Genomic DNA, 72,089 nt, shown 5'->3' on the forward strand with positions numbered 1-72,089 from the left:
TGAAGTGGGTTTTAAACGTTGGCCTACTGAGAAGAGAGGAATAGGGGAGAGTTTCTAGGCAGAGCACACCAGAGGGGCGGAAAAGGCCAGTCTAACGAAGCCCTGCTGAACGTGGTGGGGAGGGAGGGAGACCACGCTGAAGGTGTAAATTGGAGCAAGTTTATAAGGAACGCTGAAAGCCAAGCAGGGAGTTTAGAGTTTGTTTTCCTGAAAGCAGGAATGGAGAGCAGAATGGCGGAGAAGCATCACACAGCACCAGGTATCTGAGTTTCCAACTGTGTCTCCAGGAGACAAGAGGGGACACTTCACCAGTGCCCCAGGGGCCTTCCCAGGTACTCTTTTCTGAGTCATCTGACATATCTAACAGGGAACCATCACCTAACATGGCAGTTCTCAGGTTTTTTGGTCTTATGTCCTTTTCCCTCTTAAAAATTGAGAAACTCACAAGAGTTTGTTTTTTTGAGATGGAGTCTCACCCTTTTGCCCAGGGTGGAGTGCAGTGGCACAATCTCGGTTAACTGGAACCTCTGCCTCCCAGGTTCAAGCGATTCTCTTGCCTCAGCCTCCCAAGTAGCTGAGATTATAGGCATGCACCACCATGCCCGGCTAATTTTGTATTTTTAGTAGAGATGGGGTTTCTCCATGTTGGTCAGGCTGGTCTTGAACTCCCGACCTCAGGTGATCTGCCAGCCTCGGCCTCCTAAAGTGCTGGGATTACAGGCGTGAGCCACCGTGCCTGGCCTAGTGTTTTTATGAAAATAATTTTGACGCTTGTAATCCCAGCAGTTTTGGGAGGCCAAGTCAGGGAGATCACTTGAGGTCAGGAGTTCAAGACCAGCCTGATCAACATGATGAAGCACCATCTCTACTTAAAAAAAATAAAAAAAATAAAAAAAAATTAGCCAGGTGTGGTGGCAAGCATCTGTAATTGCAGCTACTTGGGCTACTGAGGCAGGAAAATCACTTGAACCCAGGAAGCAGAGGTTGCCATGAGACAAGATCACGTCACTACACTCTAGCCTCGGTGACAGAGCAAGACTCAAAAAAAAAAAAAAAAAAAAAAAGTTTTGATTTCATAGAACCACCCCCTGAAAATAGTCCTCATACTGCATGTTAAGAACCGCTGGTCTAGCAATAACCAGGCAAATCACCAGAGGAACAAATAACTGTCAAAACGGCAGAGAGAAAAAAAGAAATCACAGGCGGGATAGAGACTGGCTCAGGGAATGTGAAGGGGCAGGAGCTACAGGGAGACAGTGTCACTTAGGGTGACTTTGGAACCAATCAACTTCGGTTTGCCCCTTGGCTCTGCCACTTGGTAGCTGTGTAGCTCTACCCTGACTGACCTCAGTTATCCCATTTGTAAAACGGCAAAAGTGTCTCATACAAGCACTTAGCACAGGGTGAGACACTGGACTTGTAAATGATAGCTCCATTTTCTTGGTCCAGAATAGAACTTTATGAAAACAGCAGTATTTGTTTAGTAGGCTATTTATGACCCCCAAATGCATAGACACCTTGAAAGGTCTGGTGTATTAGCACAGTCACTTAGTCTAAGGGCACAGTGTGATGTGGCTGCCAAACCAGCAAGACCAAATTTAGGCTGCATTAACAGAGGTATTATGCACAGAACAAGGGAGGTGAAGGCTCCCCTGTAGTGCCTATTGCTCAGCCCCTCCTGAAGTACTGGGTTCATCTGAATGGAGGAGGACTGAATACACTCATTCCAACTGAGGGACTTTTTTCAGTTGAAGACTTGGCCAGAGGGTGGGATGTGGTCAGAGAGAACACAACCACTCTTCTCAAAGATCTAAAGGATTGACATAGGAAAGAGGGGTTAAATTGGCTCAGGGTGACCCCCAGAAGTGAACTAGAACCTGAGGATAGCCTGGTTAGAGAGGAAGATCAAGGATCCTAACACAGCGACCCTTCCACCACTGGTGTGTGAAATCTAAAAGATGTGAGCTGGAAGGAGTGTGTGCAGTTGTCGGAAGTGTGCATGTGGAGGCTGAAGTCACATGTGTGGGGGCACTGCACTTGATCATGGGGGTCACCCTCAAGCCCTTCCCAATTTTGAGTTCCTGTGCCTCTGGAAGAGCAGCAAGACTGTCAGAGGAAATCAAAAGAAAACACTGAGAAGAGACAGTTCCTCGAGATAGGAAGGAGCAGTGGGCATTCTGTTTGGCAAGTTTGCTTGGTTCTCTGCCAAATTTGACCTGGAGGGTGGATGTAGCTGCCAAACCTGTGGCCTAGAAACAGACAGAAGAAAACAAGGCATTGCTCAGAAACAGCTCATAAAAATAAAAACTTTCTGTTCCCCAAACGCCAAATGCTTGGGCGGTGCTGCCCAGCTGAGTGGGAAGCCCACTGGCCGCTTGGGAACGCTGAGCCCATCACAGTGAAGCAGGGAAGGCAATAGCACCCTGAGATCAAAGAAGCTCACCCCACGCTCCTGGAAATAACTCGGCAACACGCTCGTCATGGGAGAAAGGCAAAGAGAACTTCTCTTCCCAGACGGTCTTTGACTACAGGGTAGGCAGTTGGCACCTACATCAAAAAATCCTGGCCTTTGTAAAGATGTTCTCAATCCACTCTCTCACTTGATCTCCACCAGCGACCTGGGGCAGGCATCCGCAGCTCTATTTTGCAGATGAGAAAACAAGAGCAGAGGTAGACTGACTTGGCCAAGGTCACCCAGCTGATGTGGCTGTGAAGATAACAATCGGGGCCCGATGGACTCCAAGTTCAAACCCAGGCCCTCAGACCTGGCCTCAGCACAGGCTTTCTGGGAGTGCAGCTGTCAGTGTGCTCTCCAACTAAGTCTCAGATGCGTGCCCATCTGGAACTGGTCAGTAGAACCCTGCAGTCTCCACCACCAGCCAGCTAACTGCATTGTGTGTCAAGCCTTTCAGAACCTGGTGGAAAGGTCCTTGGAGCTGAGGAAGGAAAAACAGAGCTGCCTTTCAGGCACTGTTCGCTGACTATCTTCTCAGGCCACTTTCAGAACCAAAGGGTTCTGGAAAAGGTAAAGAGGGCGCTAAGGGCCGCAAGAAAGATGACAAAAGGTATTTCAACTATTGTTCATTGTCTGTTTATCCATCCAATGATGCCTCAGCGTCTCCTTTGGTCCAGCCCTTCACCAGGTTCTGGGGACACAGAGATGAAAGGCACAGTCCAGAATTTGAAAGAGCTAACCAGTTTTCTCTCTTTCAGTGCTTTCAGTGATACACCAAATGCAGACAATCCCGGTTCAGGGTTTTGATGGTAGACACTCAAAAACAGCTGAGGGAACCCAGAGGAGTTCCTGGCCCAAATTAGAGGGGAAAAGGGGGTCATGGGAAGGCTTCCTGTAAGAGGGGCCATATTTTGTATATAAAAAAATTAGCAACATAAAGGAGGTGGGAAAAATTCCAAACCACATGGCAACTGCTCCTTGTTCATGGGATGCATGAATCAGAGCAGCAACATGTGCCAGGACAGAGAGGAGGGCACAATGCCAGGGTGGGGGGCGGGTGCACTACCAGCCTAGCCTGTGAGGCTGCATTTTCCCCTAACCCCCAACCCTGTCTCTCACAAGAAGCACCTAAAACACACTGGTCCTAAACTCCAAGTAGGAGGTAACCTTCTGGTGGAACAGCAACTGGAGCAGAACAAATAAGGCCCTTCCTTTCCCATGCGGCTGTGCTTTCCTAGAAGCTCCATCATAGGAGCGCCACACTAGGAAATCTAAACACATTTCACTTCCATTTCCAAGTCCACTTCAAATACAAATGCCCCGGCTGTGCAGGAAAGTGACCTAGTGGCAGCTAAGCACAAGAAAGGGAGCAGAGTGCTGCAGGGCGCTGGTTACCTTCAGGGAAGGTGAAATTATTTTGAGGATAATGGGAGCCAAGTTTCTCACTGCCCTGGAAGGAATTAGAAATATGGGAAGGGAGAAGATAGAATGAACTTTAGGGCATTATTATTATATTATTTGAAACAGGGTCTCCCTCTGTCACCCAGGCTGGAGTGCAGTGCCATGATCTCAGCTCACTGGAGCCTCAACCTCCTAGGCTCAAGCGATCCTCCCACCTCAGCCCCCCAAGTAGTTGGGACCACAGGCACGTGCCACCATGTCTGGCTAATTTTTGTATTTTTCGTAGAGACAGGGTTTCACCATGTTGCCCAGGCTGGCCTTGAACTCCTGGACTCCAGCGATCTGCCCACCTTGGTTTCCCAAAGCATTGGGATTACAGGCATCAGCCACCATGCCCAGCCTGAACCTTATGGCACTGGATCAGAATTAATGGTACCAGAGTGAACTCCCTTTTCAGTATCTATGTATCAAATGTAAATACAAGTATGTATTTACTGTGTGTCCACTTAGCTTGGGAGCAGTGAGACTCTTTAATAGCAGTGAGCGTGCCTAGAACAAGGGTTTGTTTTCTAAATACAACCTATATTAAGGGGAGCTAGAGCTCTTTCATAAATGGCTGATTCCAGCACTAGGGCACACGAAGTACAAGAGCCTGGAACACATTACTGTGCCAGAAAGTAGGGAAGTACTCAGAGGGTAATGGCAAGTCGAAACACAGAAGCCAGCTTTAAGAAAACACACAATCAGCCAGGCGCGGTGGCTCATGCCTGTAATCCCAGCACTTTGTGAGGCTGAGGCAGGCGGATCATTTGAGCTCAGGAGTTCAAGACCAGCCTGGCCAATATGGTGAAACCCTGTCTCTGCTTAAAAAAAAAAAAAAAAAGAAAACACACAATCACAGAACCCGGGACAATTCCAACATCAAAGTAACGACAGTAAGGGATTATACACCATCGAATAAAACAGGAATCAAAGTCCATACAGGTACAAATAAATGAGGGGAAAAAGAGTAAGAATACAGGACAATGTTAACTAATAGATGTAGAAGGAATTTGAAAATCACCACTTGGAAACCATTACAGTAATAATTCAGGCAAGAAACAATAATACTAAAACCAATGCGCCAAATTTTGATGAGAAATAGGATATTTACAAAGGCTCAAAACATCTCCCTATAAAATATTTATCCAATACAAAGGGACAAAGAGTAACTTTCCAGGGAAGACAGGCAGACGCCATCTGCCTCAGGGTCCAAGTGACCACCACCAATGATGGGACAAATTGACACCCTGTGTCACCTTATGGGGCGAGAGGGGCACAACAGCACTTCTGTTTCCTCCAAACACGCATACCAAGGGTAGTAATGAGGAAACACCAAACATACATTGAGGGACATTTTATAAGACAACTGTCTTACAGTCTTCAAAAAATGTTAAGGTCATAAAGATTGAGGGAGAGGGACTGAGAAAGTGAACTGGAGAGTCATTAAATGCAGTCAAACGCAGTGTGTTAACCTGGATCGGGCCCTTTTGCTTGGAGGACAATGTTGGTGCAAGTATAAAATTTTATAAGGTTCTCTAAGGTGGCGGTGGGGTATGTGGGAGCTCTTGTGCTGTTCCTGCAACTTTTCTCCAAGTGTGAAATTGTGTATGAAAAAACTGCCAATGGAATGCTCTTTGCAAAAATGCAAATATGATATAAAAATTATAAAACCGGCCGGGCGCGGTGGCTCAAGCCTGTAATCCCAGCACTTTGGGAGGCCGAGACGGGCGGATCACGAGGTCAGGAGATCGAGACCATCCTGGCTAACACGGTGAAACCCCGTCTCTACTAAAAAATACAAAAAACTAGCCGGGCGAAGTGGCGGGTGCCTGTAGTCCCAGCTACTCGGGAGGCTGAGGCAGGAGAATGGCGTGAACCCGAGAGGAGGAGCTTGCAGTGAGCTGAGATCCGGCCACTGCACTCCAGCCTGGGTGACAGAGCAAGGCTCCGTCTCAAAAAAAAAAAAAAAAAAAAAATTATAAAACCATCTTGAATTACAACAGTTAAAGATATGACTGAAAATATTTTACAATTAAGTAGTAAGTAACGAATTGGTTAAAAAACAGTTTAACTTTGCAATTTCCTTAGAACCGAAGACAATATAAAAATTATAGTCAAAATGCTGTTAAGCAGAAGTAGGCCTAACTGACAGCTCCCTATGCAAAAAATAACAAAAGACGCCTACAATGAACTAAAATGTTAAGCTGCAAAAATCACTCCAGGGTCCATAAAATCATTCAGTAAACAAAAAACTGAACCCCCAAGCTGTTCTAAGACATAGTCCCACCACCAAATATTCTCGACAAATTTTCAATGAATTTTGAAGCAATATATTGCGCTCAAATCTGCTATTGTGTGCAAACAAAACCGATATGGCTTGTATGATTGTGCAGCCAAACAAAAGCAGTGTTGAAACAATTCTGAAAGTTTTGAAACTTACAGAGGGGGAAGCTGTCAACATTCAAATCCAGTTATCCGTATCAAACATCCCAGGAGCCTCAGGTGGCAACTCAACTGGCAGTTCCAGTCCTGGTCAGCACACTAGGGCCATTTACAGCTGAGAAGCCTGTGACAGTTTTGTGTCCACCTGACTCGGTGAAGGGATGCCCAGATAGCTGGTAAAACGGTATTTCTGGTGTGTAGGTGAGGGTGTTTCCAGAGGAGTTTAACATTTCAATCAACAGACCAGAGTACATCTACTGGATGATGCCCACCTTCACCAGTGCAGGTGGGTGTCATCCATTCTGTTGAAGGCCCAAAAAAAAACGCAGAGGAAGGGTTGATTTGCTTGAGTTGAACATCCCCTTTCTCCTGTTCTGGGTACCATGGGCCTTACACCAGTGCACCCAACACCTCCCTCGGCCTTCTCAGGCCTTTGATCTTGGACTGAACTACACCAGTTCCTTTCCTGGTTCTCCAGCTTGCAGACAGCATACTGTAGGACTGCTAGGTCTCCATAATCAGATGAGTCTATTTCCATAATAAATCTTTCCTGTTTTTTTTTTTTTGGAGAACGCTGACTTATGCAAAGCTCATTTAGAAAGTTAGTTAGACGTGTAGGACAGAGCTTTCTGATATTTTCAACATGGCAAACACGATACTTGTATAACACACTGGGAAAACAGATGAGGTTGCCTGGGGTTAGAGCCCAGGTTCCCCAGCTGCCTTGAAGATGACCTCATGGGCTGAGGAAAATCACCATCTCTAAACATCTATACCTACTGCAAGCCGAGTTAGGAAGCTCTGGAATAGGAAGATGAGGAGTGCATACATCAAAGGCAACAAGAATGAAAAAAAGTATGACTAAGACATGAGGCAGAAGTCTGGGATGACTTTTCTAATTTGTACTCGTGGAAGACAAGTTAGGTTAGATCTGTCAAGGATCCATTACTATTAAAATGGCCACTGTTACAGTACATCAAGCTCAATGGCAGAGACCATGTTGGTATCTGCAGCACCATACCACACAGGAAGCAAACTTGTCATCCGTTTCTTTGGTCCTCCCAGCCTCCTCTCCACAGTGAAAACCCTACATGAGGGACCACCGCTTTCTAAATCTAACTTCACCACAGTGAAGGCTCTTTACAACCAACTTGCAACGGTTCTTGCAGTTCCCCAAATGTTACTGACAGTGCAGTATCTTTTTGCTAGCAAATCCAAGCCTTCACTAGCCTCATCACTCCCCTTTCCATCCTCCCATCCACAAAGTACACAGTTCTGGAAGCTACCCACCCACCCACCACAACAGGTTCAATTACTGTAACTTCTCCCTCCAGGGTTCCACCACTCTCTTCTTCCAGCTGCAGTTAAGACGCTTCCTCCTGTTGCCCCAACTCCAATCCAGGCCATAAGAATTTCCAGATGCTTTCATCTGGCTTTTCTTTTCTGGTTGACTTGTCACACTATGCCAGATGCTTTTGACAATGTGGTGATGGACTTCATTATCCTACTGTAAAAATAAGAAACAGTGTAGCAACATCCAAGAGTAACTTAGATACCACCAGGCCAGTACATCAGGCTCACAACACTCCTTTGTGAGTGGACAATGGGGGTTATACCATTCCTCTGTAAAGATCTGTGATGGTCACATGGAAGCCGAACTACAGCTGAGACCTGAAGTCAAGAGTCCAGGAATGTCAGGAGAGGAATAAAAAGCATCACATAACTTAGGTCTACGTAGACTAGTCGGTTTTGAACAGGGACACCAAACTTTTGCTATAAAGGGCCGGACAGTGATTATTTATGCTTTGCAGGCCACAGAGTCTGCTGCAGCTATCCAACAGCAAACCTCTGTAGTGCAGAAGTAGCTATACACAATATGTAAACAAATGAGCATGGCTGTGTTTCAATAAAACTTTTAAGGACACTGAAATGTAAACTGAAACGCTGAGGTGATAAAAAACATATACAATTGAAACCATTTAAAAATGTAAAGATCACTCTTAGTTCATGGACCACACAACAGGTATAAGACAGATTTGACTCATGAAGCTGTAGTTTGCCAGCCCTTGGCTTAGGAGGAAAAAATGGGGAAAATGGACAGGGAAGGCCAACTGAACTTTATGGCTGGAGAATCCACCAGAACTGACTGGGTCAGGAACACTCATTGCCTGCAACTGCTTACTTTCAGTAGAACATTTTGTAGCAGCCTTTGGCTGGCTGCTTCAGACAAGAAGTATGGAACAATGGAAATTTTATGCATTCCCTAAAAGACCTCACTAACCTTAACATCCCAGCAAATATCCCATCTCTGTGTTGACTGAGAAAAGCACCAGGAGACCCAGTAAAGTCAATCTAGTGCCTGGGCCTCCTATGTGATACACTCACCAATTACTGAAGTAAAAAGAAGTATCAGTGACAGAAGCATTGTCAACTTTCAATCTGATTCTATGTGACAGAATCATTTAAAAAATGAGAAGTGCAATGTTGGATGTATTGAAAATATTTTATAATCAATTCTCTAGAATCCTAGCCATCCAGTACAGGAAAAAATTATATTGGAACACTTCAGTATTTTTAAACAATGAAAAAAAAATATTTGACTAGAGGATGGCATAAGAAATTTACATATACAAACTTAGGCTTCCTCACATTTCCCACAGAGCAACTAAACAAGAAAAAGATTTCAAGAAATGACAGTATACCTCAAATGCGAAATTCCAAAGTCAAACAGCTACTTACATTAAGAGATTTACCAAAACAGTTTGTAAATTAAACAATAACAGCAAAAGGCACAAAAAGCCTATTTCTTTTATGGTGTCTTGGCTGATTCTTTAAGAAGCAGATAAACAAGGAACGATCAAAACTTGGCCTGAGCTGTCTTCCGATAATTATTAATCCTAGTATATCCAGATTTGTTGTCCAAGGACAAAAGCTCCATGCCACCTTCTGCTGTCACTTTCCAAGGAGGAGGCTGCTGTTTTTTTTTTTTGTTTCCAGTTTTCACTATGCTCTGAGTAGACAGAGAATGTCATAAAATAAATGAGAGTATTCCATTATCCGACCAGAAATGCCACCTCTTTTCCCAACTCATTGCTCTGACTTGAATGATGAACGTATATACGAATTCTCATTTTATTCTCCTGAGAAATTATGCATGATCCATTATAAAACATACAGGTAATACAAAGTCCAAAAGCCTGTCATGTTTATGGCAGTGGTGTGATCTCGGCTCACTGCAACCTTCATTTCCCGGGTTCAAGCAATTCTCATGCCTCAGCCTCCCAAGTAGCTGGGACCACAGGCGTGCGCCACCATGCCTGGCTAATTTTTGTATTTTTAGTATAGATGGGGTTTTGCCATGATGGTCAGGCTGGTCTCGAACTCCTGGCCTCAAGTGATCTGCCCGCCTTGGCCTCCCAAAGTGCTGGGATTACACGTGTTAGCCACCATACCCAGCCAGTTTCATTTATTTTCATAAGAAATAGGTTATGAGTACGTGATGTAAATCCTTAAAGTCATCACCATGCTGTGCTAAAAATATTGAGAAATTATGCAGAGAGAAATCTGTGCAAATTCATCATCTTAGTATCAGATGGTTAACAAAAAAAAAAGGAAACAAAAAACAAAAACAACCCAAATTATTTCTTTAAATACTCTTATTTATACTCAGGAAAACAGATTTGAAAAACTGAACAAGTACACATCTGCCCCGTTTATGATCAAATAACAATGCCAATGAAGGAGATTCCAAAGGAAAAACTGAGATGAAAAAATCCAAATAAAAGCCAACACTGCTATTAAGATTTTTCTTTTAATATGCCATGAGATATCTTGATTGTATATTTTCCAAAGTACTTTCCAGCCACATCTCCCAACCCTTCCAAAAGATTTTGCCAGTCTTTCCAATGCAATAAAAGATGCTGGATTATAGTTTTCTCTACCATCTCTTTTTGAAAGCGATATTATACTAATGACTTTAATGGTAATACACTCTTATCTAATAAAGAAACACATTTACAAATATCAGAAACCCAGTTTTGAAACATTTGCATTAATTTTGAACTGAATCAGCATTTTGTGGGTTTTTAAAAAGGCAGCAGTTTGACTCACGACTTGCTGATAAACACATTTCTGCTGAGGGAAGGGGAAAAGACAGGGAGAGTGAATGCTGCATTTCTCCATTGGCCCCAAAAGTGCTAATTTCACAAAGGGATACATCAAAAGCAAACATGCAATGGTTGTTTTAAAACTTTTACTGCAATATAACAATGAAGTAAACAGTAATTAGACACCTACCAATTTTTCCCCAAAACAAACAAAAAAAAATGTAAACAGGAAAATAACTCTGCCTATACTTGTACAGCTTCTCAAATCATGTTAGAAGGGTCTCACATTCAATGATCAAGAAATTTTAAAATAGCAGTAATTATTTTCATTTTAAGAAAAGGTTCCCTTTCTCCCCCCCACCCCAAGTATTTAACATGAAAGAATGGGCTTCCTTACACATTAATTTTATACTTATTTTTGAAGCAGCAACAATTAACCTTTGATAATTTGGCATTTCTGTTTACAGTCGCTACAAAAATTCTTTTAATTTCACAAAGCCATTATCCAGTGTTGCTATGAAACAGAGACTGTAAATTCTAGGTAGCTAAGATTCTTTCTGAAACCAATGTTAAGTCAAAGAAATATAAAGCAGGGCATTACACTAAGTTTCTGGATCTAGTACACTAAAAAGAGTGAAACCTAAGAAAAGTTACCTACTGTTTTACAGAAGAAATAAAGACCTGCAAAAGCTGATTTTTTGGTTGTATATATTTTACACACTGTGTGGAGTTGCGGCATCTGCTAGTTGAAGCAGACATGCACTGTATTTATCCCTGCCCTATATCCTAGATCCCTCCCTCCCCACCCCCAACAATCTACTACCTTATACCAAGTATTGTGGATATGAGCCCAAGTCATCCCAGACAATCCAGTGAACAAGTTAGTGTAATGCACTGGTGTGAAGTGTGAGATATAAAAAAGTCCCTTTCAATCTTCATCAAAGTTCTGCTGTAGAAGAAAATTGGCAGCCAAATTCTCATTCTTCTCACAAGCAAAATATGCTTGTATCACAAGTCCTTCAGGAAATCCTAATGCCTTTAACTGGAAGAAAAAGGAAAAAAATATAAATCCAACACACCAATTATGGCACATTTAATTTACTTACATATTACAGATTCCAGCATAGCACTAAAGACAGATCATTACTCAAAAACATACTGCAACCCAAAAAAGCTTTTGAGAATTTTACATGAATTCATCTCTATCTGAATATGGATTTACTGCCCAACCCAAGCGGTTTGATGGAATCTAGACCCTTTCCTTTACTAATCGCCTAAAAAAGTCTTTGTTTTCTAGTTAAAGCTTAAGAGATACTATGCAAATACTCTTTGGCCTAATTAAACATTAGTTGCTAATTGCTATGGTTTAAAAATAAATGACTACAGAAATGTGTAAATCAAATGGTTTTTAGTATATTAAGAGTGAAGATAAGGATGAGAGTACCTGGAGTATAGCTTAACCACCTCATCTAATTATTTGTAAATTAAAAGCAAATGTTTTATTTATTAATGCCAACTAATGTCTTTCATTTGGATCAAACATCACTCTCAATCTCCTTGCTTTATTCAACACTCCATACTAGAAAACTAGGTGACCAATTAGTAGTAATAACACACGGTACATTTTGAAGTAAAGACAGTGTTCTATTTTTATCTGCTTAACAATCACAGCATTTTAAATGGTAATACTAGCTACTTAATTTCATTTTCCTAGTCTATTAAAAACCACTTGTGACAATACTCACTGCTTTTAAAAGCCTTTAAAAACTCAGCCAAATGTCACCTTCCTCAATTGTCTCAATCACCTTGAGTTAGATCATGTGTCCCAAATCCCCAGACCGCAAACTGGCACCACCCATTGGCCTGTTAGGAACTGGGCCGCCCAGGAGGTGGTGAGCAGTGGGTGAGCAAGTGAAGTTTCATCTGTATTTACAGCTGCTCCCCATCACTCGAATTACCACCTGAGCTCCGTCTCCTTTCGTATCAGCGGCAGCATTAGATTCTCATAGGAGCATGAACCTTACTGTGAACTGTGCATGTGAGGGATCTGGGTTCTGTGCTCCGTATGATAGCCTAACAAATGCCTGATGATGTGAGGTGAACAGTTTCAGCCCCAAACCACCACCCCGCCCCACTTCCTAACCTAACTAATACCTGATAATCGGAGGTAGAACAGTTTCATCCCAAAACCACCGCGCCCACTCCACCTCTGTTGGTAGAAAAAAAGGTCTTCTACAAAACTGGTCCCTGGTGCCAAAAGGTTGAGGACTGCTGTTAGATTATATTCGGAAATGACCCTTAAAATTTGGGCAAAAATCCAAATTCATCACGAATAACTACTGATCTATGAAAGGAGAAGAAATTAAAAAATCCGTTTGTTATCTGGGTTTTATCCAGATTAAAGCTAGGATAGGTGAAGTAAAGGGTATAATCCAACTGCCTGCTTCTACAAAACACACAATTTAAAGATTCAAAAACACAATGATCGAAAAAGGTATATACCATGCAAATGGTAACCAAAAAAGAGCTAGAATGACTATATCAGATGAAACAGATTTAAGATAAAAATTGTTACTATAAACAAAAGGCATTTTATGATAAAAAAGGATCAGGAAGACACAACAATTATAAACATATATAACAGAGCCACAAAATACATAAAATAAAAACTGAGAATTAAAGGTAGAAATGGTAATTAACAATAATAGTTAGAGAAATCTATAGCCCCACCTTCAATAATAGATAAAACAGCTAAGGAAGAAGACTTGACTACAAACTAGATCTATCAGGTATTTATAGACCACAATAAGAACTACATTATATTCTTCTTCAGTATACATAGAACATTCTTCAGAAATACCATGTTAGGCCACAAAACGAACCTCAAAAAGTTGAAAAGTATTGAAAGTATATTCTCTGATTATAATGGAATGAATTTAGAAAAGGAGATGATGTGGGAAATTCATAAACTTGTAGAAATTAACACAATCCTAAATAACAAATGAATTAAATTAGAAACCAAAAGGGAAATTGAAAAATATTTTGAGATTAAAGAAAGCAAAACAACATACTAAAACCTATGGAATGCTGCTATAGCATAAACACAGAAGGAATATTATAGCTATAAACATCTATCCTAACAAAGATAGATAATAATCTAATCTAAAACTAAACAAAGAAGATCTAAACTAAACCTAATCTAAAAATGGAAGAACAAACTAAAAGCAAGCAAGAAGGAAATAAACATTAGAGAGACTTAAAAAAAAAAAAAAAAAAAAAAAAGACTAGAAAAACAATAGGGAGAATCAACAAAACCCAAAGTTATTTTTGTCATTAAAAAAAAAAAAATCAACAAAATTAAAACCTTTAGCTAAACTGAAGGGAAAAAACAAAAATCTTAGGACTCAAATTACTAAAATCAGGAATAAATGCAGGAATATTACTACTTTAACAAAAGAAGAAAATGATTATAAGGAAATATGTACAACTGCATGCCAACAAATTAGACAACTCAGATAAAATATACAAATTCCAAGTTAAAAACCACCAAAACTGACTCTAAAAGAAACAGAAAAGTAGAATAGACAAGTAACAAGAGACTGAATCAGTAATCACAAAACTTCCCAAAAAGAAAAGCCCGGGCCCAGACTACTGATGAATTCTATCAACTGTTCAAAGAATTAACACCAATTCTTAATAAATACTTCCAGAAAACAGAAGAGGAGAGAATAAATCCCAACTTACTCTAAGAGGCCAGTATTACCCAGACACCAAATTCAAAGACATCACAAAAAAAACTACAGACCAATATGACTTATGAACAGATGCAAAAATCCTCAACAAAATACAAGCAGGCTAAATCCAGCAACGTATAAAAAGGATCATACGTTATGACCAGTAAAATTTATCCCAGAAATGCAAGGTTGGTTCGACATACAAAAACCAATCAATGTAATAAAAGCATACTAAAGGACAAAAATCACATGATTATCTTAATAAAAAAAGAAAAAAACATTTGACAAAATCCAACACCTTTTTCTGATGAACAAACTAGGAATAGAAGGGAATTTCTTCAATCTCATAAAGGGCATCCACAAAAAACCCACAGATAACATCATACTTAGTGATGAAAGACTGAATGCTTTCCCCTAAGATCAAGAACCAGACAAGGATGTTGTTGGTTCTTGCTAGTCTAATAATATACTGGAGGCTCCAGATAGGGCAATTAGACAAGACAAAGAAATAAAAGGTATCCATATTAGAAAAGAAGTAAAACTGTCTCTATCTGCAGATGACATGACCTTGTATATGGAAAATCCTAATGAACACATGCACAAACTACTTAATGAATAAATAAGAGTTCAAGAAGGTTTTAAGATAAAAGATCAATAAACACAATTAAATTGTCTTTTTATATAGTTAACAATGAACAATCTGAAAATGAAATTAAGAGAAAAATCCATTTATAATAGCATCAAGAAGAATAAAAATACCTAGGAATAATTTTTTAAAAAGTAGTGCACAACTTCTACACTGAAAACTACAGAACACTACTGAAAGAAATTATAGAAAAATCTTATTATTAATATGGCAATACTCCACAAATTTCATCTATAGAATAAAACAATCCCTATCAAGATCCCAACCAGAATTTTTTTTTTTTTTGCAGGAATCAGACAAGCTGATGCTAAAATTTGTGCAAGAATGTAAAAGATCCAGAACAGCCAAAACAATCTTGGGAAACAATAATAAAATGGGAACAATTAACACTTCCCAATTTCAAAACTTACTTAGAAAGCCATACTAATATGCACTTTATCTGATTTCCACGTCAAAACACTTAGTAAGATAAGACAGGGCAAGTATTATGATTACTACGATTCCCTGTTTATTGTAAAAATGAGGGAGAAAAAGAATGACTAATCACGATATAAAAACTAGGTTACTGGAATCAGGATAGCAGATTTCTGATGTTTAATATAGATAAAAAATAAATACAAATAAAAACCCGAAAAAAATCTAGAATTGGGTATTTACTTCTAAGACTTTTTCTTCTTGAATTTTAACACAGCAATTAAATTATACCTTTACTGCTTGTCCTTTGGCTTCACAGAAGACAAGATGGCGGAACAGGGTTAAGAGGAGACTATCTTTACCGCAATCCATAGGGCAATGCTCTATTTGGCTCTGTCCATCAGAACTATCTCCAGTAAATGAAAATGTTCTACATTGGTTCTATCCAATAGTAGCCACTAACCCCATGTGACTTCTGAGCACTTGAAATGGGGCTAGTGTGACTAAGGAATTATTTAGAGTCTCACTCTGTTGCCCAGGCTGGAGTGCAGTGGCGCAATCTTGGCTCACTGCAACCTCTGCCTCCCAGGTTCAAGCAATTCTCCTGCCTCAGTCTCACAAGTAGCTGAGATTACAGGTGCGTGCCACCACTCCCAGCTAATTTTTGTATTTTTAGTAGAGATGAGGTTTCACCATGTTGGCCAGGCTGGTCTTGAACTCCTGACCTCAGGTGATCCGCCCACCTTGGCCTCCCGAAGTGCTGGGATTACAGGCGTGAGCCCAGCCAAGAACTAACTCTTTTAAAGTTTTAAACTCACCCTTTCTATAGCTTCTTTTTCCTGAGGCGTTACTTGAATGTAGTTCATATGACCACTTCCAGCTTCTGCAATTCCTCCACTGCCACCTCCACCTCCTCCTCCTTGACCACCAGCTTCTTGAACTGGTTCATTTAACATCTGAATAAAATGCTCCTGGTGTTGGCTAATTTGCTGTGGTGACGTGAATGACAGAGAAAAATAATACATTGATATTAAGCATCTACAGGAACAGAGGAATTCTAAATATTACTAAGAGAAAAGGCTACACTTTTGCAAACGTAGTATTTTAGGGATTCTGGATTATTCAGTCTTTGGAAGGATGTGATTTCTTGTACATTAGTAAAGAAATGCAGTACTTTTGGGCAAAGTAAACAGTGAAGAAATTCAAATTCTTAAGGCTCTGAGCCTCCTGTGCTAAAAAACAAACAAGCAAACTACTGTGGCACTGTAAGAACAGAACTTATTCTTTATACTTGCATATACTTTTACCTTCCACACTAGTGGGCACTAAAATGCTGTATAAAATTCAAAATACTTGGTGATCTGAGCATTAAAGAAGCCCCACACCTATTTTTTCTAAGAGTAAGTTGTTCCTATTGCTTAGAAGTTCCTAAGAAAAAGGAACTAAGAAATAAGCTTGTGAAAAGTGATTTAAAGTTAGGCAGTTTCTTTGTTAAACAGCTTCCCAAATTCTTTAACATATTAATGTCTACTGGGAATCTCCAAGAAGGAAATATAAAATGTTTCCCAAACTTATTATTATTTGGTCAACTTAATTTAACCCAACCTCTATATCCCAACTGTTATTTGAGTACACCTATCCAGATTACAATATTTTACTAAGTGTAGCTTGGAAGAATACATTCACCATTCTCAAATACAGAGTTGTATTTGAGGCGGGGAAGGACCGTTCATGGACTTTTTCAAAATGTGATACACTCTAACCTACTTGTGAAACTGACACTGATTAGTCACCTGAAGTAACTGAGGATTCTCTCGACCTATCTGCTGTAGTAATGCTGGAAGCAGGGAAGGATTCTGTTGAATAATTTGTCTCATCTGTTGAAACTGAGGTTGATTCCGTAAAAATTCAAGGGGATGTCCTAAAATACACATAAACGTTTTTAAACAAAAGCAGTAAATACATATACAAAGAGTGGTTAAACAATACATTTACACAGCAAACACTATCAAGTAAAAAATGATTTCTCAGATGTAATAAATGAAGTAAATAATGATGAAATCTTCCGACCATATCAACTTGCAAGTTTTATACGGCAAAAATTACCCCTATTAGCAAATGCAGGGAGTGCAGAACGCTGACTGTAACATGAACCAAACTTGCCTATAATCGCCCTTGGCACTCAATGTTATAAAATAATCCTAGAAACTTGTCCGCTACGCGTGTTCTATCAAAATAAAAAGTACTAAAAGTTATTCCTGTTGCTTAAAAGTTCCTAAGAAAAATATACACCACAACTAACAAAAACAAAAACTACTTTATAAGCTGTATGGCAATCTAGTACTAATATACCTAAACTCTTCAGCCTAAAATCCATTCACAATAATAAATGTTAGTAATGCCAAATAAAATATAAAATACAGAACTTGTGGCTTTTTCAGGGTGCTGGTACTTCTCTGGTATGCTATAGGAAACCAAAAATCGTACATAAAGGAATTATGTTTTTGAGATTACTAATGAAGAAAAGAGAATTTTTAGATGTATGTTGTAATTTCCTATTCAGGAAGACAATCAAACTGAAATGACATAGCACATGGGTTTTTTATTCTTCCATATATAATACTAGCTTTATAGGTGAAGGCAATGAGACTTAGAGACTATGTTACCTAATAAGTACTGAAAGGAACAGAACCCCAAATCCAAAGCAGAGCTGTGGCCATCTCTTTCCACTCCCATGCTGAATCACAACAAACAAAAGGCCTGTCCTCTGGAGACTGTACACAAAGCACTGAGTGACCTCTGTCAACCAGAGGTGACTATCATAATCAGAGCTAGGAAATGCATAAAAGAATGGCCTTTTCAAGATCAAGTTTATATTACTTTATTAATACACAGAAGAACGAACGAAGGAGAACACTGCGTAAATCCTAAGCCGACCGCAGGTTCCAGGTTCTGCTCTGTAGTCAGACCTATAGCAATGTGTGGGTATGGTCAGTACCCCAGTAAGGAGACTTCAATTCAAGCTCTGCTTTCTCCTCTAGATACAAGGTTTGAAACCTCTCAAGGTCTCATTTCCTTGGTTGTATTAACTAGTGAAATCCTGCTGGCTTTGAAATTACATACACTTTGTAAAATTTATGGAGAGAGTTACGAGACAAAGTGAGCAAACCATTCTGAACAGCATCAGAAAGTAACACTAAATACAAACTGGAAAGCATCTTTTCCTTAAAACAAATAAAACAGAATATGCCCTCTGACAAAACTGCAACTGATGTTTAATATCAGCAAGGATACCTTTTACATCCACTTGGGAGACTTTCTTTTGGGCCTTTCTCAAACATTAGTGAAGAGAGAACTTAATGAATCATTCAGCTGCTCTGGGAATGAACCTCATTTCTGAAGTATTTCAGATTAAATCATTTTACAGTAAAAATTCAGGGCCATTCCTTCTCCATCCAAAAGATTCCACTTTACCTCCAGAACTTGTTGTTGTTGTCGTTGCTGTCGTAGTTGCTGCAGCTGCAGCCACTGCTGAAGACTGAGGAGCCCCAGTACTAGCTGCTTGAGGGGGGTCAACCACAGCCTGACTTTCTCTATCTCCAGGGATTCCCTATAACAGAATTTCCAAGCTTTAAGATATCCCTTCAGGCAAAATTTAATATTATACAGAGTAAAAGATTTATAGTCTATTTAACATCTTGTCTGATTTTCAAAAGCATCAAACAGACGTCTGCTTCAATTAAAAGTAAAGGATTATTAAGCTGCATGGATTAAAATTAGATTAGAAATGACCTGTGTGCATTATAGAAAAACCCACATTGCTGTAATAATGCAAAGCAGCACTGTCCAGCAGAACTTTCCATGATGATGGAAATTTTCCCTGTGTTGTCCAATAAGATGCCTACCAGGCACACGTAATTGGCGTCAAATTTGAAAAATACTGATACATGTACCTTCTTAAAACTGAACATAACCAAAGGTTTTTGTGCCAGCTATTACTTCAGTTGACTTTTTAACTTCTTAGAAATCTTCATCAGCTGTTACTCAGTAACAAAAAGGATTGAATTTGCAACCCGGGCTTAAGATAATCCAAAAAAAGAGTTTTTGATGCACACTTGACAGTTCTGAAATGATTCCTGGGGAAAAAATATCTAATGGATACAGACCAGGTATACAGCGGTCAGGCAGGAGGATCTCCTCTACTGATCCATGGTACTGAGTAAGTGTCACTCAGAAAGTATCTCATAAATTTGACATACTTTTGAATAAAGCGTTTCTTTGAGAAAGTGTCAAAGTATCTCATAAATATGAGCTACTCAAGTATTTCCAAAAATTTAATTTTTCAAAATGCACAAAATTGATCTAAAATAAACTGAAACCATTTAGTTTTTAGGTGATGCCTTTTGTAAGTTTATAGTACTTATCTTTTAAAGTTATTAAGAGCTTAAAACTGCATGCACTAAAATATTTTGGGACATCTATTTTGATGCACATGTGTTGATAAGACTTGTCATTTAAAAATTTAAAAAAGTCTTTATCAAGTTCTTATAGATTTTGAAAAGAAGAGAATAAAGAACCAAGTATTACAATTGAATAAGATGATAAATGCTTCCATTTCCTAATAAGCTAGAAGCCAAAAGCAACAACATATAAAGGATGAAGGGCAACACAGCAGGAAAATGGCTGCATGCATTAGATGTCACTCCAGGCATTAAAACCAATGTTTTTGAATGAGTTCATCATTTCAAACCCTTAACTTAGATGGTCAGTTATTTAAGTGCTAACAAACTACATACAAATTTAGGATCCAGAGGGTCCATCAAATTCTGTTTTATAAAACTAAAAAGTTAATCTTCATTGCTACAGATCAACCTCTATTCTCACACATGTTACATAGCCTCTTATTAGATAAGTGCTCAACATTTCTTCTTTCCACCCATTCACCTTATCTGTTAACTAGTAACAGTTAAAGGCAACTTTTCCCCTCCAGTCTATGAAACAAACAGCAAACATATAAAAAACATTTTAGTTATAAAATGTTTGATGAACTCATGACTCATCTATTTATTTGCATTTGATGCTATACAGCAGTTTTAGCATTTGGCAACTTTGGTAACAATGATTCTTTTTTTTTATACCTCAAAACTCCACATCCATTAGATCACAATAACTGATACCGTTGAACTTATGCAGAATTCTAAATCAAGTGTAAATGAAAGCCACTCCATAAAAGCTAATACTTTTATACAATCTGTTTAGGGTATGCACCCCTCACCAAACAAATTCACAACAATTAATTCCAGAATTCCAAACAAACTGGATAAACTGCCAGCATTTAAAGACACTACTCAAGAAGACAATGAAAAAGTGAATTTAAAAAGATAAAATAATATGCTAAGAAAAGGTTTTGTGAACTTCACATCCAAATGCATGGGCAAATAAATGGTGGAGGCCGAGTACAGTTATGAGGCTTATAACTGACTCTTCTGAAACTAGCCAGCTACCTGAAAGGAATTTTTAACAGAAGTACAACTTAGACACAAAGGACAACCTAGACATAATGGAATGGGTTAAACTGTGGATTAATTGCCAAAAGAGTTAACTCTAAGATACAAAAAGAGCAACTCTAAGATGGTATTTAGGGCAATTCAGACTTCGATAATACTCCAAAACAGCAGACAATTATAGAATAGAAGATTTCTTAAAAGTTAATTCAATTACTTTAGCCTGTGTCACATCTGTAAAACTAGCAGACTTTCATCTTAATACCAAGTGTTTCAGTCAATGTCCACAACAATCTATTTCTCAAAAACTCCCATTACCGGTAAAAAAAGAAAACCTTATTCAAAAAGTCCCTCAACTCCTACTGACTATAAAAACAAATTCAAATGCTAACGGAACCAGGTAAGTAACATCATTCGTTAAATGCGTGATGTTACATTGGTAACAGAGTGAATCAGAGGATAATGAATTAGATTCTATGATCTAAAATATTTTCCTTAATCCCTTGCAAAAATCTGGGATCCAAAGTTGTCCAGATAAACCAGAAATCTGTACTTATATGTGAAATTTCCCAGATTTTAAAAAGCTGGCAACTTATTACAGATATATACATAGTATAAGCAAAAGAATTTGGCCCGAATTCTCAAGCTTAAAATGTTTGTTCTTAATAATTCATGCACAGTGGTACCTAAAAAGCTACTACAATGCTGGACCACTATATTAAAAAAGGTTACATTTTATTAACACAAAATACAAACATACTAGAAAAAAAAGCACTGTGTATCATCTAGCATATATCATACAGGTGAAGTGGTCCTTTAAAATCTGTTTCTTTGAGATTTTGATCTTAAACAACTAGAATGAAGTAAAGTAAAACACGTTTCTCACCATTAAAAGATACTCCACTGCTCTGTCAGGGTTGTTGAAACTGGCTCTCAGGGCTGCAATTACTTGCTCTCGTTCATAGCCCATTGACATGATCTCAGTTACCATATTCTCGTAAGACTGACCCGTCACTAAAAAGGGAGGGTGGAGGGGAAAGAAAAGGAACATTTAATAAATAAGCATTCTCTATATATTTCTTGATTCATGTATACAACATTTCAGGCACAACTGTGCTAGGAATACAAATATGAGTAACAGTATAAATTACAACATACATGTAGTAGGTAATGGTCCCCCAAAGATGCCCTCCGGTTTGATTCCTAGAACCTATAAATAGGCTACATGGCAAAGGGAAATTGAGGTTATAGATAAAATTAAGGTTGCTAATCAGCTGACTTTAAGATAGAGACCTCATTCCGGATTATCTAAGTGTGTCCAGCATAATGACATGAATCCTTAAGAACAGTAGGAGGAGGCCGGTGAGAAGGTCAGAGAAACAGGTGTGAGGAGGAGGAGACAAAACCAGGATGAGAGATGTTATGCTGTTGCCTTTGAAGATGGAGAAAGGGGCTACCAGCCAAGGTATGTGAACAGTCTCTAGAAACTGGACAGGATCAGGACAAAAATTCTTCCCTGGAGTCTCCAAAAAGGAACTCCAGCTCCCTAATTTTAGTACAGTGAGCCCTGTGTCTCACTTCTAACCTACAGTACTAGAAGATAGTTAATCTGTGTTGTTCTACACCATTAAGTTTGTGTTAACTTACTACAGTAGCAACAGGAAACTCATATAATACGTTTCAGAGTATAACAGAAAAATGAGGTACAAAGGGAAGGGAGAATCAGGAGGTCAAAGAAGGCAACTGGTAAGAAGAGACACTGAATTCTAAAAACATGCTGGGGAAGGGATGGCATTTCAAACCATCAACTCTGATGCAACAAGTTCAGTTTCCCTTTGATACCTTATATAACTAAAACAGTGGGGAAAGAGGTTAGGAGCTAGAAAGTTAAAATCTTGTACACTATACAAAGTTGGTAAAATGCCCTAAGCGCTAATATTCCAACAAGTCACTTCTTACAGACTCCTATGCTCCCTCCTCTCAGCACAGACAACACTCTGAATAAATGAAAGTTATTTTCCTCATAAACTTACCTTACTTAAAACTATCGTCTCTTCCGCTTGTGTTCTGGGGACCATTACCAAACTGGATTTGGTTATCCTCTCTTCTCCACCAACACCTTTCCCCCTCTGTGTAATTATCCTGGATCAGTAGTTAACTATGTCCTATATTTCACCCTAAAACAAAAACACACCTCCCTCCTTTGACTTCATCTTAATTCCTCTTTGAGGAACCATCTGCTCTCTTCCCATCACAGCCACAGCTATTGAACACATGTCCATTTTCTCACATTCCACTCATTCCTCAACTAATTGCAATTCAGATTTCCCTCTCAAATGTGTCCCACCATTATCTGTTTGCTCTCTTTAAATAAATGACACCTCTATTCACCTCCTAAGTGCTTGAACAGAAACCCTGGGGATTTCAGTTCCTTTTCCTCTTCCTTCCACACCTCATTTACCAGCATACCTCGTAAGTTCTATCTCTAAATTACACCCCAAACCCATCTCTTCATTCTCTACTGTCAACACTGAAGACAAGCCCACAACAGTCTGTACATGGGATTACAACATTTCCAACTCTTGTCTCCATATCTACAATCTATTCTTCAGCCAGTTGCAAAAGTCAACACACACACACACATACACACACACAAAACCCCCCATCTAATTTCTAGCTCCCAGCCCTCAACAATGCTCCACCCACCACACTCATCTTCCCGGTGTTATTTCAGCAGGCCACACCTTTTCCTGCCTCAGGGCCTTTACACAACACCAGCTATCTTTAGATGGCTGGTTCCTTCAACATGCTTCAGTTCTATATTTAAAAGGTATTGCCTAGCCATCCCAGGTAGCCTTCTGTTTTTTCTTTAGGGACGCCCTTTGTGTTCTTAATATCATTTATCTTTTTTTCTTTTAAAGTTTCATTATTTTTTTCTTGCCCCAACTGAATGCAAGTTTGTGCAGAAAACCATGCCATTTTGCATATTTCCCTGATACACAGCTGACACCGAGTATCCGTTGAATAAATAATTTTTTTCTGCAGAACTTTCCAAATAAAGGTGTTTAATAGCTAAAAAACCCCTAAATATCACAAAAAGATTAATCATTTGATATCTTGTTTAAAATAATGACTTTCCTTTTCCCATCTCATAAAACAATAATTTTTAATTATTCATTTTCTTATCTACTGATATAATTCGAGCACAAAGCAACTCAAGTAGCAATACACTTTCAGTAACCCAATTCCCAGATACAGAAATCAGTATCAATACAACTGAAATTAAGAGCTACAGAAAACCAGAACTGCACTATTTCAACATGGTGTTTTTCTTTTAGTCCTCTCTACTTCATAAGAAAGGTTTAATTTCAACTCCTTTAAAAGATGAGGAGGTTACAGCTTGGAGAGATTAATAATTTGGTAAAGGCCAGGCGTGGTGGCTCACACCTGTAACCCCAGCACTTGGGAGGCTGAGGCGGGCAGATAACGAGATCAGGAGATCAAGACCATCCTGGTCAACATGGTGAAATCCCATCTTTACTAAAAATACAAACAAATTATCTGGGCACGGTGGCACGTGCCTGTAGTCCCACCTACTCAGGAGGCTGAGGCAGGAGAACTGCTTGAACCCCGGAGGCAGAGACTGCAGTGAGCCAAGATCATGCCACTGCACTCCAGCCTGGTGAAAGAGCAAGACTCTTTGTCTCCAAAAAAAAAAAAAAAAAAAAAAGTCAAAGTATTGTCATGGTGCAGAGATACAAACAAACACAGGCTGATAGTGAAGTCTCCACATCTAATCATTATACTATGACTCCTAAAATCATGTTTCCTAGTTAAATTATAGAATCTCAAAAAATACCTATCAGCAGTGTGATACTTTTTAGATCTTAAAAGTCCAAAGGCAAATGACTTGTAAAAAGAACTAGAGAGGCTGGCATGGTGGCTCACACCTGTAATCCCAGCACTTTGGGAGGCTGAGGTGGGCGAATCACCTAAGGTCAGGTGTTCAAGACCAGCGTGGCCAACGTGAAATTCCGTATCTACTAAAAACACAAAAATTAGCTGGGCATGGTGGCAGGTGCCTGTAATCCCAGCTATTTGGAAGGCTGAGGCAGGAGAATTTCTTGAACCCAGGAGGCGGAGATTGCAGTGAGCTGAGCCTGCGCCACTGCACTCCAGCCTGGGTGACAAAGACAGAGAGTGAGTCAAACAAACAAACAAACAAACAAACAAACAAAACGAGAGAGACTGGACAAGAAACAGAGTAATGAGGCCAAAGAGGTGGTGATGAAGAACTTTATATATGCCATTCAGAATAAGCTTTGATCATATTACCTGACTTCAAATACTATTACCAGGCTACTGTAATCAAAACAGCATGGTACTGGTATAAAAACACTCATCGATCAATGGAACAGAATAGAGAACCCAGAAATAAAGCCGCATACCCTACAACCAAATTGATCTTCAACAAAGTCAACAAAAACATGCACGGGGGAAAGGACACCCCATTCAACAAACAGTGCTGGGAAATTGGATAGCCACATTTAGAAGAATGAAACTAGACCCAGAATTCTCATCAAACACAAAAGCTAACTCAAAACAGATTAAGGCCTAAATATTAAGACCTGAAACTACAAAAAACCGAGAAGAAAACCTAGAAAAACTCTTCTGGACACTGGCATAGGAAATCTAACAAAGTGTTATTATCTAGAACTTCAACATCAAGAAAAAACCAAATAACCCCATTAAAAAGTGGGCAAAAACCATGACTGGACATTTTTCAAAAGAAGACATACAAGTGGCCAACAAACATGAAAAAATGCTCAACATCACTAATCATCAGAGAAATGCAAATTAAAACCACAATGAGATGTCCCACGTCACACCAGATGTCAGGCAAGGATGCGAAGCAAATAGAATGCTTACATACTGCCGGCGGGAATGTCAATTAGTATATCCTTGATGGAAAATAGCACGGAAATTTCTCAAAGAACTTAAAAACAGAACTATCATTTAATCCAGAAATTCCACTACTATGTATATACCCAAAGGGAAATAAATCATTATATCAAAAAGATACCTGCACTTGTATGTTAATCATGGCATTATTCACAATAGTAAAGATATGGAATCATTAAATGGAGGATGAGATAAAGAAAATGGGGTGTGTGTGTGTAAAAGTACTCCCCCATCAAAAATAATAAAATCATGTCTTTTTTACAGCAACATGGATAGAACTATGGAGGCCACTATCCTAAATGAAATAACTCAGAAACAGTCAAATACCACATGTCCTCACAAGTTGGAGCTGAACCATAGGCACACATCATATAGAATGGAATAATACACACTGGAAACGACAAAAGGTAGGGAGTGGAGTGTGGGTTCAAAAATTTCCTTTTTGGTACAATAAATGTTCATTATTCAGGTGATGGCTACACTAAAAGCCCAAACTTCACCACCACGTAATATATGCATGTAAGAAATCTGCACTTGTACTCTCTAAATATATACAAATTTTAAAAATTAAAAAGAATAAGCTCTGGACTTACTTTCTAGGTCATGAGGAACTATTAAAGGAATTAACAAAGACCCCATCAGAGTTGCTTTTTAGAAAATACACTCTAGTAAGGAAGAGGCAGACCAGGTGGATAAGGATAATGCAAGAGTATAAGTGAAATAAGGACCCGAACTAAGGCAACTAAATGACAGGGGAAACAAATATTCCAGAGACTTTAAGAGAGGGAGTCATTAGTAACTGTGGAATGATGGGAGGAAGTGGAAGGGGGAAGGAGGAAGGAAGAAGAGAGGTCAGAGGGGAGAGGAGAGAAAGGAAAAGAAACAGACTTACTGGGCTAAAAGAGGCAGAGGGTGGATGAATGACTGATGGTACAATTAAGAAGGGAACAAAAGGAAAGACTCAGACTGGGGAATAAAAAATGAGTCAGTTTGAAACCTAAAGTCATGGAGGTTCTAAGTTTTCTAGTTGACAATGTCAAGATACGAGTTTGGGAGTTCAGAGGGAGATCTGTACTGCAGCTATAATTTGGGGAATCTACATAGTATATGGATGGTATTGGTCATTCCCATAGTCTGAACTATGACCTAGAATGGAACCATAGAAAACTCATACATTTAATAGTCAGGTAAACTAAAATGAATTAACTGGCCGGTCGTTGTGGCTCACGCCTGTAATCCCAGTACTTCGGGAGGCCGAGGCGGGCAGATTACAAGGCCAGGAGATTGAGACCATCCTGACTAACACAGTGAAACCCCGTCACTACTAAAAATACACAAAATTAGCCAGGCGTGGTGGCACGTGCCTGTAATCCCAGCTACACAGGAGGCTGAGGCAGGAGAATTGCTTGAACCCGGGAGGTGGAGGTTGCAGTGACCCAAGATCACGCCACTGCACTCCAATCTGGGCGAGAGAGCGAGACTACATCTCAAAAAAAAAAAAGAAAGAAAAGAAGAAAAGAAAAGAAAAGCTTGAGAAGGAAGAGCCTGAGGTATGGATCAGGAAGAGTGGTGTCACAGAAGCCAAAGAAGGAAAGTTTAAAGAAGCAAGGTTAATTTGTGCAGCAACAAGATAAATCAGAATAAAATAAAAAAGCAGGAATCAACATAGAGACTTGGGTAAATTAAAGATGAAAATGTAGAGGGATCCCGACACCATAAAGTTGAGAATGGGAAGTAAGACATAGTCACAGAGGCTTGAGTGTAGCAGCAGCAGCTACAGCATGGCCTCCCAGGCTCCCACTCAGGAGCATCAATGCATTACAGCTGCAGCAGCAGTGACCACAGCCAGAGCCTTCAGCACCATTAGCCACAAGTGCCAGCTGGCTCCAGCCCCGAGGCCACAGACAGTTTACTGATCTCTGGGTAATCCTATTCTCCAGCCCTTCCAATTCCTAACAATTTCCTAAGATTAAGCCTTTCCCTGTTTGAAATAGAGTGGTTTCTGTTTTCCTGGCTGGAGACTAACTCATACTGTATTTGACAGCAGAGTGTTTTAGGACACTGTTCCTCAAAGATGAAAATCTGGGGTTGGCACACCCAGGCAATCTTAGATAATTTAAACTACTGTTTTGCTACTACATGTACATGCCATTTTCCATGGCAACGAGGGCATCACGGAGTTCCAGCTCAACTAGGTCAGAGAACCAACTCAGATGCTAGGAGGTGGTACTGCTGCTGGAACTCTGCTGCTGTAGAAGCTAAGCAGGAATCCAGAGCCTGTACTGCACCAAAGCTGCTGTTTCTACCTATTCCTCGCTTTCTCCCTCCCTGCCATTTAAGAGTACCAAACAGTAGGAATGGAGTTGCCAGCCAATAAACCAGTAATTAGCAGGAACTATATCAGAGATGCTACAATGGGAGAAAAAAAAAAGGTGCTTCATATTGATAGACTGGAGTGATGGGAGATGGAAAGGCATTATTCAGCAGGTCAAAGTTGGGATAAAAAAGCATTTTTGCTGCAAGCCAATGCAAGCAACATGATATAGATGGGAATGTACAGTGCCATCAAGTTGGAATTAAGTCTGAAGGTGAATACACATGAAGTGTGAGACAGATCTAGAAAAATGTCATACCCATTTCAAAGACCCTTTGTAATAAACCCATACATACACAGATCAACCATGTTAGGATCACATTTAAAATTTCCATCTGGAAAATGGAAATTTATTTGCTTTAACCAAGTATGCTCAACTCAGAGCAAGTTTTAAATAACTCAATACATAAATATTAATTTAAAAGTCTTTAGTAACACTTAATTGAATTACTTAATTCAATCATTTTACAGCTTGATTATAAATAACCATGCAAATTATTAACACTTTTATCACGATCTAGAAAAGTGAAGCCTCTTACCTATCTCTTTACAGGTTGTTTACAAGGAAAAGTAGATACTTACCAAGTGCACTCGTTGCATCTTCAAAAAGGTTTGATCGAGAAGAATCTCCCGATGTACTGTAAAAGGATTTTAGAACAATCACATTTTAAAAAGTATATACAATTTAATTTACATTAGTTTAGTAACTATCCAATTTGTAAACAGATTCTTTGATTTTAATTAAATATAAAAGTCTGACTAAAGTATTTAAACTGTCTCTTCTAGATTAAATCCAAAAGCTTTATCTACAACATTTGTGGTTTGGGAAAAATTTTCAATCTTGGTACTCCTCCTATTCTGAGAATCCATCATTTTAAATGTCAAAATATATAAAATAATATCCTAACAGACAGCATCTGTCTATTGAATACAAAAAAGATAATGCACAATTATTTACCTGAAGTAATTTACATGAGAAGTTAAATAATTTATAAATCAAGTCACACCAGAAGAAATATCAAAAGCAGTATATAGTAAAATAGCACATGAAGAAACCAAATTAGGCTATAGTCTTTACATAATGAGATCTTACAGATAAGTTCTGAACGAGGACACTGAAAGAAGACATTCAAATAAAGAAATATAGCATATGCAAAAAAGGTAGATATGGGTTAAATCCAAGTTTGAATGTAATGAAAATCAGTGTAAAAAGATTAAGTTTCTGTTGGGAAACTACAGAGAAGTCTGCAATAAAAGAAAATTATGAAAGACCATGAAGAGCAGGCCAAAGAAAAATAAACTTAAGTTTACAACAGTGGTAAAGGTAGTAGTTGCAAGTTTAAATTAAAGCAGACACGCATAAACACTTAGACCTGAGTCTCAATTAAAAAAAACACCCATTATATTTCAGTTCTGACAAAGCCCTTGGTAGTATATAGTAAGAGCAGAAAACCCAAGTTTGGATTCGTAAATTACTGAACCTTTCTAAGCCTGTTTCTTCATCAGTACAATGGTCAATGATAGTATCATATACTCCAGAGTGTTGTGGGTAGGGCTACACTAGTAGACTGCTTAGCAAAGTGCCTGGCATCATAACACCCAATATGAATATTATGATTAATATAATCCTTTGGTATAATTTTTAAGTTCTTCATTAAATATACTGTAAAACTAATGCAGAGAAAATAAAATTTCAAAAAGCACAATATATAAAAACTAAATTTTTCCTACCCCAACGCAGAGACCACCCCTATGACACCAATTTCTATTTAAAAGAATAACAATTTGCGTCTTACTTTGTTTGTTTTGTTTTTTAAGCTTTTGTGTTTTTTAACTTAACAATCATTCTATGTCGCCACAATCAAATCTACTTCAATTTCTTCCCACAGATGCACAGTATTCCATTTAAAAGACCAAATTAAGCTCTTATTAAGGAATGCGTACTTTGGTTTCCTGCATTTAAATTCTTTCTGTAGTCAAATTTATCAATCTTTCCTGTTACAACTTTTTTTGTTGTTGTTGTTGTCTTGCTTAGGAATGACTTCGCAAAGTGAAGATTATTCTTTCGTTCCCTTGTTCTCCATTAGTTTATGGCTTTTCTTTTGCATTAAATCCATATCTATCTGTAACTTATTTTTGCAGGTGTATAGTATTCTTTTTTCATTCCAGATGATGAGATCTCAACAGCATTTTCCCCACATTGTTCTGAAATTGTATCTTTATTTTCTATTAAGTTCCTCTATCTATTTGCGTCTATTTCTAAGCTACTGTTGATTTCCCTGACCAATCTTTGTAATATGAGCCATTCCAAACTGTTTTAATCACTACTGTATAACACATTTTAAAATCCGGGAAGACTCGTCTCCCTTAGAATAATTTACACTATTATCACACATTGTCTTTAAAAAGTTCTCTTTAAACACCACAGATAAGACTGGGTGTACTTATACTTTAACCACTATTCTTTAATCTTGATTCTGTCTCACTACTTCTCCCCTCTCCAACCACAGAGGAAACCACTCATCAGTTATATGTCAACGCTTGCCTACTTCTCTTCTACACATTAACATGCATACCCACAGAAAATGTACGATGTTGTTTATGGGTTTTGTCTGGTTTATGGTTATCACCTATACTCTTTTGCAACCTGCTTTTTTCACTCAATAACAAAGCCTCAAAACCACACTTATTTAACATGCTTATATAGTACATACTTTAACTGTCTTGCAGTATCAGTTAGCAGAGTTTCTCAAATTTTACAAATTTCAAGAATCCCAAGTATTCACCAGGAGGGCTTGCTGATTTCTGGGATCCAATCCCAGATAATTCTGATTTACAGGTCCAGGGTGGCCCAAGAATTCACGTCAAACACACTCCCAGTGATGCTGATGCGGCCTACTGACAACTACACTTTGAGTAGTCCTGTTCTCTACTATGAATAAACCACAGGTCAATTTAGGATTCCAATTTGTCCTTTAATTACAAACAATACGGTCATGGGCACAAGTGCAGTTCCTCTCAGGTAGATATCAAGTGGAATTTGCACTGTAACAGACAATTTTTAAAAGAACAAAATTGACCTAAAGAAACAAACCCCTAATAACAAACAGACTTCCCGACACTCCACAAACTCTTATCAGCTTATCTCCTGATAATTATTCACTAGGTTTTGTGTTTCACAGGACAGTAGATATTTTCCAGCAAAGATAAAGGAACTAAGACACATTTAAGCAGCTTGTTTTCTGAGTTTCTCTCATTCCTCTCTTTCTATATTTCTCTGAGGTAAAATTTTCAGAAATAAGAATAAGCAGTTGGTATACAAAGTCCAACTAAGAAACTCTAGTGTCTGCTTTCCGGGATCACTGACCATCAAGTTACTTATGCAACTTTTGTAGGTCTGAAAAGATAATCCTGGCTCTTTTTAGAGTAACGTTAAGTAAAACTGCAACTCCGGGAAGAAAATAAAAGTAGAGTTAATGGGCTGGGCGTGGTGGCTCACACCTGTAATCCCAGCTACTCAGGAGGCTGAGACAGGAGAATCGCTTGAACCCGGGAGGTGGAGACTGCAGTGAGCCACGATCATGCCACTGCACTCTAGCCTGGGTGACAGAGCGAGACTCTGTCTCAAAAAAAAAAAAAAAAAAAAAAAAGAGTTAATGAGGAAACAAATTTAAATCTATGGCATTAGTACATTAAAATGTATTGATCAACTTTAAAATTCTCACACTAAGTTTTTTTTAAAGGAGCTTAAAGCAATTAAAAGAATAAGATGTACTGTGCCGATTGACTTAAGATGTATTAAGTTTGCAATATTTAAGTGCTTTGGTGAACCAATTTTTTAAATTTCTAAGTTCCCTCTCACACACAGACCTGATCAACAGCTCTGTGATGTAACAGCTTAACCTGACTGTACGTGGTATCCACTAGGATAAGATGGTTGAATGCATTTCTAGTTGTACATGGGAAAGATGGATCAAGTTAGGCAATGGTGTCACAGAATACTTAAAGCAGTGTTCTAGGCAAGTAACAGCGCAAATATTTTATTGCCTAAACCCGTGTTATCTTCTTAGGGAATCAATTCTTTAGAAAGAGACCCCTGAGTAAGCAATGAATCCGGTGGCTCAGACTCCTCCAAACACGGTTGACTAAGTCAGACACAGAAACCACACTCAAAGGCAGAACACTAAAATGAAGGATCACAACTATATCTTTCTGATCATTGTCATATATATCTTAACCCCTTTCCATGTCTGTTAACCCTTCCAGTCACTGCAGTTTTCCACTGTGTCTGATTCTGACTGCAAGGATCATACAACTACTACCTCTGAGGTCCTGAGTTGCTCTAAGTCACAAAGCACAAACAGCTGTAGTGCCAGTGAAGGCTGGTCATAATATAACTCATGCTCTTAGATCAAGGAATTGTGCTGAATGATTTCCAACCAAGAGACCTCTCTGACTTAAGCATTTGGTCAATTTACCTGATCATCTGGGGAGGAAAAAAAAAAAAAATCTTGTCTTAAACTGCTCAATAATCCTAACTGCCTAAGTAGCCACTTAGTTGAGGTGTCTCTGCTGTCAACTTCCCACAAGAAATTATTTCTTGCTCCTCAAGTATCCCAACACTCTTTTCCCCTTTTCCCCTAAATATCTACACAGGCAGAAGCTTGAATTTCCACACAAGTTCACAAAGATACAGATACAACAGTGAAAAATTGAAATAATCCATAGGTTCAGGTTACAAGAGCTAACAAATGTCAGAACCAATCACAATGTATAAACTACTAGAAAGATTTACTAACATGGAAGGATGCTTATGATATATATGACAATGACCACAAAGAATACAGATCAAGTACAAATGATGATTAGGGTGGCAATGTCATGTTATAATCCTTGACTCATTTTGGTTATTTGTATTTCCTAACGTTTCTACTAAAAAATGATTTTCACCTGCTCTCTCCTTCCCACTGCACCCCACCCTGCCCAAATCAACAGAGTACAGAAATCTGATTATGAAAATTTGTACTTATATTCTCCTTAGCAAACTATCAAAATAGACATAGCATATGTTTTAGTCAAACGTTTAAAAATGGCTTAACGTAGTAGGTAGTCAGTTTAATCAAAACAATAATCAAAATAAATGCATGAAGCTCCTGTTAAACACGGATTTTGAGATAGAATTTCCTAGAATCCAGTTCCTACCTGTCAGTTGCTGTTGGGCTAGTAGCCACTGGTGTCTCTGCTGGCTTTTCTGCAGGTTTCTCTTGTTTAGTTGCACTAGCAGGTGCAGGTTCAGAAGATGCTGTCGCTGATGCTGGAGTGCTGGATGCAGGTGTGGAAGTGGGAGCCAAAGCAGGGACAGGGGTTGGAGCCTGAGCCACAGTTGTTGCGGTAGAGGAAGTAATGGCTGTAGTGCTCGCGGGAGCTGACTGCTGAGTTGTAGCTGGTGCTGGTGTGGACACTGCTTTGGGCTAAACACATTAAAGGCAAAATAAATTACGATAAAATACTACATATTGACTGATCTCTAATTACACTATACTGTTACAGGATGCCACAAACATAGCACTAATAACAACCTGTAACTTGAAAATAATTTTGTAAAATGACTCAATGAATGATCAATATTAGCAGTCTGACTCATGGTTCCTCATTCAAAGCTCATGAGAGCATATGTTAATCTTAATTATCAACCACAATTAATTTTACCCAACAATTTCAGTCTTCATATCAAGTTAATATAAAAAGTCAAAAATTTGAAATAGAGAGTTTGTGTGTGTGTGTATATATATATATAACAAAAAAGAAAACTGTATCATTTTCCCAAAAAAACTATGTACCTGAGTTGTAACTTTAAATTACCTAATACCACTTAAAAGCATTACCAAAATAATTTTCTTTAAAGACAGGGTCTTGCTACATTGCCCAGGCTGGTCTTGAACTCCTGGCCTCAAGCAATCCTCCCACCACGGCCTCCCAAAGCACTAGGATTACAGGCATAAACCACTACACCCAGCCCAAAATAATGTTCTTGAAATGGCAGTATAAATGTTTATTTATAAACATGTCAAATATTCTGTCATACTGTATTTTAGAAGAGGGAGGAAAATCTCAAAACTGACTACAAATCAACAGGTCCAAGTACAAAAAGGTTCACAATACTTTGAGATGCATATGTAGATAAGCAGAAAAATGAAGGCCAAATTAAGTTACCTCCACATGCTCAGCACTTTCTGAACTGGAAGTAGAGCCATAAAGCTTTCCACAGAGCAAAAAAACAATTAGTTGACCCTTGAACAACAAGGGTTTGAACTGCACTGGGTCCACTTATATGATGATTTTTTTCAATATAAGTTACACTGAGTGTGCCTGTCTCTCATTCTACCTCCTCCATCTCTACCACCTTGAGACAGCAAGACCAACCCTTCCTCTTTCTCATCCTAGTTAGTGTGAAGACAAGGATGAAGACCTTCATGATGATCCACTTACACTTAATGAACACCAAAAATATTCTCTCTTGTGATTTTCTTTGTTTTGAGAGAGGGTCTCACTCTATCTGGAGCCCAGACTGGAGTGCAGTGGTGTGATAACAGCTCCTTGCAGCCTCAACCTCTCAAGGCTCCAGCCTCAGTCACTGCCCCCGCCCCCACCACCATGTAGCTGGGACTACAAGCTCACACTACCACTCCCCGCTAAATGTTTGTATTTTTTTTTTTTTTTTTTTGTAGAGACAAGGTTTCACCATGTTACCCAGACTGATCTCCAACTCCTGAGCTCAAGCAATTCGCTCACCTCGGTCTCCCAAGGTGCTGGGATTACAGGCATCAGCCGCCATACCTGGCCATGATTTTCTTAGTAATAGTTTCTCTAGCTTACTTTAATACAGTATATTATACATGTAACATACAAAACATGTATTAATCCACTGTTTATCAGTAAGGCTTCTGGTCAAGAGTAGGCTATTAGTAGGTAAGTTTTGGGCAAGTCAAAAGGTATATGCAGATTTCTGACTGTAGGGGAGAGGCTGGCACTTCTAAGCTCAGTGGCGTTCAAGGGTCAACTGTACATGTGTAAAAATCATACTACATGAGTTTTAGCTTTCTCCTAAGGCCTGTCAATGCTACCTGTTTAGTTCATAACTTTCCCAAGGACCAAAGGTAGATATTTTGGTGGAAGACAGGACTTAAATTCAACAAAATCTGCCGCAAGCATAAACAAACTCTAAAACCAATAAGCTGAGCTGCCTTGTGTCTTTTTGATTTAATAAAGAAGACATTAGGAAAAAAAAGGTTAGTGAAAGGTGATAGGCTTTTAAAAAATACTAGCATTACTCCCTTTTCCTATTTAGCTTAATTTTCTTAACAGCCAATATAATATTCTGCAGATTATTAACATTCTAAAACTTCAATGAGCTGAAATCCTCAGGTCATTCTGGATCGTCAGTTATTCTGGATAGACTGGAGCTTCACAAACGTGAAAATTCAAGAGTTTTAAGCACCAAAACTTTGTAATAACCAATCTAGATAAAAATGTACTTTTAAATGTGGTATACTCATTTAATATTCTCAATTATCTGTTATCAAAATAATATTGCAAAATGACTTATCTTCAAGGTTCCTACTGTCAAGAACAGCTATTTATTCTTTATTCTAAACAGTACCAAGTCCCTCTCTGCTTTTTAGTTTTTATTCTTGCTTTTGATCTTAATAGCTTTTTCCTTTCCCTTCTTTGTATTAATAAGGTCATTTCTCAGTGCTTCCATAAATGCCTTACTGTAGCAGCATTCCCTTCCTTCTTATAGTTGTCCTCTACTATTAACTTCAAAATAAAACAGTCATAAATATCATTAGAATCCTATGTAATATTAGGAATAAAAGACGAAGGAAAAACAAAAGAATTGTATGTAATATAGTAACAGTTTTCAAGTATCTATTCCTCAAATACACGCACCCTTTGAGACTTTTTCTGCTTAATTCTTGTGTTCTAAATAGGATTACTGTAATATTAAAAGAAACTAAGACCAGTAAGAAAACATATTTAAAAATGTGTGGCTATCACATTTTCCATTATGTACTATGTATGCTAAAACTAGATGGGAAAATACAATAGTATTCAGCAAATTATGGCACATGCTATAACATAGATAGATGAACCTCGATAACATTATGCTAAGTGAAATAAGCCAGTCACAAAAAGACAAATACCATAGGATTCCACTCATATGATGTATGTGATAGCAGCAAAACAATGTAACTATAATGTTATTGAACTGTACACTTAAAATGATTAAACTGGAAGTTTGTTATTATATTTTACCATAGTTGAATAAAAAACCTAGATGATACAAGGTTTCCTTACGATTCTGCTTCTCTGTTTTTAAAGCTTAACATATAGTGAGTTAAGTTCTTAAGTATAGCAAAATCAATATGGTTCTTAACAAATTAAAAAATGTTCAAGTTCAACACATGTAAATTATTTAGCTGCTTGTTTCCTGGTATAAAAGGATGTGGTAATTAAAATTTATTTCAACTCTATTTTCTATTACTATTAATTATTTTGTGACTTTGAGAAAAAATCCACATTTATTCCACTTTTGGTCTTTGATGAAGTGGTTTCAATTAGTGATTTAAACTTATTTTCATTGCTACAAGTAACACTGTTCTTTCTAAGATTATGACAATCCAATCCTAAAAATGAATGTCATGAGTACCACTTCTCCATTTGTCTCTTAATTCTACACTGCATTATTATCTTTAAATAAACAAGTATATAGTCTCTTAAAAAAATCCATGTTCATTCTCTGCTTTAAATTTACTTTCATAAATTGTTCCAAACACATTCCAGCCTACTAAATCACAAGAAAGTATCTGTTTAAAACTTCCTCACAAAAATCATTCTATCATTTCTTTAGTTGCCTTTTCCCTTTTTTAGTTTCTAAAAACATATTCTTTCACTAAGAAATATCACTGTAATAATAAGCTTTCATGCCTTTTCTGCCTTGAGGAATTTGTTAGGACTAGTACATAATTTAGCAAGTCTATTTAAGACAAACTTATGAAATCTACAGAATAAACATTTATTCCATTTATAAAGATATTTTAAAAGAATTATATAATAAATGATTTCACTACTCTAGCAAAAATAATTTTAACATTTTAAATTTGGATATCAAGTGTATTTTTAGATACATTTTCCTGGTTAGTGAGGCTAGTTAAATCTATAATTCCTACTCTTATCCTTTTTGCTTTATTGGTCATCCTTTGCTTACTGATTTCTAAGAATTCTTTACATAATCTGAATATTAATTTTTTCTTCCTATCAGTGTTTCAGTTGTTTCAATTTACATAAAATTTTATTAAAACTATATTAAATTATAGTTTAATGTATAATAATGTAAACCATTAATAACTTTATGTTTCACTTAAGGTAAATTCTTAAAAAGCTTCATAGTAAAGTGCACACCACTATGGATGTGTATAAACTGTGTCCGTTGTGTGGACTTGGGGTCATCATTTTTAAAAAGACTTACATGCATAAATATACACAGAATGAAGTTGAAACTTACTTTGGTCACCATAACCACCACAAAGTTTTTCTCATCAATTTTGTATTCTTTGAGAGCAGTATCATCATTGAGGATTTTGCCTAATACATTAAGAGAAAAAAAAAAATCATTTAAGGCATAATCTTTCTCTTACACATAAGTTAAAACAACTTTCTACTTGAAATATGATTATTTCAGAAATATTAAAATATGAATCACCAACATAAATTCTATCAGTACTTTTCCCCAAGAAAAAACCAATCAATCGAGATAAAAATAAAACAATTCCTAAGTGGCAGGGTATGGTGGCTCACGCCTATAATCTCAACCCTTTGGAAGGCTGAGGAGGGAATACAGCTTGAGGCCAGGAGTTTGAGACCAGCCTGGGCAACATAGCAAAACCCTGTTTATAAAAAAAAAATAATTCAAAATTAGCCAGGCACTGTGGCACATGCCTATGGTCCTAGCTACTTGGGAGGCTGAGGCAGGAGGATCACTTGAGCCCAGGAGTTCAAGGATACAGCAAGCTATAATCACACCACTGCACTCCAGCCTGGGTGACAGCAAGACTCTCTCTCAAAATAAACAAAATTAAAAGGCATACGCATTTAACTGAAAGATGTCACACTTATATAGTGTATATAGAATGACAATCAATTTTTACAAATGTATTACTTCATTATATAAAGGACTTACTGGGCAAGAAAATAGGAAAGAGACCCTGAAAAGGAGAAGACCATGAAGATAAAGAAAATCCAATACTCTGATTGCACAGGGGTCCTCTGGAAAATAACCTATATTCTTTTCTGATACGAAGAAGGGGAGAGAAACAAATTTCCTGCTCCCCAAAATACCGATTATCTGATAAATCAGAAATGTTCTAACACTATCAAAGCAAGATACTAAAAGTACTTCAGAAAACGACATGATACACAAGAAAGGGCAAGATGCTACAGAACTCAGAAATGCACAAAGAAGTACAAAAGACTGTGATCATGCTGAAGGTCACATATTAGGTAAGTAGGACTCCCTGATGTTTCCTGGTCCATGAATTTAGTTTTCCACCTTTAAAAAGCTATTGAATCAAAAGCTGCTAACATTAAGACAGAAAGGAATATGGATAGGAATGAGAAAACAGGCCAAAACAAGAAACTGGAAATTAGAATTTTATGTCTGCTTCTTTAGGCTTCTGAACTCCAATCTATAAAAATAATAGGACTGAATCACCGTGTTAGCATTTTCACCAGGCTGTCTCACTTTAGGAAACACTATTCAGAAAAATAGAAGAATCCATGGGCGATCAAACACCCACCTTACTAACATCTACAATGAAAGCATTTTCTCTACTAAATTTGCATATCAAGTGTATTTTTAATATACATTTTCCTGGTTATTAGTGAGGCTAGTTAAATCTATAATTCCTACTGTTATCCTTTGTTGCTTTATTGGTCATCCTTTCCTTATTGATTTCTAAGAATTCTTTACATAATCCCCTTTTCTTCCTGTCGACGTCTTTCTGTGTGATGTGTTTTTTTGGTATTCTTCAGTCGGTTTTGGTTAAAACTTGATTTTACAGGAATGATTCCAAACAGAGTAATAACACAATCAGTATAAATGGTTTCAATTAAATTTTTTAAAAAAGCTCAGTTTCATTAAAAACACAAAAGCCAGTTACATGATGCTTACAAAAGATGAAACAAAATACCGTTTGATGGAAAAATACATAGGGCAAATGTGAATAAAGAGAAGATTGAATATCAACATTAGATTCAAACGACTGCTCTTTCACTGCTTTTATTTGTACAACCATTTTTCTGACAATTTGAATATACTACAATATGTAAGATAACATTTCTAAAACTAAAAGAATAATCAAGACATGGCATGTTAATTTTAATATTTAATTCATACCTGCATAAATTAATTTTTGACCTGCTACCGGAAAGGCATCTTTCCCCTTTTCAGATTCAATCTTCTCTTTCAGTGCTTTCACCTATAGGAAAAATAAAGATCTGTTTTGGAAAAAGTCTAAACAAAAAATGACAATCCAGAATCTGAATAAATAATGGAAGACAAAAATTATATACATAATTATTAATGCTTCCAAAACCTCAAAGATCGTTTTTCCAATTTGTATCAAAAAAGATTCAATATTAACTCATATTATTAGTTATGATAGGCATAAACTTGAACACCATCTGATACACACAGATTTTTAAAAATGTACTAGTTGACTTGATAATTTAAAATAAAGTTTTCAACATCAAAGTTTTGATTTATATAATGTTTATGGATTTATTTCCCACGGAGCAAGAAAGTAAAGCTCGATCACCTAAAAAGTCTCAGAAATAAAATAGTCTCATCAACAAGAAGAATACTTCAATGTTAAAGGTTAAATTGTGAATGCTAAAAGGCAAATAATTCATGTTAAGTTTTATGCTTCATTACAATCACCATGGGTGCTTTACAAACACCAATTAAAACATAATCTCTGAGGGTGGGACCTTGACATCAGTATTTTTAAAAAGCTTTACAGGTGGTTCCAAAGTTCAGCTCAGGCTGAAAACCACCAGACAACTTCAATGCTCTTAAACAAGCAGCTTAGCTTCTCTCAGAATCAGTTTCATCTATAAGAGGAGCTGGAATCCATGACCTTTAGAGTCTCTTCATTTCCTAAAATTGTGTGACAATTAGGCTCATTATACAGTATTTAGAAAAACGAGTCAATGGACTTCTTAACCTGTTAAGTAGGGAGGCAAAGGAGTAAAAAAAGGCAGAGATGGCTTTCTCATTTGCCTTTATAGAACTACTTTCATTACTTTAAAGACACAAGAACCAAGGAGAAAAATTCAAATTCCTTCAATTTCCCAGAATACTTCTTGAAAATTATCTAAGTTGACAGTTCTCTGAGTTTTAGACAGAAAGGGATACAAATACAAGTTTCTCTTCTACAATTAAAAAGTGACGGTGTGTACTTCAAAGATTAAAAAAGCTTATTTAGCTTCAAATGTTAACATACAATTTCACACAATCCTCAAAACTCTGGGACAAAAGGAAATGTCACCCACTCAATTTTATAGACGAGGAGACGGAAATAAAGAGGTTACCATCCCTTATGACTCCAAAAAGTATTTTGCAAATACCATATAAACCATTCTTGCTGTACTGATCTTCCTGAAATGGATCGGTAGCATTATTGCTATTCTGATGTTCCCCAAAGTAGAAATCCATCACAAAAACCCCAATTCACTATTTTCCACTGTTCCTCATTTCAAAGGTGAAACACAAGTAAAATTTTTTTAAAGCCAAACATCAGATTTGCAAAAAAAGTAAAACAGTGTCAGTCTTCTCAGTGCTTCGTTGTTACTGTTATTTTGGCACATAGTTATTTTTTTGCAAAAAAAATTTATTATATCTGTTTTTAAATGAACATTAATAAAATTTGTTTTAATTTCTAATATGGTAAACATTAATAAATGTAAGTACAGGCCGGGCGCGGTGGCTCAAGCCTGTAATCCCAGCACTTTGGGAGGCCGAGACGGGCGGATCACTAGGTCAGGAGATCGAGACCATCCTGGCTAACACGGTGAAACCCCGTCTCTACTAAAAAATACAAAAAACTAGCTGGGCGAGGTGGCGGGCGCCTGTAGTCCCAGCTACTCAGGAGGCTGAGACAGGAGAATGGCCCGAACCCGGGAGGCGGAGTTTGCAGTGAGCTGAGATCTGGCCACTGCACTCCAGCCTGGGCGACAGAGCGAGACTCCGTCTCAAAAAAAAAAAAAAGTAAGTACAATGGGTCAGGCACAGTGGCTCATGCCTGTAATCCCAGCACTTTGGGAGGCTGAGGTGGGAGGATCACCTGAGGCCAGGAGTTTGAGATCAGCCTGGCCAACATGATGAAACCCTGTCTCTACTAAAATGCAAATAATAAAAAATTTAAAAAAAAAATTAGCCGAGCATAGTGGTACATGCCTGTAATCCCAGCCCTCAATAACTTATTCAAATGTAAACAAGTTTTGAAACCAAGTCATTTGAGGACTGCTATCCTACATGCTAAAAGACTTCCCAAGTCAACTAACTGATGGCAGAGCATGGGTGGAGCACTCAGTGGTGAATGGTAAATTTCTTTTCAAATTTTGTTTATAAAGACAAGATACAATATTTGCAAGGGTGATTATTTAGGAAAACTACAATAAATTACAGATCAAGTGTAGCTCTATGCATGAACCCAGTTCTCAGAACAATACACAGTGGCTTGGCATGGAGTGGGTGCTCCATTATCCTGTGCTCGATGAATAAATGAACAGAGCATAGACATATGTAAAGAAAAAAAGACACATATGAAGGAACAAATAAAAGAAAATAAACATGCAGGAATATCTCATTCTTGACAGGTTTCAATGAAATAAGACTTAAATATTTCATATTTCAAAAAGCTTAAATAACAGGACTCTCTAGCTTTATATATCAAAAATGAGAGAGGAGAGGACAAAAGGAAAAAAAAAACCAGCACCATAAATTAAGAAAAGCTGGACCAAAACAGAAAGGCCCTTTAGTAATTTACTACTAAATAACTTTTGCTTCAAAGAAATCAAAATTGATTAAAAAATATTAAGGTTGCGCACACTGGCTCACGCCTGTAATCCCATACTTTGGGAGGCCAAGGCAGACGGATCACCTAAGGTTGGATTCAAGACCAGCCTGGCCAACACTGTGAAACCCCATGTCTACTAAAAACACAAAAATTAGCCGGGCATGGTGGCTGCCACCTGTAATCCCAGCTACTTGGGAGTCTGAGGCAGGAGAATTGCTTGAATCCCAGGAGGCAGAGGATGCAGTGAGCCAAGATCATATCACTGCACTCCAGCCTGGACGACAGGAGCAAGACTCAGTCTCAAATACAAAACAAAACAAACACAGAATATTAAGAACATAGCAATGGGGGCTCCATACAAAACACCTATATGATTTGGCTAAAGAAGTAATTGTAGACTAAACACTAAAAATGTTTATTCAACAAAGAAGAAAAATTAACAGGCTAAACATGCAACTCAAACAGAAAAAAGGACAAATAAAAATAAATAATAATAAAAGAAATTAAGAGGCCTGGCGCAGTGGCTCATGCCTGTAATCCCAGAACTTTGGGAGGCCGAGATGGGCAGATCACAAGGTTAAGAGATCGAAATCATCCTGGCCAACACGGCGAAACCCCGTCTGTACTAAAATACAAAAATCAGCCAGGCGTGGTGGCGCGCACTTGTAGTCCCAGCTACTCGGGAGGCTGAGAAAGGGGTATCAATTGAACCAGGGAGCCGGAGGTTGCTGTGAGACGAAATTGTGCCACTGCACTCCAGCCTGGCGACAGAGCAAGACTCCATCTCAAAAAAAAAAAAAAAGCAATTAAAAAAGAGAAAAGGCAGCTGGGTGCAATGGCTCACGCCTGTAATCCCAACACTCTGGAAGGCTGAAGCGGGTGGATCATTTGAGGCCAGGAGCGCAAGACCAGCCTGGCCAACATAGCGAAACCCTGTCTCCACTAAAAATACAAAAATTAACTGGGCATGGTGGCGCATGCCTGTAATCCCAGCTACTCGGGAGGCTGAGGCCGCAGTGAGTAAAGATCACGCCACTGCACTCCAGCCCGGGTAACAGAACACGACTGTCTCAAGAAAGAAAAAAAAAAAAAGAGAAACAAGGCACAAAACTATTCGTGCACTAATAAAAAAATTGGACAAATGACATGGTAGGCAATTCACAATTACAGTCACAGCACAGAAAAGCTCAACTTCATTAGTAACCAAACACATAAATGATGCCTCATGTTATTAATCCAATAGACTACCACACTGGAAAGACTGGTTTGAATAATTCTCGGCATTGAAAGTGAAGAAATACATTCTCAGAATAAGAATTAAAGTATCAAATGATCAAATTTTTTGAGGGCAACATGCCAAGATGCTTCAACATTTTTAAGGTAGTGGGGGAAGGCACGGGGATTTGACCCAACAGTATCACTTCAAAGAAAATAACAGCCCAAGACTTTGGAACCAGGTTCACTGACCTGTCTGAAATTCTGGCATTGTTCCTTATCTTGAACAAAACAGTGATCTTTACTTACAATCCAATCTATACTCATAGAACACAGGCTGAATTCTATCATCTACAAACCACTCTATGTTTAAAATTATAAGTGACCAATCTCCGGTTCCTACCAGCTCTTAGTAACTGTTCACTACACTTGCTCTTGAACTTCCGTAAGACTTGATCCCTAGAGTTTCTACTTTCATTTTGATCTTCACTATCAGCTCTATTTTGCTTAGACAACACTGTCACTGCTCTTATCACGTTCTTTCTAATATCAAAAACTTCCTTGTCTTTTGGCTGCTTCTGACACACAGAATTCTGTATTTGGACTAACACCATCTGTTTCTGTCAGTACTCAACCTCTAAAATTTACTCCAGCCACTCTGTAGTGTCTCATTGTCCTAACCTTGCTTAGCTAACAAATCTCAACTTTTACCTAAGAGACTGCCTATCTACATTTATACCTAGTTTTCTAAATGCTAGTGGAGAAAAGGATACACTAAATCTTCTGTTCCCCCTGGTTAGCCCTATTCTCCATCCTCCAAAAGAATATCTTAAATCTGCATTCCACTCTAAATCTGATTCCCAGCATCCTCTCATACTCTCTGCAGGTGACCACTTTCTACCTTATTAAAAAAAGATAGAGGAACTTATTTTCAACTTTCTGTTTAACTTTGTCGCATCCAGCCCCACCTACATCTCCATCCAGCCCCACCTACATCTCCTTCTCACCTATTAAATGAAAGAAGAATCTCTTTCAAACCTAATTCTTTCCACCTGTCCTCTGGTTCGCCTCCAAGTATTTTTCAGTATCTTACTAAATTCATTATATTGCCTATCTCCCCCAGCTTTTTCAGCCTCTCTTCGCTCAGTTCACTTCCATTCACACTCAGACCTAATTCTTTATCATTTTAAAAACAAACACTTAACAATCTCATCTCCTCCTAGACTCACTCTCTCTCCCCTCTTAATCTAATTCTTCAAAAACTTACACACCACTGTCTTCACTTACTCATAACCCAAAACTAACTACTCAAAAGAGAGCAATATTGTGCTGATAAACAAAAACATGAAATTTATTCTCATTCTGCTTCTTATTTTCTCTGGTAGTGCCGCCCCCCGCCTCCCCACCCCCACCACTGGCCATTCCATTAACACTGCTCTTTACCCGTATCACTGAATTCTGCAACATCATAATAAGACACTTCTTAATCCTCTCCTATCTTCCTCTTGTCACGTGTGACAGTACTGACTTGTCCCTCCTTTATATACTACCATCCTTTGGCTTCCAGGATGTCATACTTTTGGTTTTCCTATCTCTCCGTTCACTGCTTCACGAAATCCTCCTCCCTGGCCAGCCCTTTAAGTGTTACTTAAGACTTCCAGGATAATCCATCGTGTCTACTCCTAGTTTTAATAACTATGCAGATGTCATCTGTATTTCTAGCCCTGCTGTCTCTCCCTGACCTTCATTTATACACTTAACTCTCTACTGAACACCTTCACACGATGTCCTAGAGGCATTTAAACCATAATGTATCTGTGGAAGAACTGTATCTAAATTACTTTGTTTTAATCATCCCTAACCCAATCTAATTGGGCGTACTTTAAAACAGATTAGCAAGAAAGACTGCCTTCTTTCTGGATGCTTCAAAGGAAGAGGTAGAACTCAGCACAGGTTTCTCTTGGAAAGGATATGGCCCACAATAGATGCAATTATGACTCCTTTAACTGAGCTGAGCCCCACGCCAACGCTCCCATTCCAGTAAGCCATCTCGACAGAGTGAATATAAACGTGAGCACCACAGTCCCAGTACATAACCAGGGCTAGAACTTTCATTGTGCCGCATATCCCGCTATATAAATAATGGTGGTTTATCATCAATTCCACTAGAGACAAAGCCATGGTTAACATTCAAGAAATCAAACATTTTTTTCTAGCTACTTAATTATCTCTTATAAAATTGTGCATTTTAAAATAAAAACGTACTCAATATAATATTCAACATGATGGGCATGGTTTTTCCTTTTTCCTGCAAAGGAAGACAATCATAATAGTGTATTTAAAAGTGCCACCACATGGTGGGCGCCTGTAGCCCCAGCTACTCGGGAGGCTGAAGCAGGAGAATGGCGTGAACCCGGGAGGCGGAGCTTGCAGTGAGCCGAGATCGCGCCACTGCACTCCAGTCTGGGCGACAGAGCGAGACCCCATCTAAAAAAAAGTGCCACCACAAAGCCACAAAGCTAAACTTACCATTTAATTATTTCCTAATGTGAGCACTACTGTGCATCTCTGTGGCAATGGCACTATTTTAGTTTAGGCCAACAACCATTAAAAGTAGTCCTTTCCCCCGTTATCCCAATAGTTCGAGGTCAGCCTGGTCAACATAGTGAGCCACCATCTCAAAAAAAATTGTTTTTAATTAGACGGGTGCTGTGGTGCCTGCTTGTAGTCCCAGTTACCTCAGGAGGCTGAGATAAAGGACTGACTGAGCCCAGGAGTTCAAGGTTGGAGTGAGATATAATCTTGTCAGTGTACTCCAGCCTGAGCAACACAGCAAGACTCTGTCTCTTAAAAAAAGTAGTCATTTTCATTTGACAAATTTAGGTCATGCATGAGACATCAAAATAATATCTCGTAAATCATGTTCCTATGATAGTATAATGAGCTGCCATGTCAATCTTCTTACACAGCACTTTGCATAAGATTTCTAGGCTACTGATTGTTAATTAGGTCAGCAACTGCATATTCCATATAACAGCTTGCTCAATGTTACAGTATTACTTTTCTTCTGTAACTATGTTGTTCCTTATTACTGTTATAACTACATACAGTAAAAATAATGGTGTAAAGTTTTAATGGGTAGCCCTGAAATATAACATCTGAATAAAAGCTAATGTAGGCTATGTACCTGCCATATGCCAGGCAGTGTACTAAGAGCCTCACAATAATTAACTCTTTTAATCTGTACTACATCTCTATGAGGTTGTAGTAGAAAACATCCAAGATGGCCCCCAATGACTCCCATCTCTTGGCATTCAAGTCTTCATACATACCCTTCACACACTGAATTATGGCTAGATCACAAGAACAGTAAGATACTGCTGAAGTAAAAGTGTGACTTCTGAGGCTGGTTTATACATAAAAGCCATTGTTTCTATTTTGCTCTCTTGGATCACTCACACTGGGAGAAGCCAGCCACAATGTCATGAGGACACTCAGGCATCCTGGGGAGAGGCCCATATGGGGAGGATCTGAGGCCTCCAGTCAATAACCATCACCAAGTTGTTAACCATGTGAGGAAGTCACTTGCAGTGGGAACCCTCCAGCCAGTCAAGCTTTTAACGTACAGAATGAAGCCCTTAAATGCAACTTCCTGAGACTCTGAATCAAAGAACCACAGAGCTAAAATACCCCTGAATTCCTGACTCACAGAAACTATGAAATAGTAAGTATTTACTGTTTTAATTACATTTTAGGGTAATCTGTTATGCAGTAATAGGGTAACTAGTACACAGGTAGATACTATTATCCTTTTCCTGATGGGTACACTAAGGCAGATGAAATAGAAAGGTTAAACACATAGGTTCTAGAGGCAGAGTCCCTAAATTTGAATCCTGGCTACTCATATGGAAGACAGTATTTATAAATAACAAATAATGTTTGTAAGCACTGATCAGCCATTTTTTTTTTTTTTGAGACAGAGTCTCGCTCTGTCACCAGGCTGGAGTGCAGTGGTGCGATCTCGGCTCACTGCAACCTCCACCTCCCAGGTTCAAGTGACTCTCCTGGCTCAGCCTCCCAAGTAGCTGGGACTACAGGTGTGCGCCACCAAGCCCAGCTAATTTTTTGTATTTTTAGTAGAGACAGGGTTTCACCATGTCGGTCGGGATGGTCTCGAACTCCTGACCTCATGATCCGCCCGCCTCAGCCTCCCAAAGTACTGGGATTACAGGCGTGAGCCACCGCTCCCAGCCTGACCAGGAATTTTTTAAGGCAATCTGACACACTTTGACCAAATAATTCCACATCTAGAAATCAATGCTAGAGGTGCTTATGTAACTACTTCAAAGACAAAGGTACAAAGTATGTGCACTACAATGCTGTTTGCAATACTACAAACTGAAAACAACCCTAAACATCCACAAAGGAGAAGTGGTAAAATAAATTAATGTACATACATTCATTTGAACACTATGCAATATAAACGAATGAAATATTTATAACTATCTTTGAGGGAAAAAAGCTAGTTGCTAAGCAATTAATTTTTTTAAACAGTGTAGCTGTGTTCATGTATTATGTGTAAATATATTTTTAAAAAAGACTAGAAGCCAATCACATTTTACTATATTTACTACAACGAGCCTGAATTATTTGAGTAATTCAGGGAAAACTGGACTTTCAAACAGAAAAAGAGAGACTTCATTCAAAAGAAAAAGGTCTAAGGCAGTTCTAATACTACACGGACTAATTAAAAAACAGTAATAGCAATTAAATTTTGGCAATCAACAATTAGCAAAATAAAGGAGATTCCCAAAGCCAAATATGTTTACTAAAGGATTTCTTATGTTTACACTACAGGCAATGCTTTTTCTTTTTTGGTTCTTTGGTTGATCTCCTTCCACTTGAGAAACTGGTACACGGACCAGAGTACTTCCTGGGGAATTTCTGTACCAAGGTAGGTTCCTGATAATTCTACAAATACAAATTTGATTTTAAAAATGTCAGCTGACTTCAGTACAAACAGGAAAAATCTCCTCACTGGACCCTAGCAATAAAATAATTTAGTAAAGGAGATTTTTACAACAGAAACAATAACTGGTAACATAAAATGAATTATACGACAAGAGGCAGGCACTATAACAAAGGCAATCCTCAAACTGGGGTTATGATCCAAATGGCTATTATTTTAAATAAATTATTTAAAATTCAAAACCCATTTGTCCCACAGAAATGAGCCTAAATACCATGTAAAACGGTACTTAGGCTCTTAAGTCAGCCAATACATGCCAGTTTAATCTATTCTAAAATATATTCCTAAGAGTATGATTTCAACAAGATGAAAAGAAACACAGGAATTTGAAAATTGAGTAAGCAGAATTCCCAAAATACCTGTAAGTTTCTATATAAGCAAAGAATAGATCTCTCCAGTGCACCAGCAAAAACAAGGTGCCTACCTAATTCAACCAGAAGTGTGTGGGGAATAATGGGTGAAAACAATTTTATCTACCCGTTTAAGCCTCTAGGATCTGCTCATGTATTATCAGTCATTTGTAGCTGGTCTACCTGCTCTGCTGAAGTAAGTTTATATAATGTTTAAAAGGTTTATAAAGCTAATTCAGTTGTAAGATTAGCGTTCGTGACACTACAAAAGACATTTATTTATCTAAACTTATAGGGAACAGATGGTGTAGTGTCCTTTGGCAGGATTCACTGTGCCACAGTAGGGTTAAATTCAGCAAATTTCTTTCAGAAATTAACCGGAATCCTATATGGCATCTATCACAGCAGGACCTTGTTCATTGCTTTTACACACTGTTCAAAATTGCTGATTATGTCAATCTAAGAGAATGAGAATATCTCATTCATACAAACCTTTTAAAGAAAGGATAGTGAAATGATCAAAATAAAAACTGATGAAAGCAGGTTGTTTAAAAACTGCAAAACTTATTTCTAATTTCACAATTCACTAAATATTTCCATGCCCATCATCTCACCTGATTTTCACAACCATTAGGAAAGCAGTTCAATTATTATTACTCCCATTTTAATAATGAGGAGAAAGATTTTTTTAAAAGTATTGTGCTTAAGGATGAAGCACAAGTACAAAGTTGTGAGGACTCCCTTTTAGGAACAGTATGGTAGATCTGAAAAGAGCAAGATGTGGAAAAAAGTAAACAGAATTAAGAGATACTCCTGAATTTTCTTGAGAAGCAGGGAAATAGGGCAGCAGAGGGATGTGGAGATGAGGGACTGTATCATTAGGATGGGGAAAAATTGTATACCCTAGAAATGGGAAAAATCAGTGATGAAGAGAAAAGATCTGATGGAGTGATGTCCTTCACACATGACAGGGGATGAAGTATAGTGGAAAAGTGGAAGGACCTGCCTTAGATAGCACCATCCACAATTCAGAACTATCTACAGTAAGAGGAGGCTAGCAGGTAGGTAGCTATGGTAGGACCTTGTAGACATTCTGTCTCGATTATTTCTAAATTCTCAATCAAATAAAGACTAGGGTTGTCAAATGAAAATAAGGAAGGTAGATGATATGAAAGCATCCTGTGGCAGTGGAAGAGTGACTAGTAAACTGTAAGACTGTCAGGTGCTGCACACTAAGGACCCAATTAAGGTTCCTTCGTGTGTCTTAGTGTTCCTTACTGCTCATGAATTTAAGTTCCTTAATGTTCATAAATTTAAGCGAGACAAGTCAATGTGGCAACAGGTGCATCTCTGGCCACTCAGGTGCAAGTACAAACACTGAGTTGAATTTAATCATATTTGAGGCTTTCTAAGCAAGAACAATGGAGGGAGAGTCGGACCACATTACCAAGCACTGTTAATATTATTTCAAAACTCATATACCAATAATTTAGTACTTTTATACTAGTATTCTCATTTTACAGCAGAGGACCAAAAGGCACATACTGAGTAACTTGCCTGAGGTCACAGAGCAAGTGGTACAGCCAACTGTACCTCTCAAAACATATCCTAATTCCATCTCCTCTGCTCTACATCTCCAAATCCTCTACATCTCCACTGCTACTGCCCTGGTTCAAGCTTCAATTACTTAAAACTACTGCACAAGCCCCCTAACTGATGTCTCTGCTTTTCACTCTTGCCCACCCCACAGCATCCAAGTAACCTTTAAAAATCCTAAAAGAAATATTTCCCGGCTGGGTATGCGGGCTTGTGCCTGTCATCCCAACACTTTAGGTGGCTGAGGCAGGAGGATCACTTGAGGCTAGAAGTTGGAGACCAGCCTGGGCAAAACATCAAGACCCCATCTCTACAAAAACTAAAAATTAGCTGGGAGTGGTGGCATGCCCCCATAGTCCCAGCTACTGGGGAAGGCTTAGGGTGGAGGATCACTTGAACCCAGGAGTTTGGGGCTGCAGTGAGCTATGATCATGCCACAGTACTCTAGCCTGGATGACAGGGCAAGACCTTGTCGAAAAAGGAAGGGAAGTAAGGGAGGGAAAGGAGGGAGTGGGGAAGGAAGGGAGGGAAGGGAGGAAAGGAAGGAAGGAGGGAAGGAGAGGAAAAGAGACGGAAGGGAGGAAGGGAGAAAAGGGAGGGAGGGAAAAAGAGAGAGAAAAGAGAGACAGAGATAAATAAACAAAGATTTCTGTTCTGCTTGTAAATGTTTCCAATTTTAGCCTGAAAACCCCTAGCCTACAATGCTCTGGCCACTTGCCTAACTCACTCTCTTATCTCTTATCCATCACCTTAGCAATGCAGGCTTTTTTAGTTCCCAAAACACATTCTTAAAGGTCTTTGCCCTAGCAGTTCCCTACAGAAAACACTCTCTTCATCTCAAGTGCTCGTTTTTACTCAGCTCTCAGCTTAAATGTCACCTTATTCAGAAAGGCCTTCAGTGACTAGTAAATTTAAAAGTAGTCACCCAGATTTCCTGAGTTCAGGAGTTCGAGACCACCCAGGGCAACATGGTGAAACCCCATGTCTACTAAAAATACAAAGAAATTAACCACGTGTGATGAGGCACACCTCTAGTCCCAACTACTTGGGAGGCTGAGGCAGCAGAATCGCTTGAGCCCCAGAGCCGAAGGTGAGCTCCCCCAATGTAGTGTGTTTGCATGTTGATTTATTTATTTAATAAATACTTTCTGTGTACTTACTAGATGTCAGGCCCTGCTGTGATGGTATGTGCATTCTAGTGGGATAAAACTGTCAAAAAACAAATTTTAAGAACCAGGTAATGGTGTAAGTGCTATGCAGAAAGTTGAAATAGGATAAAGTATTTGGCGCCATCTCAGCTCACCGCAACCTCCTCCTGCTGGGTTCAAGCGACTCTCCTGCCTCAGCCTCCCAAGTGGCTGGGATTACAGGCATGCATCACCACGCCCAGCTAATTTTCTATTTTTAGTAGAGACCAGGTTTCACCATGTTGGTCAGGCTGGTCTTGAACTCCTGACCTCAGGTGATCCACCCGCCTCGGCCTCCCAAAGTGCTGGGTAAAATAGTATTTTATAATAACCACATTATAGAGATAAACCACAAAATTAGGTAATTCTTCACAGCATACTAATATGCTATTTACAGATATTAAAACAATGATATCTTTACAATTCTCTTAGCAAACACATCCAATGTATATGTAGAATTTTAATGTCACTTATATAGTAATCCAATCACATTTCAGCTTCTGCATTTAAAGTCTCATCTCAAATTTACTGAGTTTTGTTTTTAGTTCTTCAAAGCAAACAGTGTCAAGAGTTAGACTGCAGGATTAATTTGTATACCACATACTCTTTCTTGTCACCATTTCAGTGATGCAATAAAATACTGCACTGTATTTTTTATCTCAAAAGGTTTATTCTTAAATCTACCTTTCTTAATGGCTTCAAGCAACAGTAACATAAAAAACTAAGTGACTACAAAACTGAGCTTAAAAACTATTCCATTTCCCTCTAAATGTCCACGACACCATTAAACTTCAAAAAAAAAATTTTTTTTTTTTTTTTTTTTGAGACAGAGTCTCGCTTTGTCGCCCAGGCTGCAGTGCAATGTCGCAATCTCAGCTCACTGCAACCTCTGCTTCCAGGATTCAAGCGATTCTCCTGCCTCAGTCTCCCAAGTAGCTGGGACTACTTGGGAGGAGCATGCCACCACACCTGGCTAATTTTTTGTATTTTTTTAGTAGAGCCGAGGTTTCACTGCGTTAGCCAGGATGGTCTCAATCTCCTGACCTTGTGATCTGCCCGCCTTGGCCTCCCAAAGTGCTGGGATTACAGGCACGAGCCACCGCGCCCAGCCTAAACTTCAGAATTTTAAAAAATTTCAGAGAAGCAGTGGTCTATTAGACATCTCAAAATGCTTTAATATGTAGGCTACTTAAATGTCTCCCACAATTTTTACAGTAAAAAAAAAAAAAAGCACACAATGAAGAACATCTCCTAGCAATGATCTCCCTACCCCACACATACCACCTTCTCATTTTGTTCCTGTATTGTTTGAATATTTTATAAGACGGTTTGCATTACAATTGTAAAAACAAAGACCTTTGTAAAGGTTAACATTAAAGGTAGTGGTCATATCATGTATCACGGTAATAGTCAAGTAAATGGTACAAAATGCCTAATAAGTCTAAGAAAGTTTTGTTAAAACTAGGGCAAATAAAAACACCTTAAAACAAATTATCTTGCTTTTTCCAATGTGTATATCCCCTACTCTATAGCTACTGAGATTTGACTAAGTCAATAAGGCTCCCAGAAGCCCCAGGTCACATTCTACAGGTCCCTGTACTCCTCCAGTCCTGCCAGCAAAGCTCACTAAACATTTACTTGTTCAACAAATGAATCACTCCCATGATTCCCCTTGTCGCACAGTCCTTTCTTCCATTTTTGCTCATGCTCATCTCAAGCTCACAAGAGCTTCTATACTGGCTACGTAAGTCACTTAATTTCCTTGGTTCCTTCTTAAACAAGGACAAATCTCTGAGTCGACCAAAATACAGGTCTCAATAAGATCCAATCTTGTCTTTATTTTAGATCTATTTCTAATATCCTTGGTTACCTAGTTCTCACAACAACTTACAAACAGAACACTTAGTGTTGCTCTATAAATACAATTTTCTTTGTGTATTTCTTACTGGAACTCTAAAGTGTTGTATCAAAAACAAATATTAAATAAAACACATTACAAATATAGAATTGAAAATGTTGTCATGAAAACTATTTCCTAAAGTAATTAAAATAAAAACTGACAAGTCATTAAATGCAAACGTTCCATATATCCCAGGGGAAATGCTTTAATTTCGTGCCCCAGACTAACAGTATTAGTTTTTTTATACTAATAGAAACAAAATTATATTTATTTATGTAAATAGCAGCAAAAGCTGTAGAAGCCACTCCCTAACAATGGGCTTCTCAAAAATATACTTCCCGAAGTGTAACATACTACTTTTCCTTGAAAATAAACTGGAAAACAGCAAAAATAGTTAAGAATTTATATAAACACAGGTACAGCATTGACTCTCAGTTAACACTGCATGTGTAAAGTGCCTAAAACGCTAAACAAACCCTACAGAACATAAATACTTCAGTGGAGCTGTTGAAAGAGTCACTGCATAACTTCAATACACCCACAAATATTTACCAAAAAGCCACAATCTTTCTTTAGGTTTCAATAATTCTGAAATTAACTGAGTATTATAAGCCGATTAAGTTACTGTGGCACCAACATTTGTTACCACAAAGAACCAAAGTCAAATAGGCATTTTACATAGTTTGTCTGAAATCATCAAACTCCATTTTAACCTTCACCCTTCAACTTATTAATACACATTAAGCAGTAAAGAAATACTTAAGAGGAATCTGATTCTATTAGTGCTGTCAGTCCACAGGGTGTTGTCAATTACTTCTGAGGACACTGAAAAGTTTCTCATGTATAATTGAGATCTACTGTTCCTTTAAGAAGTTAATCACACAGCATACACCTACATATATTCTGAAATCAAGTAATTTTGTACCAAAAATCCCAAAAAGGTTGTTTTTTAAAAAATTAAAGATGTACAAAACTTAAGATTAAATGAGGTAAGTAAAACGTAACACTGTATCTCCACTTAAAGGAATCCATTGTTTAAATAATCGATTCCACTTACTGACCACCAAGTAAACACATACCATTTAATCTTCACATCTCTGCAAGGCAGGTATTATCCCTATTATACAGAAGATGAAACTAAGATAGCGTAATTTGCCCAAGGTCATAGCAAATAAGTTACAAAACCACAAATGGAACTCAGGTCTACTTAATTAACACCAAAGCCCCTGATCTCCACCCAAAATAGAATCAACTACTTTTAAAAATAGAGTTGGGCAGAAAGCTGCTGGTTTAAACTTAGTATTATGACAATCTTAGCGGTGTATTCCCGAACATAAGCAGTAAATTCACACGGCGTTTTTAGCTTCTTGGCATAAAGTTGTACTGACCTCAACAGTGTCTCTTTATGCAGTCACAAATACAGAAAAATGTATAATGTGGACTTCTGAAATGTTTAAGGCTTTAACTGCAGAAGGGATTCAAAGTTGTTTTTTTTTTTTTCTTTTTTCCCCCCTTGAACCGCTACTGTTTGGGGGATCGGGGGAGGGTGGGTGCAGGGTTCCAACTCCTACAATTCCAAGATTTCTAATGCAGAAAACCCGTTAAATCTGAGGTTTAGTTTGAGCCTGGATGGATTTGAAGGGTTCTAACGCTAAAACCAACACTAAAGAGGCCTCAAAGTGCAATCTACGCAAGGGTGTGGGTTTGGTGGCGGGAGGAAGGGAGCAGAACGATTCATTTGCAAATAAAAGGGTTAACAATTCTGTGGGGAAAGGGGTAAATTCATTTTCACCACTACTCACCTCTCACTCGGCGGCAAACGGAACCTGATACTTTTTTTTTAAGGCTCATCTTCTCGGGTTACCAACTCTGGGACCTAAGCGCCTAACCAGGTCCACACATGGGTAGTGGCGACGCCTACATCTCCCTCCCCCACCTGTGCACCCACACCAGAAAGCCAGGCCCCACTGCCGAGACGGCCTGGACCTCCCCATCCCCCTCCGGCCCCGCTAGCACGAGCTCCTAGGCCCAGGCCCGCCGGCTTGCGCTCCACGCCATCTGCCACCAGGCCTTCGGCGTCCAGCCACTGCTTCCCCTTTCTCCTGCCACAAAGCCCGTGGCCAAGCCAGGAGAGTTGGCTCCGCTGTACGCCGCCAGGGCCAGGGCCGGCACCGGGACTCAGGGCCCTCAACGCGCCCTCCGGGGCTTCCCCCGCTGGAGCGCGCCGCCCAGCCCCGCGAGCTCCTGGCGCTCCCCGCGGCCCGCACGCGGCCGCCCCTGCCCCCGGCCCGCGCGCATACCGTCTCCTCGGGGTCGATGTCTATCTTGAAGGTCTGCTGCTGGAGGGTCTTCAGGGTGACCTGCATGGTGCCGCCGCGCAGCTCTGCTGCCGGGCCTGCGCCGGGTGCTGGCCGCTGGGCGGGGTCTGTGGCCTGGCGGGGCCCCGGGGTCGCCCGCGCTCCTCGCGCTCTGGGGAGGAAGGCGGTGGGGGTGGGGGCTTGTCACATTCGCCCAGCGGAGCGGCCTCTCCCCCAGCCCGTGCCCCGGACCGCGCCGCTGCCTCCGCGACTGCGGCCTTCCCCGCGAGCTCGGGCCGCCGTGCTTCCTCACGCGCCGAGCGCCAGCCACTGAGTCTGCAGGAGGCGCAAGGGGCTCGGCGAGACAAGCAGGGAATCCGCTAGCTCACCACAGGATGGTGGCCGCCATCATCGTGACTCGCCGAGACGTGCCCCCTCCCCCACGCGAAAAACCTGGGGGGATGGGGCCGGGCGGGCGGAGCGCGCAGGCGTGGGGGTGCAGCGACGCTTTGCGCAGGCGCGGCAGACGACTCCGCCCCGGAATTGGGGGCGGGGCGGAAGGCGGCACTGGAATGTCGGCGGCCTGGACCCGGATTGCGCAGGCGCGTTCCGTGGGCGGCAGGGGCTCTCGGGGTTTCCTCCTAGCGACTATTACTGGGGCGTTCTCTCCGCCCGCCGCCTCTCCGCGTCTGCAGACTCCGCCCGACTGCCGAAGTTACGCAATATGTAGCCCGGGAAGCGCTACGTGGAGACCCGGCAGAGTGGATGCCGAGCCCTGGAGCGGGGGAGTAATCGGGGCGGAGTTTAAGTGAAAGGATGGCGGTAACCACAGTTAGGGGCCAGCACCCGGGGGGCGCTCACTGCGGGGCTCAGCCCTGGGGGTGTCGACTGATTCTTTAATCCCGACAGCACAGACTAGTGAGCCGGACTGCCCGCTTTCAAATTTTGTTTTCTCTCACTAGCCTTGGGTCCTTGGGCCTAAACAGATGGACCGATTTAAAACGAATGTCAAGTTCTGTCACACCTCGGGGTAGAACTGTCCAGTGTTTCCCCATCTAGCTCCGAGTTAAAGTCAGAGTTATTAGAACGGATGTATTAGTCCCTCGCCTTTCTCCGAGTCGCCTTACTCTCCCCACTGGTGGATTCTAGGCTGCCCCCACCTCAGGGCCTTCCTTTGCACTTGTCCCGGCTCCCGTCCTTAACATCCTTGCTCAGATGTTGCCTTCTTGGTGAGGTCTGCTCTGGCTGCCTTACTTAAAATCGCAGCTTCCTATCTGTCTTATCCTGCTCTGTTTTTCTTGTATAGCAGGTATCCCCTTTTAATTACCGTGTAATGTACATATCTCTTGTTTATCATCTTTCTCCTTTTCCTGTAAACCCCAGACTGAAGCTGCATAGAGGCAAAGATTTTGCTGTGTTCCCCCATGAACATGCCTGGCACATTGCAGGTGCACAGTAAATATTTGTGGAATGGGTGAATGTGCTTCCGGATCCTCAGCAGTAAAATGAAAATAATAATGTCACTCATTGATTATTGGACGGGGGAGTTGAATATTGCATGTAAAATCTTTTTTTTTTTTTTTTTTTTTTGAGGCGGAGTGTCGCTCTGTCGCCCAGGCTGGAGTGCGTTGGAGTAATCTCTGCTCACTGCAAGCTCCACCTCCCGGGTTCACGCCATTCTCCTGCCTCAGCCTCCCGAGTAGCTGGGACTACAGGCGCCCGCCACCACGCCCGGCTAATTTTTTGTATTTTTAGTAGAGACGGGGTTTCACCGTGTTAGCCAGGATGGTCTCGATCTCCTGACCTCGTGATCCGCCCGCCTCAGCCTCCCAAAGTGCTGGGATGACAGGCGTGAGACACCGCCCCTGGCCCTGTATGTAAAATCTTAGTACCAGGATCATGATAAACAGTCTGTAAACCGTTAGCTATTAGTAGAAAATGCGTTTACAGATAGAAAACTGAAGTACAGAGATGTTGAGTAATGCACCTGGAATCACCCAGCCGGTAGTAAATGGCAAATCCAGAATGTGACCTCAGACAGAATGACTCCAGAGCCTGTATCCCAGGGTGTGGCACTATTCCCCTCTTTTTTTGTTTTAAAGGAGGGGGATACACTGTCATCCAGGCTGGAGTGCAGTAGCACAAACACGGCTCACTGCAGCCTCAACCTCCCGAGCTCAAGAGATCCTTCCACCTCAGTCTTTTGAGTAGCTGGGACCACAGACACACACCACTGCTTCCCAGCTGATATTTTATTTTTTTTTTGTACAGATATGTTCTCCCTATGTTGCCAGGGCTGGTCTTGAACTCCTGGGCTCAAGTAATTCCTCCTGCTTCGGTGTCGCAAAGTGCTGGGATTACATGTGAGCCATCACGCCCAGCTCTTCTCCTCTGTTTTATAATAAACAGGAGTTTATTATAATAAATATAATAATATTATAAATAATCTCCTGTTTTAAATGTGCCTGTGGCACATTTGATTTAGTTCAAGTATAAAACACAGTTCTAGTCAGGCCACTAGCTCTACGACCAATTACAAATTACTTCTCTGGGACAGCATCCTCACTAATACAGTGTCACTGCCTGGTTTTCAGTGGCTTCTAAGAGCTTGGGTTTAATGTTTCCAAGAAACTTTCCTTGACCAGCTTCTCCCTCCAATAACCTGGTATTTCCCCTTTCACGGCACATAACTCGCTTCGTAGTAGTTAAACATGCAATCTTCTGCCTTCTCTCTTCCTATAGCTACTCGTAGTCATCAGGTGGTTTCATCTTGGCCCTTGTTTTGAAATACCTTCAGCCTGGACCTCTCCCCTTAGCTGTAGAGTTAGCCAATTGCCTAAGCAATATCTTCACCTGAATATGTAACAAGCCTTTGAAACTTAATATGGTGAAATAGAACAATTGATTTCTCTTTGGACCTCCTTCCCTGCTGCAAACTGCTCCTCTCCCAGTTTTCCCCCATCTTAGTTTATGGCCTCACAATCTACCCAGGTGCTCAGACCAAAAATCTGGTCTTCATCCGTGATCACTGTCTTCCCTCCCTCACCCACTCCCAGCCACCACATGCAATTCATTATCAAGCCCTGTCAACCTTATTCTCCAAAGTATATCCCCAAGTCAACCTTTTTTCCACCGTTTCTACTTCTACAGTCCTAAGCTAATCCATCATTATCCTTCACCTGCGTCCCACCTGGTCTCTCCACTTCCACTCTACCCCCAACAGCCTCCCCAGCAGCCAGAGTGGCCTTTTAAACCCATAAATCAGAGCATGTCGTATCTATGCTTAATATCTACATTTTAGAATAAAAGTCAAACTCTTTACATGGCCTTGGAGAGCCCACGTGATCTGACTCCTACCAATTTCTCTGACCTCATCTCTTTCCTTCTCTCACCCGCTCATTCACTGTCATCCATTTCCCTCTCAGCCCTCAAACAGGCTAAGCTGTTTCTAGCCTCAGGGCCTTTGCACTTGAGGTTCCTTCAGCTTGAAACTCTGTCTTCCCAGATCTTTGAATGGCTAACTCCTTTTCAACTTCAGGTTCCAATTCATATTTTACTTTTTTAGAGAAGACTTCTCCAACAAATTTAATAATATACATTAAACATGTATTAAACCTTTTTCTCTTTTTTTTTTTTTTGAGATGGAGTCTCACTCTGGAGTGCAGTGGCGCAATCTCGACTCACTGCAACCTCTGCCTCCCAGGTTCAAGCAATTCTCCAGCCTCAGCCTCCCAAGTAGTTAGGATTACAGGTGCGTGCCACCATGCCTGGCTAATTTTGTATTTTTAGTAGAGATGGGGTTTCACCATATTGGCCAGGCTGGTCTCGAACTACTGACCTTGTGATCTGCCCGTCTTGGCCTCCCAAAGTGCTGGGATTACAGGCATAAGCGTCCGCACCTGGCCTAAGCCTTTTTTCTAGGCAAACCACTTGCTTTTTAGGGAGAGACACTCACTCCTATATTCACGACTGTTTTCACCTACAACAGAGACTAGAAAACAGTAGGTGCTCAGTAGTGGATGCTGACTGACTCCTAACTCAGTTGTAGACTCCACAAGACAGGGGCTGAGTCAGTCCTGTGCATCTTGTTATCTGAAGTAACTAGCACAATGTGGATGATCTGTACATGTTGTTTGAAAACATGGTAAGGTCATTTTAGTTATAATTTACAACAGTTATAAGAAAATGTGAAAATATTTAAAAACCTGAAATATGCTGTACAGTTATAATATTAAAAGCTTCCTGCTACAACTATTATTGTCTGCAGAAAAACAAGGAGAGAGATGCCTTTCCATATATTAGTGAATGCAAAAAAAAAAAAAGTTTTTTTTTTTTTACTTGTGGCAAAAGGAAAAAAAAAACCAATGTAGAAAGGGAGGGATTGGTTGAAAATGAAAGTCCTCCTCCCACCTCCCTAGAAGTAAGCATTGCTTTGAGTTCTTAGAAACTTTCTAGACATATAAAAGAATATATTTTCCCAGGCGGGTGCAGTGGCTCACACTTGTAATCACAGCATTTTGGGAGGCCGAGATGGGTGGATCCGAGCTCAGGAGTTCGAGACCAGCCTGGGCAATATAGTGAAACCCCATCTCTACTAAAAATACCAAAGTTAGCCAGTCATGATGTCGCGTGCCTGTAGTCCCAGCTACTTGGGAGGCTGAGGCACAATAATCACTTGAACCTGGGAGGCAGAGGTTGCAGTGAGCTGAGATAGCACCACAGCACTCCAGCCTGGGTGACACAGCGAGACTCTGTCTCAAAAAAAAAAAAAGAATATGTTTCCGCAAATACAGTCATGCGTCACTTAATGAAGAAATTTAGCCGGGCGCGGTGGCTCAAGCCTGTAATCCCAGCACTTTGGGAGGCCGAGACGGGCGGATCACGAGGTCAGGAGATCGAGACCATCCTGGCTAAAGCGGTGAAACCCCGTCTCTACTAAAAAAATACAAAAAAAACTAGCCGGGTGAGGTGGCGGGCGCCTGTAGTCCCAGCTACTCGGGAGGCTGAGGCAGGAGAATGGCGTAAACCCGGGAGGCGGAGCTTGCAGTGAGCCGAGATCCCGCCATTGCACTCCAGCCTGGGCGACAGAGCGAGACTCCGTCTCAAAAAAAAAAAAAAAAAAAAAAAAAAAAGAAATTTATTCTGAGAAGTGTGTCATTAGGCGATTCCGTTGTTGTACAAACATCATAGAATGTAATATATTACACCCTACATGGTATAGCCTACTACACACCTAGGCTACATGATATAGTGTACTGCTCCTGGGCTACAAACCTGCACAGCATGTTACTGTACTGAGTACTGTAGATAATTGTAACACAACGCTAAGTACTTGTGTATCTAAACATAGAAAAGGTATGGTTAAAAAAGTGGTGTAAAAGATTTAAAATGGCACACCTGTATAGGGTGCTTATTATGAATGGAGCTTTCAGGACTGGAAAATGCTCTGGGTGAATCAATGAGTGGTGTGTGAATGTGGGAGTCTAGAGTGTTACTGTACACTACTATAGACTTTATATATAAACACTGCACACCTAGGCTACACTAAATTTAAAGTGTTTCCTTTTTCAATAATAAATTAGCTTGCTGTAACTTTATGAACTTCTAATTTTTTTAACTGTTTGGTAACAGCTTATAATACAAACATTGTACAGCTGTAAAAATACTATTTTCTTTATATCCTTATCCTATCAGCTTTTTTTTTTTTTTTTGAGACAGCATCTTGCTCTGTCACCTAGGCTGGAGGGCAGTGGCATGATCATAGCTCACTGCAGTCTTGAACTCCTGGCCTCAAGAGATCCTCCCACTTTAGCCTCCCAAAATGCTAGGATTACAAGCATGAGCCATTGCCCCTGGTCATTTTTTTTTTTCCTATTTCTTTTCTTTTTTTGTTGTTTTACTTTTTAAACTTTTTTGTTGTTGTTGTTAAGAACTAAGAAACACACATTAGCCTAAGCCTACACCAGGTTAGGATTGTCAATATCACCATCCTGTACCTCGACATCTTGTCAAACTGAAGGGCCTCAAGGGCAATAACACCCATGGTGCTGTCGTCTCCTATGATAACAATGCCTTCTTCTGGAATACCTCCTGAAGGACCTGCCTGAGGCTATATTACAGTTAACTTTTGTTTTATAGGTGGAAGGAGTACACTCTAAAAGAACAATAAAAAGTATACTACAAGGCCAGGCGCAGTGGCTCATGCCTGTAATCCCAGCACTTTGGGAGGCCGAGACAGGCAGAATGCATGAGTTCAGGAGTTTGAGACCAGCCTGGGCAACATGGCGAGACCCTTTCTCTACAAAAAATAAAAATTGCCAAGTGTGGTGGCATGCACCTGTAGTCTCTGCTACTTGTGAGGCCGAGGTGGGAGGATCACCTGAGGACAGGAGGCAGAGGTTGCAGTGAGGCAAGATTGTACCACCGCACTCCAGTCTGGGCTACGGAGCAAGATCCTGTCTCCAAAAAAAAGTATAGTACAGCCGGGCGCGGTGGCTCACGCCTGTAATCCCAGCACTTTGGGAGGCCGAGGCGGGTGGATCACGAGGTCAGGAGATCGAGACCATCCTGGCTAACACGGTGAAACCCCGTCTCTACTACAAAATACAAAACATTTGCCGGGCGCGGTGGCGGGCGCCTGTAGTCCCAGCTACTCTGGAGGCTGAGGCAGGAGAATGGCGTGAACCCGGGAGGCGGAGCTTGCAGTGAGCCGAGATGGCGCCACTGCACTCCAGAATGGGCGACAGAGCCAGACTCCGTCTCAAAAAAAAAAAAAAAAAAAAAAAAAAAAAAAAAAAAAAAGTATAGTACAAGCTGGGCACTGTGGCTCACGCCTGTAATTTCAGCACTTTGGAAGGCTGAAATGGAAAGATCGCTTGAACAGGAGTTCAAGATCAGCCTGGGCAACATAGGAAGACTTTGTCTCTACAAAAAAAAAAAATTTTTTTAATTAGCCAGGCATGGTGATGCACGCCTGTAGTCCCAGCTACTCTGGAGGCTGAGGTGGGAGGATCCCTAGAGTCCAGGAGGTTGAGGCTTCAGGGAGCTGTGATTGTGCCACTGCACTCCAGCCTGGGAGACACAGTGAGACCTTATCCCAAATTGTAAAAGTGTAGTATGTTAATACATAAACCAATAACAATCGTTTATCATCAGGTACTATATACAATACATAATTTTATGTGTTAGACTTTTATATGACTTGCAGTGCAATAGGTATATTTACACCAGCATCACCACAAACTTGTAAATAATGCATAGCACTTCAACATTATGACACCCAAGCTATCACTAGGTGATAGGAATTTTTCAGCTCCTTTAAAATGTCATACATAAATGTAGTTCAGCATGGACTAAAATGTCATCGGCACATGACTGTGGTTGTGGCAACAGATTTTAGATGTCAGTTAATTAAAATGTTTGCACAATATCATTTTTCTAAAACAATGTTAAGATAAAATTTTGTTTTGAATTTCTAGAAAAACTGCACACTAGACATGCTAGATAATGACACTTCCACCCCTACTCCAGAACACAAAAATCCCACCAAGATGAAGCTCTTGTCAGCAAGGCATTGTAGGATGGGCCTTGAGCCTCCCTTCTAGAGCTATTGGGCCAAGATTAAATTCCAAATGCTTCATAACAAGCATTGCTTGCATTTTTGGAAATCCATCAAATGGTTTTAGGGAAGAGGCTGAGCAAGAAGAGATACAGCAGCTGCTGACTTAAAAAATCCAGGGTAAAAATGCCAGACTAGACAATTCATTTGTCCAACAAATAATTTTTAAGGATTCAGTAGGAAACAGAACAAAGTCCTTGCACCCATGGAGTTTATTCTAGTATGATAATAAACGGATAATACACTAAAAATAAAAAAAATTATACATCAGATGATAAGCACCATTTTTTAAAAATGCATGAAGAGGATGAATAGTGCTGTGGAAAAGGAATATTGCTTTACAGATTGTTCCATTTATGTTTCATTTCCACCCCACCCCCAGTATTCTTTTTGTCTCCTTCTTCACCCAGAAATTAGCCCCAAGAAGGCTAATCTGCAGGACTACCGCAATTGGCTTCCTGAGGCATCTCTGCAGGAGATAGGTTTGAGGGAGGAGAGTGAAGTTAGGGAATTTGTTCCTCTTTGACATTGGCAGTGCACTTGATACAAGGTCACTGCTTCTGTAGCGTAGCTCCTCTCCAGGTGATTCTGGTAACTGCTCCTCACTTTGCCCCCTCAAGTCTATAGGACCCTTATTTCTCACTCCAGGGATATGTACTCTCCCTGCAGTTTCCCTGTTCTCTCTCCCACATCATTGCAAAGCGTCTGTTTCGTGAATGTTTTCAGAATATATATCCATATTAGTTTCTTAGGGCCGCCATAACAAAGTACCACAAATTGGGTGGCTTAAATAACCAAAATTTGGCCAGGCACAGTGGCTTACGCCTGTAATCCCAGCACTTTGGGAGGCTGAGGTGGGCAGATCACCTGAGGTCGGGAGTTCGAGACCAGCCTAACATGGAGAAACCCCGTCTCTACTAAAAATACAAAATTAGCCGGGCCTGGTGGCACATGCCTGTAATCCCAGCTACTCGGAAGGCTGAGGCAGGAAAATCGCTTGAACCCAGGAGGTGGAGGTTGTAGTGAGCCAAGATCACACCATTGCACTCCAGCCTGGGCAACAAGAGCAAAACTTCGTCTCAAAAAAAAAAAAATTTTTTTTTTCACATTTCTGGTGGCTTGAAGTTCAAAATCAAGGTGTTCATAGGGCTGTATTTCCTCTGAGATTTGGGAGAGTTCTTCCTCATCTCTTTCTAGCTTCTGGTGCTTTTCCAACAATCCTTGGCGTTCTGTGGCTTGTAGCCGCAGCGCTTTGGTCTCTGCCTCCATCATCATCTGCCTTTGTGTGTCCACATCCCTATGTCTCTTCTTATGAGGACACCAGTCATATTGGATTAATGGTCCCTCCCTACTCCAGTATGACTTTGTCTAACTAATTGTATCTGCAATGACCCCATTTCCAGATAAGGTCACATTCTGAGGTGCTGGGGTTTCAGTTCTCTCCATATCTTTGGGAGAATACAATTCAACCCATAAAATGGCAATGTGATGTCTGTTTTTCTGCTGAGGCCCAGATTGATGTACCAGTTAATGAAGAAAAGTCTCCTTAATCGAGTGATATTGGAGTAGTGTGAAGCAAGGAAGCCAGTCATGCCAATGCTAGGGAAAGAGAGAGAACTGAATAAAGGGAAAAACAATAATAGCCATAAATGTTCATATTCATACAGCACTTATTACATGCAGATGCAAGGCCATGATGTAGGAGCATTCTTGGCCTATTGGAGGAATAGCAAGGAGGTGAGGTGAAGGAGCCAAGGAAGCAAGGAGGAGAGAGACAAGGGGAGGTGGGACAGTGGGCTGAGAGCTGTTGTAAAGACTTCGGCTTTAGTTCTGAGTAACATAGAAAGTCATTGGAGGGTTTAAGACAGAGAAGTGACATGATCTGACTTATGTTTTGAAAGAATTGCTCTGATTGCTATATGGAGAATTCCCTGGAGGAAGGGAAGGATTGATGGAAAGAAGCCAGTTAGGAGGGTATTGCAATACTTCAGAAGAGAGTGGTAACTCATATCAGGGTGGAAGCCGCACAAGTGGTAAGAAGCGGTTGGGTTCTGGATTTATTGAAACTAGAGCTGACAGGCTTTGCTGATGGAGTTGATGTGGTATGTGAAAGAAAGAGGCTCATGGAATGCAAGTTCATGTTAGAAAACTTCCTAGGCATTTTCTGATCCTCCTCACTCACATCTGTCTACCCTGACTCACAGTGTTCTGAAGACATCAATCTATCCAGCAAATGTTCTCTGACCACATATTCTGTACCAGGCATTGTGTTGGAAATACAATAATAGGAAAAGTTTGATGCTGGATCCTATTAAGGCAAATAAGTGTTTCACTCAACCCCTTCTGTAGGCGGAACACACACTGCATAAATCTATTTACTGTTGCAGTCTTGGCATCCATTTTTAGGCTTGACATAAGTTGTTAGAAACCCAGTTGTACCCTATCACTTTGGGCTTAATTAAAACTTCCCCTCCTGGCCAAGTGCTGTGGCTCATGGCTGTAATTCCAGCGCTTTTGGAGGCTGAGGTGGGAGGATTGCCTGAAGCCCCGAGTTTGAGACTATCTTGGACAACATAGCAAGACCCCATCTCTACAAAAAATTTAAATATCAGTCAAGTGTGGTGCTGTGTGCCTGTAGTGGCAGCTACTCAGGAGGCTGAGGTAGGAGGGCTCCTTGAGCCCAGGAGGGCTATGATCATGTCAGTGATCTCTGATCATGTCACTGCACTCTAGCATGGGTGACAGAGTGAGATTCTGTCTCTAAAACAAACAAACAAAAACAAAACCTCAAAAACTTCCCCTTGTGGTTGTTTGAGATATAGCCTTTCTCCCCATCTTGCTAACCCAAAACCCAGCAGGTTCCACAGATGCTGACCATGATAAAACCTAATGGTCAACACCAGGGGCAAGTAAGTAGTTTCCCCCTTTGCATTTGTTTTCTTTAAACTAGCCAATCCCCAGCCCTCTTCACGAAAGCCTGAGGGATAATGATCATGGACCTTAATAAAGGCATAGCCTCACAGGTCCTCTCTCTCCCTCCCTTCCTCTCCCCCTCTCTTCTTTCTCCCACTCCACTCCTCCTCCCTCTTCTGTCTCCTTCATTCCCGCTCTCCCCTTTTGCCTCTCTGTCTCTCTCCACCCACTGGTTGAGCTCTCTGCCACCTCCAGACTTTCGCAGCACCCCAATGCCTCTGGGATCTGTAAGTAATAAATTTGTTCTGTTTCGTGCATTTTGGCCTCACTTCCTCATTGTGTCTCCCCTAACCAACACACCAAAGCTAACTTTGCCCGAGTCAGGGCTCTTCTAGAGAGTGGCTATCTTGGCTTGTGGCCATTGTCAAGAGAGACAGCTTCAGACCAAATTAGAAAGAAACCATAATAGAAATCACAGCACATGCCTAGTCATTGAGCTGTTGTTCCTTTTCCCATTGTTAATAAGTAGATTGGTGATTTATGACATAAATTTTATGCTCATAGAACCTTTTTCCAATTCTACATGCTTGTAGAGTGGTGACATTTTGTTAAGTGCAACAACAGTGCCTTATTGTAACAAAAATTTTCAACTCATTATTGAAGCATTTTAGCATCCCACAATTAAACACTTAAAAACAGTTTCAGCCTGCAACAAGTGCTTAAAAAATATCTTTTGTCAGACTGTGCATCATGGCTCACGCCTGTAACCCCAACACTTTGGGAGGCCGAGGTGAGAGGATCACTTGAGTCTAGTTTGAGACCAGCATGAGCAACACAGGGAGACTCCACCTCTACCAAAAAAAAAAAAAAAAAAAAAAATTAGCTGGCTGTGGTGGCACATGCCTGTGATCCCAGCTACTCAGAAGGCTGAGATGGGTATATCACTTGAGCCTGGGAGGTTGAGGCTGCAGTGAGCTGTGATCGCGCCATTGCACTCCAGCTTGGGTGACAGAATGAGACCCTGTCTCAATAATAATAATATTAATAATAACAACAACAACAACCTTTTGTCTTCTATCTTAGACTTCGGGCTTTTTCAACCTCCATCCTGCTGCTTACAGCTCAAGTTTCTCATCCTTGTAAATCTCTTATTCATTGTCCAGTCACTGTATAAATTCAGGTACCTGGGAAGCAGACACCAAAACAGTTAGGAATACTAGCCCTTTTTTATGGTGGATATCAATTGTGAAAAATAGAAGGGAGGAAGCAGGATTTGGTAAGGAAAGCCTCTAGACCATAATGGTGATAATATTTCTTGTGAAAGGAAAGTGGAAAGGAAGCAGAATTGGGCAGAGAGAGAGTAAGACTGTGATGTAGATCACACAGTTTCAATCAACCTAATGGGCAGCTCTGGAGTCAACATTGCCCATCCCGGCAGTCAGTGGACAAAATTGCCCAATTCTGGTGCTGTCACCATGCTCAGTGGCTAGGGGATGCCCTAGAAGAGCCGCCAGTTAATTGTGTTTCTCACAGCTAAGTTTTGCTTTTTTGTTTCTTTGGAAGTGCAGTGTGAGCAGTTCACTTCCCTAGCTGTCATGGGGATGCCGCTTGCACCGTGTAAACCCCCCTCTGCAGTTATCTGTCCTCTCCTTAACTTGCCCCAATCTTTGTTCACATCCCACCCTCTCAATGAACCCTACCCTGACCCCTTATTTTATACAACAAAATGCCCAGCACTTCCCAGTGCAGCTTTCCCCAATGCCCCTTAGCCTGCTTTTCTTTTCCCTCCCTTTAAACTTCTCTTCTAACACACTATATCATTTATTTATATTTATTGTATAGTGTCACCTCCCCTGTTAGAAGACAGAGATCTTTGTCACATTCTTTAAGCACCAGGAAGTATACTTAGTGAAGTGCAGAAGTGAAGCAGAGAATGAGCTCAATTAATAATGAAAGGAAAACTCAGCCATCAAAACAAAGCAAATTGAAACAAGATATTGTTATATACAAAACAATTAAGACTTAATAACCTGCAATAATATCAAAAGTGGATGGAAATGGTGTTTTCATAGTTTTCTGATGAGTTTGCACTTGTTACAAGCATTTGGAAAGCCACTTAGCCATACAGGTGGTTTTTAACTTCTAGAATTTTAATTCTCGTACACACTAAAACCTTGCCAATTATACATGAATACCCCTAAAACTAAGCGATTCTCAGCTTAGCTACCTAACTATGATTTGGAAAATTGGTTTTATGGTACAGTCAGCGAGCTACTGGGGCAAAAGTCTGGCATTCACATTTTTTATGTTTAAACAGCATCGTTTACGCAACTCAACATTCCTTTTTCTCATTTGAACTGATTTTCTCATTAGTTTTGCAAGAGAGAGTAGAAAAGTTGTTCACAATAAATTGTGAAATAGATCTTTTGCTAAAGTTCAATATGTTTAAACAGTTTTTTTCCTCCCCAATGTTCTTTTTCTCATTCTGTGTTTTTTATTTTTAGCTAAAGCTGATTTTGATACATGATTTATTTAAAGTATTCCTGGCTTATCTTTTGGGCTAAAAATCATGACTGGCCTTTTGTTGAAATTGTATTTATTTGTTAATTAACTTATTATCATGTATTTTCCAACGTTTCTTGGGATGTGGTGACATGTCAGGCCCTATGCTGGGTGAGTCTTTGAATCTCTGACATGAGAAGCCCTACCAAGAGAGATAAACAAATAAAAAAAAACCTGTTTTATGTGCCGGGACTAAGGACTGTTCCAGAAAGTTTGTGAGACCTCATAGGCTCTGGGTGGGACATGGACAGGGGACTCGTCGTCTTTCCAGCTCTCCCTATATCCTACTTTTACAGCTGGTTATCTAGTAAATGTTTTGGATACATGTTCTGAAAATTGTATTAATATTAGAATACTATCTTCTCACAACATAAATTCTGAGTAAATTAATACAATTATGTGGGTTTCTTATTGGAAGAAACTTTATGTAGAGTACTACATTAAAAAAACAAACAAACAAAAACAACTTTATGACTGGAAGCAGTGGCTCACGCCTGTAATCCTAGCACTTTGGGAGGCTGAGGCAGGCGGGTTCATGACCAACCTGACCAACATGGTGAAACCCTGTCTCTACTAAAAATACAAAAATTAGCTGGGCGTGATGGCAGGCGTCTGTAATCCCAGCTACTTTGGAGGCTGAGGCAGGAGAATTGCTTGAACCCGGGAGGCAGAGGTTGCAGTGAGCTGAGATCCTGCCACTGCACTCCAGTCTGGGTGACAGAGCGAGACTCTGTCTCAAAAAACAAAAACAAAAACAAAACAAACAACAACAAAAAAAACAACTTTAAATGTATTTTAAAAACTTTAAATGGGTTCCTTCTTATGGACCAGTGTTTATTATTTGTAATTTTGCAATACAAGCTTGCCTGTGTTTTGCAGAGCTGTTACACTATGTATTATAAACCCGAGTTTATAATTAAACCACTTGTGTATTATTAAATAACACAGGGGTTAAGGTTGCTGACTCCCACACTGTTAAAAATGTGCATATAACTTTTGAATCCCCCAGAACTTAACTACTAACAGCCTACTGTTGATTGGAAACCTTATGGATAACATAAAAGGTTAACGTATATTTAATACGTTAAATGTATTATATACTGTATTCTTACGACAAAAAATAGAGGACAAGAAATGTTAAGAAAATTACAAGGAAGAGAAAACATATTTACTATTCATTAGATGAAAGTGGATCATTATAAAGGTCTTCATCCACATCACCTTCATGTTGAGTAGGCTGAGGAGGAGAGGAAAGAGGAGGAGTTGGTACTGCTGTCTCAGGATGGCAGAGGTGGAAGAAAATTCATGTGTAAGTGGACCCTCACAGTTCAAACCCGTGTTGTTCAAGGGTCCACCATAATTAAGGAGAGCCTCAGGACCTGAAGTGTTTAATGTTTAGATATCAGTTATCCCACAGATACATCTTTCCTCTCTCTCTCTCTCTCTCTCTCTCTCTCTTTTTCTTTTTGAGACGGAATTTCCCTCTTGTTGCCGAGGCTGGAGTGCAATGGCATGATCTCAGCTCACAGCAGCTTCCACCTCCCGGTTCAAGCAATTCTCCTGCCTCAACTTCCCAAGTAGCTGGGATTACAGGCATGTACCACCATGCCCGGCTAATTTTGTATTTTTTTTTTTTTTTTTTTTTGAGACGGAGTCTCGCTCTGTAGCCCAGGCTGGAGTGCAGTGGCCGGATCTCAGCTCGCTGCAAGCTCCGCCTCCCGGGTTCACGCCATTCTCCTGCCTCAGCCTCCCGAGTAGCTGGGACTACAGGTGCTGCCACCTTGCCCGGCTATTTTTTGTATTTCTTAGTAGAGACGGGGTTTCACCGTGTTAGCCAGGATGGTCTTGATCTCCTGACCTCGTGATCCGCCCATCTCGGCCTCCCAAAGTGCTGGGATTACAGGCTTGAGCCACCGCGCCCGGCCTAATTTTGTATTTTTAGTAGAGACAGGGTTTCTCCAGGTTTCTCCATGTTGGTCAGGCTGGTCTCGAACTCCCAACCTCGAGTGATCCGCCCACCTTGGCCTCCCAAAGTGCTGGGATGACAGGCTTGAGCCACGGTGCCCAGCCCGGATACATCTTTTCTTGCATATATGAATATTGTATGAAATTGATTTTATAGTTTCTTGTTCCCATTGTATTTCCAGTCTGTCTCATTCTTTCTTTATTTCCTTACTGGAGTTCCAATGTAGCTCACATGGTAACTTAGTTAAAAATAAAACCAAAGGCCCGGCTTGGTGGCTCACTCCTGTAATCCCAGCACTTTGGGAGGCCGAGACGGGCGGATCACGAGGTCAGGAGATCGAGACCATCCTGGCAAACACGGTGAAAGCCCGTCTCTATTTAAAAAAAAAAATACAAAAAACTAGCCGGGCGTGGTAGCAGGCGCCTGTAGTCCCAGCTACTCGGGAGGCTGACGCAGGAGAATGGCTTGAACCTGGGGGGCGGAGCTTGCAGTGAGCCAATATGGCGCCACTGCACTCTAGCCTGGGTGACAGAGCGAGACTCCATCTCAAAAAAAAATAATAATAATTTAAAAAAAACATAAATAAAACCAAAAACATAGGGGGTCTGTGAATGGGACATGCTCCTAATCATAGCAAAAATTGTTTCTCTAAATCTTCTACGTAAATTTCATGACAAAACCAGTGGCTCTAAGAAAGTCAGAAACAAAGAGGACTGCTGGTCAGAGTACGGATTTTTGGCAGAGGGAAATAATTTGGTTGTGTTGTTGCATCATATGACATTTTTAAATCTTCACATTCAACTACTTGTCAAAATTATTAAAAGCCACTTAAAGATATATCTCCCTCTCATAGTGGTATAAGAATGGACAGATAGATCACAAAGTCAAAAACAAAAGCCTGAAAGAGACACTGGTATATATTCATTTAATATGGGATCTAATGGCACAATAAAACATTATTTAACAATCTTTAATAGGGAAAAGTGTCAGAGCTAGAATAATTTGTTGGGTATTTAAAAACTGTTGTGGGTTGAAGTGTGTCCCCCCAAAAGATGTGTTCAAATTCTAATCCTTGGTACCTGTGAATATGACTTTATTTGGAAATAGGGTCTTAAAGATATTATCAAATTAAGATGCTGTCATATTGGATTAGGGTGGGCCTGAATCCAATGACTGGTATCCTTATAAGGAGAGAAATTTGGAAACAGACACAAAGAAGCATGCCATGTGATGATGAA

The 72,089-nt window shown here is 39.9% G+C and overlaps 2 protein-coding genes across 3 annotated transcripts; both read right to left on the reverse strand.

Moving 5' to 3' along the window:
• Positions 1–9,981: 9,981 nt before the first annotated feature.
• On the reverse strand, positions 9,982–56,212 carry RAD23B (RAD23 homolog B, nucleotide excision repair protein). 2 transcript variants are annotated; one of them, XM_045373586.3, is made up of 10 exons: positions 55,796–56,212; positions 39,536–39,617; positions 37,646–37,725; positions 33,283–33,551; positions 28,663–28,718; positions 21,631–21,758; positions 18,715–18,850; positions 17,034–17,161; positions 16,059–16,229; positions 9,982–11,488 (listed from the first exon to the last, which is right to left on the reverse strand). In XM_045373586.3, exons 1-10 carry the CDS (start codon positions 55,859–55,861, stop codon positions 11,375–11,377), a joined length of 1,230 nt encoding a protein of 409 aa, XP_045229521.2. In that variant the 5' UTR covers positions 55,862–56,212; the 3' UTR covers positions 9,982–11,374. The 2 variants fall into 2 exon arrangements, with proteins under 2 accessions (XP_045229521.2, XP_045229522.2); XM_045373587.2 differs by lacking the exon at positions 39,536–39,617 and having other exon boundaries at positions 10,133–11,488.
• LOC135967575 (uncharacterized) lies at positions 42,200–55,346 on the reverse strand. Its single transcript, XM_065531081.2, has 4 exons — positions 55,298–55,346; positions 48,289–48,404; positions 45,773–45,952; positions 42,200–43,233 (listed from the first exon to the last, which is right to left on the reverse strand). Exons 1-4 carry the CDS (start codon positions 55,344–55,346, stop codon positions 42,844–42,846), a joined length of 735 nt encoding a protein of 244 aa, XP_065387153.1. The 3' UTR covers positions 42,200–42,843.
• Positions 56,213–72,089: the final 15,877 nt, after the last annotated feature.

The sequence above is a fragment of the Macaca fascicularis genome, chromosome 15, assembly GCF_037993035.2.
Source record: "Macaca fascicularis isolate 582-1 chromosome 15, T2T-MFA8v1.1".
In the NCBI taxonomy this organism is placed as follows: Eukaryota; Metazoa; Chordata; class Mammalia; order Primates; family Cercopithecidae; genus Macaca; species Macaca fascicularis.

Coding starts and splice junctions, on each gene's coding strand:
- RAD23B (XM_045373586.3), bottom strand. CDS start 55,861: ATGCAGGTCACCCTGAAGACCCTCCAGCAGCAGACCTTCAAGATAGAC. Junction 37,726..39,535: donor TCAAAAATTAATTTATGCAG/GTATGAATTAAA, acceptor TTAATGTATTAG/GCAAAATCCTCAATGATGAT. Junction 17,162..18,714: donor AACAACAACAAGTTCTGGAG/GTAAAGTGGAAT, acceptor TGTGTATTTTAG/GACATCCCCTTGAATTTTTA.
- LOC135967575 (XM_065531081.2), bottom strand. CDS start 55,346: ATGAGCCTTAAAAAAAAAGTATCAGGTTCCGTTTGCCGCCGAGTGAGA. Junction 48,405..55,297: donor CGTTTGCCGCCGAGTGAGAG/GTGAGTAGTGGT, acceptor TTGTATTTGTAG/AATTATCAGGAACCTACCTT. Junction 43,234..45,772: donor ACCATGTGGTGGCACTTTTA/AATACACTATTA, acceptor TCTTTACTCACT/GCGGCCTCAGCCTCCCGAGT.